The sequence below is a fragment of the Diospyros lotus genome, chromosome 2 (assembly GCF_014633365.1).
Source record: "Diospyros lotus cultivar Yz01 chromosome 2, ASM1463336v1, whole genome shotgun sequence".
NCBI classification, from domain to species: Eukaryota; Viridiplantae; Streptophyta; class Magnoliopsida; order Ericales; family Ebenaceae; genus Diospyros; species Diospyros lotus.
This window is the reverse complement of record NC_068339.1, coordinates 42,777,877-42,849,965: the sequence shown is the minus strand read 5'-3', so window position 1 is coordinate 42,849,965 and position 72,089 is coordinate 42,777,877. Positions and strand designations below refer to the sequence as shown.

The window sequence follows — 72,089 nt, the reverse complement described above, 5'->3', positions numbered from 1 at the left end:
AATTCAATTCCCTAAAATTCATTTTCTTTCCACTCAAATTCTACCCTTGCAATCAAACGCACCATAAAGTCATAAAGACGTCAATCTCCTTGGGAACTCCTGACCCACCTTCACACAACTCCCAAAGACCCATCAAATTCTCTTAAAAGGTAAAGATTACTCGAGAAAATACTTGTAAAAATATCTTATGAAGGATTAAAATATTAAAAGATATTAAAAAGAACTTTAAAAAAAAAAAGCTATAGAGGCCAAGTTTTTCCTCCAAGAAAGCTATGAACAAATTGAAAAATTGGCAACAACAAAAATGAATAAGAAAAAGGAAATAAGCATGTGTTTGATTACATTTAGATAGAAAAGAAAATATTTTTTAACTTCTGTGGAAAATAAAAACCACCCCTCTCCCTTAAAATCAATTTGTCATGGAAAATAGATCAAAAGATACTTTAAAGAGTTGTGTCATGAAATTTAATTTCATGAAAAATACAGTGTGTCAAACAGTAGAGATGAAATTCAATTCATCAAATGTGATATGATGTGGTACTACCTAAAATTACAAGAATACCTCTACGCGCTAGTGGCCTCGCTCGCCACGTGGATTGCCCGAGAGGCTGACACGTGGCAAGTCAACAATCCGGTGCGGAGTCCGAAAGATTTGGGTCGGACCGTGACACCCATTCCATCTTGACCTAGGTCCTCGAGAGTCGTGCCCACCCATCTTGGGTTTTATCTCTGGTACCTCAAAGCGGGAATGCCTATAAAAAATAGAGGTCCTTATCAGGTATAAAAAGCTCTCCAGCTCTTACATTTATTACTATCTACATTTACTCTACTAATTTGAGTGTCAGAGTCCATCCCGGGGGACCCTAGTCCCGTCACTCCATTGTCTTGCAGGTTCTATCACTGAGATCCGACATCGTCAAGCCCGAGGTTCTATTCCCGAGATCCATTCGCAGAGGTGGCATGTGGTGGTCGGTCCCAAAAACCATCATCATTTGGCGCCCACCGTGGGGCCGACGTCCATACTCACCAGCATCTTCTTTCCCTACCTTGCACTTCAGACTTCCATTCCTCACCTCGAACCTCGATCTTTCCACAAGTGTCAACGACATTCACTTCTTGTCATAACTAACTACGTGGCTCTTCAAAGAGATGTGACTCGTAGCCAGGCTGGTGTCAATCTAGAGGCCCCGCCAAAAAGGGGAGAATCCACCACCTCTGGCCAATCTAATGCCAAAGGACCGACTCATCAAGCTGGAAAATCAAGTCCAACAGTTAACTGAGTTGTTGACTGGTTATCTATACCAGAATGAACAACATCGTCCGCATGTGCCTTCTCAGCGGGAGGAGCACCAGTCACCTCCTCCTACTCGTCAATCCCGTCAGTCAGGCCAGGAAATCCATCCCTTTGAGGGGGCATGATCTACTTCTTCCCCCTCACTAGAAGGATGGACTTCGTAGGAGAGGCGGTTGCATTTTCTGGAGAGGCAAGTCCAGGAGCTTAAGAAGGGAAAGGAAGAGCTGTCTCACCTCGGCTCTAACCAACCCCTGAGTAAAAGCATCATGGCAGAGGTTCCTTCGGAGAGATTTCGTATCCTATCCATCAAGCTCTATGACAGAAGAACAGACCCCTATGATCATGTAGAGCTTTTCTCCTCTCACATGCTGGTGCAATCGGGGTCAGACGCAATATGGTGCTGGGCATTTTTGGCTACTTTGGGAGGTCATGCCTGGACTTGGTACTCTTGCCTCCCCCATTGTTCCATCCACAATTGGGGAAAGCTGAAGACCTGTTTCCTAGCCCATTACGCTCCCTTGAAGCGCCATCGGAAGTCTTCTATGGCTTTGGTGAACATTAAGCAAAACCAGGGTGAATCCCTAAGAGATTTTGTGGCTATGTTCAATGAGGAGACGTTGAGTATCGAAGAGTTCGATCAACAGATTGCAATGGTGGCCCTTCAGAATGGCTTGAGGGTTGGGCCATTCGCTTAGTCCTTGGCCAAAACTCCACCTCGTACTTTCACATAAGCCCTTGCCCGGGCTAATAAATACATCAACACTGAAGAAATAATGAAGGTCAAGAGGGCTGAGCAGCCAAACAAGAAGGGTCAAGAGCCCTAGGCCATCCTCAAGACGAATGTGGACTAATGGCTGGAAGAAACTCAACACCCTCCTTGGGGAGGGAGTGACGACAATCCAAGGGTTAACTGCCCTAGGCTGTCCACAAGCCGAAGATAAACTAATTAATGGCTAGAAGAAACTCACCACCCTCATTTGCATGGGAGTGGCAGAAATCCAAGAGTCAAGTGCCCTAGGCCATCCCCAAGTCGAAGGTGGACTAATGGCCAAAAAAAAATTCAAAGCCCAACACCCTCCTTCGCGTGGGAGTGGCAACAATCAAAGGATCAAGTGCCCTAGGCCGTCCACAAGCAGAAGATGGACTAATGGCCAGAAGAAACTCAACACCCTCATTCGCGTGGGAGTGACAAAAATCGAAGGGTCACGAGCCCTAGGCCGTCCCCAAAGGTGGGCTAATGGCTAAGGAAAAATTCCAGCCCAACACCCTCCTCTGCGAGGAAGTGGCTAAAATCCAAGGGCCACGAGCCCTAGGCCGTCCCCAAAGGTAGACTAATGGCCAAGGATAAACTCCAGTCCAACACCCTCATCCGCGAGGGAATGGCTAAAATCGAAGAGTCACGAGCCCTAGGCTGTCCCCAAAGATGGACTAATGGCCAGAAAAAAGTCAGAGCCCAACACCTTCATTCGTGTGAGAATGGCGAAAAACCAAGGGTCAAGTGCCCTAAGCCGAAGGTGGACAAATGGCCGAAAAAAATTCAGAGCCCAACACCCTCATTTGAGTGGGAGTGGAAAAAATCCAAAGGTTAAGTGTCCTAGGCCGTCCACAAGCCGAAGGTGGACTAATGGCCAAGAAACAATTCTAGCCCAACATCCTCCTCCGCGAAGGAGTGACTAAAATCCAAGGGCCACGAGCCTTAGGCTGTCCCCAAAGGTGGACTAATGGCCAAGGAAAAAATTTAGAGCTTAACACCCTCATTCCCGTGGAAGTGGCAAAAATTCAAGGGTCAAGTGCTAACTGCACTCTCACCCTGCAATTAAAACACAAAACAAAACACAATAAAAATTTTATATTTTTTTTCCCTTTATTTTGGTGAGAGGTTTATACTCATCAGTGTATGAGTGCAGTTGTAGTCCAAATTTAAATTTATATTTTCTGGATGAGTCCAAGTCGTCCACTGAGAGATTTATTTATGGCAAAAGAAAAAGAATGTCACATACACGTACACGCATTTGGATGAATTGGTAACAAGATTTTTTTTATGGTTTTTTTTAATAACAGATACTAAGAAATAAAGTAAGGCAGAAATTGAAATATACGCTTAATGTGAGAATATGAAATTAGATAGCACTTGAGTTAAGACAATTTCAGCGTCAACCCGTTGATTCTCAAATTTTAACAAACAAGGTTAGTAACATTAATTTAATTTCAGATATGAGGGTTTGTTATTAAATGCAATTAGAGATGATGATAGTTCTAGTTTAAGCAATCCCCATACATGATATGCGGGATTCTAATTTAAGCAACTACCATAAATCCAATTGCAATTAATACACAAAAAAACTAAATTAATCATCCGAGTTTGGATATGATAGCGTTTTCAGTTCTAGTAACTCCCATACATGGCATAGAAGCTCTAAGTTAGGCTTATGCTCCAATCCAAACCTAGTGATTTTTCAATAATTAATACACATTTATACTGAAAATTAAATTAATGTCATTCATTTAAATGACAGTTTTCTTCGAGAATCATTGGCGTTGGACACTGTCATTGCCTTAACCCAAGATTGGATTTAGCTACTCGTCTCTATTTAAAAGTTAATTGACAGAAATTTAAATGGCGTAATTTAAATAACAGAATTTAAATGACAAGAATTAAAATAGCAGAAATTAATCGGCCATTTAGGCGGTGGATAATAAAATGACAGGAATTAAAATTGTAGAAATTTAAAGACAGAAATTAACTGGCCATTTAGGCGATGAATAATAAAGTAACAATAAATGACATAAGAATTCAAGATAAGAAAGAAAGAAAGTAAGATCACAATAGAAAACAATAGAGAAAATAAGAGAGAACAAAAGCAATTTTCAAAAAGAAAATTTTAAGAAAACAACTAAACTTTTATTCAAGAATAATAATCACCCTTACAAATGCAATCAAGTAGGCTATTTATAGCCCACAAAATTCAATACAAACCACATAATTTCAATTATTCAACTAGACATAATTATATCTAATAGGCACTCACACACTTAAAGTTAAATGGATTTTAACTATAATACACCCCTAATATTAAATAGATTTTAACTAAAATACATACCTAATAAAGCACTCATAAAGTTAAATAGATTTTTTTACGTATAATACACACCTAATACTTAAATGGATTTTAGCTAAAAAAACACACCTAATAAAGCACTCACAAAATAAATATTTAAAAATAAAAAAAATAAATTTCTACAATTGGGTTTTTTATCTTCATTAGGATTAAAAATAATGCTTTGGGCTTCTCCAAATGATATTTTTCATGGGTTGCTCAAGTTGGATCTTAATTCTTCATGGACTTTAATTCTTCATTCTTCAATCCAATCTTGAATCTCCAAGCCCACATTTTTCATGCCTACAAACAAGCAATTGAGTGTTATTAAATTATATATTAAGCATATATTTATATGATATATTATATGGTATATTATATACTTATATATTATATAGATGCTTCATTCATGCACTCCATTGAGTATATGTATTATGTTATAATATATATATTATATTTACATGTTTATTATAATATATTATATTATATATATATATATTACACATAACTATTCAATTAAACCAATTTAAAATCAAAACGAGGGTTATAATTATAACAAAATTTTACAAAATTAATCACTAATCATATCCCACAACTTAAACATTGCTAGTCCCTTAGCAATCAGACTATACACCTGCCAAGCTTTATTGGCAATAACTGTATGAATGTAAAATTTTCAAATTCGAAACCGAAATGTATAAAATCGAATAAATAATTTAGTATTCTAAATCAAATTTTTGGTTAAAGGTCATACAATCTCAGGAATGACAATTAAGATAACCAACACATAGACTTACTCTCTCGAAGTTTTAACTTTAAACCTTACTATGGATTTTTTCTCCAATAAAAAAGATTCCTCAGGTGTACACACACAATGGGGTGCACCGTTATAAGAGTAAATACAGAATAAGTTCAAAACTCGGTGTCATCCCAAATACAGGGAACGTATTTTCAGGAAAGAATATGAAAATTGACATAACTTCATGACTGAAATAATGCGCTAAATGAATAGCTTCTGAATTTAAACATAATTCCATACTCCAAACTCGAATTTTGATATTACATGATTTATAGCATCAAGATGGACCAGATCGGGTTGTAATGGGGTTATGAGGTTAATATGGGTTGTCAAAGAAAAGGTAAAGTGTGCAAAGGGTGTATCGGTAATTTTTTTTTTTTCATCATTTATTTTGAAACAATTGTGCTGAATAACTAAGAGAATTTTCCCTTTTTTCACTTTTTTTTTCTTTTTTTTTCTTTTCTTTTTTTTTTTAAATATGAAAATAGTTAGATAGACTAATTCCCAAAAAAAATGCACCAGATTAGAAAAAATTCATATGATTATGGGTTAAACGAGGGTAACGAAATGAATTGTACTACAAACGGCTCAAATAAACTAGCAAAGGAGGTTAATGTAAAGAAAAAAAAGGTTAATAGGTACAAAATAAAAGAAATTGATCCTCCTATTATACTTCTACAAAACGATGTTACTCGGTCATCTAATTCAGAATTTGAAACTAGTCAAATTCATCCGCTATCATATTACACATTCAAAGCGAATTGATATTTTGAAACCATTGAAAAGATGAGATAAACAATAAAACATATTTAGAGTAAGTGTTATTTCACTTAGAATTATCTATTATTAGGCTCAAACACTCACTTGGGTAAATAGTCTCCACTTCTATTGAGAGATTATACAGTGTACTAATTAGCTAATTATTGTTACCTTTGACTTTATGACCGATAACCAATTTTTAAATTTTGAATACCCGATGAATGCAAATTACTTGTTCTAATGCATATACGTTTTCAAATAAGAAATCAATACATTCATGTTTCGTATTGCAAACTTAACTGACTATCAGTGCATAATTATAAAGCTTTAGCAATAGTGTTATTTAAAGCACACAATTTTTTTTTTTTAATAAGAGCAGATAAAGATAATCATTTCCCACAAAACTACAGGCAAGCAATAGCAAACTCACAGTTAAACATGAACTAGATAATTCATAACTAGACCTTACACCCCCCAACCTGAATTACAGTAATAAAATAGGGTTGTTAGGAATACTTGTAACTCCACAAGTCCATAGATTTACTATGAACTACTAAAACTCAAACAAACAAATGAGCATATCATATAGATATATATTTATATTTTCACACCAAAATAAAAATTTCATGCAAGTCATAAGATAAACAAAATGCGTCTCAAAAGTACAAAAAGTACTCCTTACTCAACCATCTTATCATAGACTTGCCTAACAACATTCAACAGTTTTTTTTATTTTAATTAATTAATTAATTAATTTTTTATTTTTTTTTAGGAACACAACTAAGAAAAATCCTACAAGTTGTACAATAACTAGATGCGTCTCAAGAGTACAAAAAGTACTCCTTACTCAGCCATCTTAACAAAGAGCACTTGTAATATCTCAAAAATTTAGAAATAGGTAGTAATAATTAATTTTAGTATTTGAGGATATTTTGAAGTATTTGAAAATTTTGGAGAAATGATTTATTGAGGATTCAAGGTTTAAGGAATATATTTAAGGGTATTAAAGTAATCATATTTATGAATGAAAAGAAATTGGAAAATTTGGATTTAATATTATATTAAAAAATAATAATAATAAAAAAAAATAGTAATATGGAGAAAAAGAAACTACTCACACGTGAATGCATGGATATAGGCATATAATTAATATATATATACACATATAAGTTATGGTAGTAAAAAAAAATATATTATATAATAGAAAAGAAATAATTTTATTTAATATTATATCAATATGTTTTAAAAATTGGGAGCATCAGCGTGGGACGCAAGGCGGACTTCAACTTTCATTTAATTTCCTTTAAATTTCAATTACTTTGCAATTAAGTCAATATGTTATGATGAACCTTGGGAATGAAATCAACAATATGTGGAGGAGATTAATTATGAATTATAACAATTAAATTAAAAAGAATTTACCTATAAAAAGGTGGTGGCTTCTGTGGACGTGAAATTTGGGAACAGAAGATGAAGAAAAAATGGGAGGAAGTAAGGGCCGCGAGCAGTGAAGGAAGGATGAGAGAAAAATAGGGGAAGTTGAAGAAAAATTAGGAGATTTTGGGATTATTTGATGTTAAAGGTAATCAGGTAAGTGGGTAAAATTTATATAAGTGTTATATGTCTAAATCATGGATTTTATACGGTTAGATTATACAGTTTACGCGTTAGAATTAACCGATTTAAGTCACGGTTGTATTATTTGATAGGAAACGTTTTATTTCGCAGCAGGAGTGTGAGAGAAGCTACGATCGACCATCTACAGGCAAGCTCTTAACCCTCTTCTCACGCTATTTATTTCCCGTGAAAGTCCTTGAGGTTTCTTGTACTCTAAACCTTCCCTCACCTTGACTCGGTTCTACGCATAAATAATAATAATCTGCGTAGTAACCATTTTACGACTTTTATTTTATTAATGAGTTTATTGTTAATGGGATAAGTTTAGTAAGGATGTCATGGCGTCTTTTATTTCAACCGTCACGGAGCTTCGTATCGCTCCGCTTTCCTTGGGAATGATGCCGAACCCATTGGGGTTAGGTTCTTAGAGAAATTGGTTATGGTTAGAATTAGGAGAATGTGTTAAAGAGTTTATTATGTATGTTGAGATGACTTTATGTGAATGAAAAGTAATAAGAATGGTATTACGATGTTATGTGGTTATGTACATGAAGAGTTATGAGTTATGGAGAAATGTTATGTAAAGTTAAGCTGGGAAGATATAAAGTCAATAATGTCAGTAAGTGTGTCTAAGGGTATGGATACAAAGCCACTGACTGTTGACCGTGGGTCGTGGCAGTTGATGGCTGGATGTATGGGCGCCAGTCATCGGTTGTTACGATAAGCGCTAGACGGCCAGAAGAGCTGGTACTCCAGATTCCCGCCTTGATTTGTGCATTTCATGATGTGTGTGCTACAAAGGGCTGGGTTACATTCACGTGGGGGCATGCTTTGTGTGTGACGGGATGTGTGAACATTTACATGACCCGGTTGGTCTAAGAGCCAATTTGGGTACCCTAGATGAGCATATGCATTTAGAGCATGTCGCATGTGTGAATTCTTATGTGTGGGCGTAGCAGGGCCTGATGTTTGGTTTATGGGGGCCTTGTCATCACGTTTATGCTACGGAAGCCCTTGCATTTCTTATGTGTTGCATTGCATGGTTCTAATGTTATTGTTATTCTGGACGGGAGTACCGTGCCAGGTGTCGGGAGTACCGACTCATGTGAGCTTCGGCTCGGCTTAGATATTAGCTCGGGGTTGGCCCGAGGGAAGACCAAGATCGCGGAAGTATATGATTATGTGATGTATGACATGATGAACACATGAGAATATGATGGGAATCAGGAAAAGTATGTAACAAGTATCAGGAAAAGACAAAAGTTGAATGTCAGGAAAAGCCGACCATGTCAGGAAAAGGCTGGTCTAAGAGAATGATGATATGGTAGCCTATGTTAGGCTACAACAGGTTTGTATGTGGGACCCGGGTGCCAATGTTTGACTTATGTGGGCCCCTGGTTCCTTATGTGCAGTTTATTTTATGTTATGCATGTAGAAGTAAGGTACGTATAGCTCATGACATGGCGTGATTTCATTGACATGAATTGCATGGGGTGTCATGGGAAGAGTCCTATCCTAAACCCGTAACTTTCTTTCTAGAGCTTGCTGAGTCTCGCGACTCATGTTGTTTTACATCATTCCAGGTCAGCATATCCTGAGACCGCAGGTGTGTTCATCGGGGTTTGGGTCCAGACCGTCAAGTTATGGTAGCCAGTGCAGAGCTCTCCCAAAACTAGATCCTGGGTGTCATCGTGTCTTAATAAGGTTAATGTTTATGTTTTCAGAGTTTGTTGCATGTTATGTAAGCCCAGGTGGGGCCCAAGTGATGAATGGTTGTAAAGATTATGATGAGATGTTATAATAAAAAAAAATTATGATTTCAAAAAGGGTTATGTGTGTGTTGTAGGTGCGTCATTGTTCGATATCATTTTTATAATGACCCTCTCACGGATCCTCTGTCCGCGGTAGGGGCTCCGGGAGGCGGGCCGTTACAGTTTGGTATCAGAGCAAGTTAAGTTTAAAGAAGGAGACTCTGCACGCATAGGACGGTCGGGTAGAGTTAAGAGTGCGTTATTGATTATAAGGCTATGACTGTAATCCTAATGCGAGGTGCATACAGTTAGAATCATGAATTAAAAGCCTGGTTGTGGTGTAGGAAAATGAGTGTTGAGGATGGGAATGTCCCGATGTGTGGTGGAAGGCTAACGACTCAGGTCCAGGTAAGTAGTGACCAGGATAGCAATGATAAGAAGAAAAATAAGAACAGGTCAGGGTTCTATGGGCGTTAAGGTTAGCCACGAGTAAATGGTAGGAGTAGACCTCGCTCAAGGTACGTGCTTGACGTCTAGGTTGATCAAGGTGTTTGTGTCTCTATTGGTGTTAGCTTGCGACCCCGATGGAAGATAGAATATAGGTGAAAGAGGCTAGGTGCATGATAAATGGTTATAGATTGTTAAGGATGTGCTTGGGTGGTTTCATGGTAGCAAAAGTGATTGCCAGTAGAAAGCTATAATAGGAAGTGTTATGTGAGCCAATAAGTAAAAGTTGGATATTAGAACCCACCTAAGGGAATTTGCGGTCAATAAGGACTCCCAAATGGGAATTCGGTGGGCAAGGTGTATAATGGTGCTAGCCAAATTAGGGTCAACCTTATAGTTGAAGTGAGTAATAAGACGATTTGGAAGTCATTAGTGCTATAAGAAAATTGAGGTTGATAGTTGACTCAGTACAAAAAAAAAGGCGAGACCTTGAGGATGATTTAGTAACGCAAGATGCCCAGTGAGATACTGGAAAATGATGATATGGAATGTCCCAGAAGTGAGGTTGAGTAATTTCATAAGAGTTGCGAGTGTGTCTTGAAGAAATGGACCAAGCGCGAATTTCGAGGACGAAATTCTATTAAGGAGGGGAGAATTGTAATATCTCAAAAATTTAGAAATAGGTAGTAATAATTAATTTTAGTATTTGAGGATATTTTGAAGTATTTGAAAATTTTGGAGAAATGATTTATTGAGGATTCAAGGTTTAAGGAATATATTTAAGGGTATTAAAGTAATCATATTTATGAATGAAAAGAAATTGGAAAATTTGGATTTAATATTATATTAAAAAATAATAATAATAAAAAAAAATAGTAATATGGAGAAAAAGAAACTACTCACACGTGAATGCATGGATATAGGCATATAATTAATATATATATACACATATAAGTTATGGTAGTAAAAAAAAATATATTATATAATAGAAAAGAAATAATTTTATTTAATATTATATCAATATGTTTTAAAAATTGGGAGCATCAGCGTGGGACGCAAGGCGGACTTCAACTTTCATTTAATTTCCTTTAAATTTCAATTACTTTGCAATTAAGTCAATATGTTATGATGAACCTTGGGAATGAAATCAACAATATGTGGAGGAGATTAATTATGAATTATAACAATTAAATTAAAAAGAATTTACCTATAAAAAGGTGGTGGCTTCTGTGGACGTGAAATTTGGGAACAGAAGATGAAGAAAAAATGGGAGGAAGTAAGGGCCGCGAGCAGTGAAGGAAGGATGAGAGAAAAATAGGGGAAGTTGAAGAAAAATTAGGAGATTTTGGGATTATTTGATGTTAAAGGTAATCAGGTAAGTGGGTAAAATTTATATAAGTGTTATATGTCTAAATCATGGATTTTATACGGTTAGATTATACAGTTTACGCGTTAGAATTAACCGATTTAAGTCACGGTTGTATTATTTGATAGGAAACGTTTTATTTCGCAGCAGGAGTGTGAGAGAAGCTACGATCGACCATCTACAGGCAAGCTCTTAACCCTCTTCTCACGCTATTTATTTCCCGTGAAAGTCCTTGAGGTTTCTTGTACTCTAAACCTTCCCTCACCTTGACTCGGTTCTACGCATAAATAATAATAATCTGCGTAGTAACCATTTTACGACTTTTATTTTATTAATGAGTTTATTGTTAATGGGATAAGTTTAGTAAGGATGTCATGGCGTCTTTTATTTCAACCGTCACGGAGCTTCGTATCGCTCCGCTTTCCTTGGGAATGATGCCGAACCCATTGGGGTTAGGTTCTTAGAGAAATTGGTTATGGTTAGAATTAGGAGAATGTGTTAAAGAGTTTATTATGTATGTTGAGATGACTTTATGTGAATGAAAAGTAATAAGAATGGTATTACGATGTTATGTGGTTATGTACATGAAGAGTTATGAGTTATGGAGAAATGTTATGTAAAGTTAAGCTGGGAAGATATAAAGTCAATAATGTCAGTAAGTGTGTCTAAGGGTATGGATACAAAGCCACTGACTGTTGACCGTGGGTCGTGGCAGTTGATGGCTGGATGTATGGGCGCCAGTCATCGGTTGTTACGATAAGCGCTAGACGGCCAGAAGAGCTGGTACTCCAGATTCCCGCCTTGATTTGTGCATTTCATGATGTGTGTGCTACAAAGGGCTGGGTTACATTCACGTGGGGGCATGCTTTGTGTGTGACGGGATGTGTGAACATTTACATGACCCGGTTGGTCTAAGAGCCAATTTGGGTACCCTAGATGAGCATATGCATTTAGAGCATGTCGCATGTGTGAATTCTTATGTGTGGGCGTAGCAGGGCCTGATGTTTGGTTTATGGGGGCCTTGTCATCACGTTTATGCTACGGAAGCCCTTGCATTTCTTATGTGTTGCATTGCATGGTTCTAATGTTATTGTTATTCTGGACGGGAGTACCGTGCCAGGTGTCGGGAGTACCGACTCATGTGAGCTTCGGCTCGGCTTAGATATTAGCTCGGGGTTGGCCCGAGGGAAGACCAAGATCGCGGAAGTATATGATTATGTGATGTATGACATGATGAACACATGAGAATATGATGGGAATCAGGAAAAGTATGTAACAAGTATCAGGAAAAGACAAAAGTTGAATGTCAGGAAAAGCCGACCATGTCAGGAAAAGGCTGGTCTAAGAGAATGATGATATGGTAGCCTATGTTAGGCTACAACAGGTTTGTATGTGGGACCCGGGTGCCAATGTTTGACTTATGTGGGCCCCTGGTTCCTTATGTGCAGTTTATTTTATGTTATGCATGTAGAAGTAAGGTACGTATAGCTCATGACATGGCGTGATTTCATTGACATGAATTGCATGGGGTGTCATGGGAAGAGTCCTATCCTAAACCCGTAACTTTCTTTCTAGAGCTTGCTGAGTCTCGCGACTCATGTTGTTTTACATCATTCCAGGTCAGCATATCCTGAGACCGCAGGTGTGTTCATCGGGGTTTGGGTCCAGACCGTCAAGTTATGGTAGCCAGTGCAGAGCTCTCCCAAAACTAGATCCTGGGTGTCATCGTGTCTTAATAAGGTTAATGTTTATGTTTTCAGAGTTTGTTGCATGTTATGTAAGCCCAGGTGGGGCCCAAGTGATGAATGGTTGTAAAGATTATGATGAGATGTTATAATAAAAAAAAATTATGATTTCAAAAAGGGTTATGTGTGTGTTGTAGGTGCGTCATTGTTCGATATCATTTTTATAATGACCCTCTCACGGATCCTCTGTCCGCGGTAGGGGCTCCGGGAGGCGGGCCGTTACAGCACTCCTCACAGTGATAAATCTAAATTAATCGGACCCCTTTGACACTTATTACTAATTGCCTTAGACTAGTCTATCCGAGGCTCCTAAGGATCATGTTGTGGAACATAAGCATGTAATTTCTCTAGCAGCTTCTCAATGGTGGATGCGGAAATGAGAATCTTTTTTGCTGAAAGAGAAATGAACTTTTGGTCCACAACCTGATCAAGAAAAGAGAGCAATCCATCTAAAAAATGGTTAACATTTAAAAGTCCAATGGGTTTAGTATGGGAATTACTCTTGGGCCAAGAGATTATACAAAAGATTTCTTCAAGTGTTTCAAACCTTCTAGTAAAGTAATGAAGGCGTATGACTGATAAATCTTACAAGCCATGCGCTCAGACATAGAAGTCGTTTCTATAAGTTAACCGCGTGTAATCCCAGAATTATGTGGTTCAGCCAAAGGGATTAGCATTACACCTACCATACATGATTTTCCAAGATGTGCAGCTTGTGAAATACAACAATTCAATCCACGACTTCCCCCTACATATACCAAATTAATTTTTCGCTCTCCCAATTTTTGGTCAAGTTCGCTTGCTGCAAGTGCGTAACAAATATCGCTCCCAAGTTGAGAGCCACAAAGTACAAATATGATATTAATTCGACGAACTAACTAGCCTTCCATGTTTGTTCCTTTTGTATGCCCTAAAAAGAGGTTTGGCAATCAAAAGTAACTATACAAAAATTCAACAAAAAATAAATACAAACAAAAATCATGTGTATGTACAAGTAGTTGTGATTGTGGCTCACATCTTCCTTTGGTTTTACGTCCAGAAACGAGTTAAACACTTTGTATGAAGTGGGGATAGGCTTTCCATCCAATTTTCTTATAGATTGGTGATTAGTGGTTAATTTTGTAAAAATTTTGTTATAATTATACACTTCTTTTGATCTTAAAAATGGTTTAAATTAGATATTAATATATATTTTATGGTTATATGCAAGTTTAAATTGAAAAATGAATGAAATGAAATTTTAAAGTAAAATTTAATAATAATAATAATAATATATAAAATACATATACATCATTATATGCTTGCATGTAATATATATATATAATATATAATTTATTAATAACATTAAATTATTTTTTTTTTTGGCATGAAGAAATCAAGCCCATGAAGAAATCAAACCCACGAAGAATTCAAGCCCATGAAAAATTAAAGTCCATGAAAAATTCAAGCCCATGAAGAATTAAGGCCCAATTTGAGCAACCCATGGAAGATATTATTTAAAGAAAGCCCAAGGATTATTTTTAATCCTATTGAAGATCAAAAATCAATTTATAGAAATCTATTTTTATTTTCTTAATGTGAGTGCTTTATTAGGTGTGTGTTTTAGCTAAAATTCATTTAACTATTAAGTGTGTATTATAGCTAAAATCCATTTAACTTTATGAGTACTTTATTAGGTATGTATTTTAGCTAAAATCCATTTAATATTAGGTGTGTATTATAGCTAAAATTCATTTAACTTTAAGTGTGTGAGTACCCATTAGATATAATTATGTCTAGTTGAATAATTGAAATTGTGTGATTTGTATTGCATCTTGTGGCCTATAAATAGCTCACTTGATTGCATTTGTAAGTGTGATTATTATTCTTGAATCAAAATTTAGTTGTTTCCTTATAATTCTCTCTTTGAGAATTGTTCTTGTTCTTTCCCCTTTTCTTTAGTATTCTCTCTTGTGATCTTACTTCCTTCATTTCTTCTTTTAAATTCTTATGTCATTTATTATTACTTTATTATTCACCGCCTAAATGGCCAGTTAATTTGTGCCTTTAAATTTCTGTAATTTTAATTCTTGTCATTTAATTATTCACCACCTAAATGGCTGGTTAGTTTCTACTATTTTAATTCTTGTCATTTAAATTCTGTTATTTAAATTACGTCGTTTAAATTTATGTCAATTAACTTTTAAATGGAAATGAGTAGCTAAATCTAATCTTGGGTTAAGGCAAGGACAGTGTCCAATGCCAATGATTCCCAAAGAAAGCTGCGCTTTAAATGAGTAACATTAATTTAAATTTCAGTATGAGTGTATCTTAATTATTGAGAAATCACTAGGTTTGGATTGGAGCGTAAACCTAACTTAGAGTTTTCATGTCACGCATGAGAGTTACTAGAACTGGAAACGCTATCATACCCAAACCCGGATGATTAATTTAGTTATCTTGTATATTAATTGTAATTAGATTTATGGTAGTTGCTTAAATTAGAATCTCACATATCATGTATGAGGATTGCTTAAACTAGAACTATCATAATCTCTAATTGCATTTAATAACAAACCCTCATATCTGAAATTAAATTAATGTTACTAACCTTATCTGTTAAAATTTGGGAATCAACGGGTTGGCACTGAAATTCTCTTAACTCAAGTACTATCCAATTTTATATTCTCACTTTAAGTATTTATTTCAATTACTGCCTTAATTTATTTCCTAGTATCTGTTGTTTAAAAAACCATAAAAAAACTTTGTTGCCAATTTGTCCAAATGCGTGTGTGCTTGTGTGTGACATTCTTTTTATTTTGCCATAAATAAATCTCTCAGTGGACGATCTGGACTCATTCAGAAAATATAAATTTAAATTTGGACTACAACTGCACTCGTACACTGACGAGTATAAACTTCTCACCTAAATAAAGAAAAAAATATAACATTTTTATTGTGTTTTGTTTTGTGTTTTAATTGCAGGGTGGGAGTGCAGTCAATTGGCAAACATTGTCGATTTTAGTCAGATTCCCAAGACTATAGCATTGGTGGTCACTTTTGAACTGGGTCCATAAAGTAAGAAGTTCTCTTTGCACTATTTCACATGGATACATCTCAAGAGTTAATCGAATATCATCCAAAGACTCATTACTCAATCCATCCTTTATGAAACTAATTTTATCTTCTCGATTTATGGACATAAACCCCACAGATTTACATCATGTGTTACAGGTCCATCGAGCACATTTGTAACAACCATTCACTATTTTCGCTCTTCGTTTCTTCGCAAAACTACTCTTTTCCAAATCTGGAAAGTGCTTAAAACAAGGTGAAGTTTCGCCAGCTAATCGAACTTTTGCTTCAATCAGCAAACAAATATCTTCAGAGATGTTATTATGCATTAACAGCCTAAGTCTTTCACACCTAGCGACATCAATTTTTTTCAAATCATTCATTAGGAGAGATGAATAGTACTTGCGAATTTTTGAGAGGTGAAGATTCATTTTTTTAAAAAAAAAAAACTATAATAAGAAGAAAGTAAATAATTATAAACCTTACAAAAGAGATGAGAGTACCTGATCGAAAAATAACACAAATAAGAGAAAACTGAGCTCAAGAATGGTGGCTTGTCTCATACAGATATGGAGTCTCTTATAGAGCAATGGTGGTTGCACTCTCACCCTGCAATTAAAACACAAAATAAAATACAATAAAAATTTTATATTTTTTTTCTTTATTAAGGTGAGAGTTTATACTCGTCAGTATACGAGTGCAGTTGTAGTCCAAATTTAAATTTATACTTTCTGGATGAGTTCAGATCGTCCACTGAGAGATTTATTTATGGCAAAAGAAAAAGAATCACACACACGCACACGCATTTAGATGGATTGGTAACAAGATTTTTTTTATGATTTTTTTTTTATAATAGATACTAGAAAATAAAGTAAGGTAGAAGTTGAAATAAATACTTAATGTGAGGATATAAAATTGGATAGCACTTGAGTTAAAATAATTTCAGCACCAACCTATTGATTCCCAAATTTTAGCAGATAAAGTTAGTAACATTAATTTAATTTCAGATATGAGAGTTTGTTACTAGATGCAATTAGAGATGATGATAGTTCTAGTTTAAGCAATCCCCATACATGATATGCGAGATTCTAATTTAAGCAACTACCATAAATCTAATTACAATTAATATACAAAACAACTAAATTAATCATCCGAGTTTGGGTATGATAGCGTTTCCAGTTCTAATAACTCCCATGCATGACATGAAAGCTCTAAGTTAGGCTTACGCTCCAATCCGAATCTAGTGATTTTCTAATAATTAAAACACACTCATACTGAAATTTAAATTAATGTTACTCATTTAAAGCGCCGCTTTCTTTGGGAATTATTGGCGTTGGACACTGTCCTTGCCTTAACCCAAGATTAGATTTAGCTACTCATTTCCATTTAAAAGTTAATTGACAAGAATTTAAATGGCGTAATTTAAATAACATAATTTAAATGACAAGAATTAAAATAGCAAAAACTAACCGGCCATTTAAGCGGTGGATAATTAAAAGACAAGAATTAAAATTGCAAAAATTTAAAGGTAGAAATTAACCGACCATTTAGGTGGTGGATAATAAAGTAATAATAAATGACATAAGAATTTAAAAAAAGAAAGGAAGGAAGTAAGATTGCAAGAGAAAACAAGAGAGAGAATAAGAGCAATTCTCTAAGAGAAACTCTAAGAACAAAACTAAACTTTGATTCAAGTAATAACAAACCTCTCACAAATGCACCGAATTGAGCTATTTATAACCCACAATATGCAATACAAACCACACAATTATTCAACTAAACATAATTATATCTAATGGGCACTCACAAAACATTCACCTAACTAATGGAAGAAAATTAGGTAAAAGACAAAAAATACCAAAGACTTTAGGTGGTGGATTACTCATAAGAATATAGAAGACTTTAGGTGGTAAATCACTTATAAAAAAAATACAAAACAAAGAAAAGTCTTCTACAAGTTGGGCTTTTGTTGGGCCTTTGGTTGTTCTTAGGCATTTGGTTGGATTCCATTTGATAGTTGGGCCAATTGCACTTGAAACATCCTCTAGACTCCATAATTGACCTTTGAATTTAAGCAATAAAAATGGGTAATCCAATGTCTTCGATTATGCCCCTAATTAATTGTAGAAGCCAACTTCCTTGCTTCATCTTGAAATAATATGTAATACGAATAATTATTTACTTTAAACATAAATATAAAGCCAAAATAGGGATATAATTCATTAGGATATAAGAAATATTGACCCTTATCAAATGGGCATCACTATTCAACACTCGGCTCGAGGCATGCCATAATTACAACGTCAGACTTGGCGTCGTCTAGTGTCTCATTTTTCAACATTTTGCAGTGTGCCTCTTTTTTCAACGCTTGACGCCTCCTTTTTCAACATTTGGCAGTGTGATTGCACTGCCCAAGAAAAATGGCTACCACCACCGTTAAGTCTGTCTCCCTCTTTTCTCTATTTTTTTTATATATATATTTATTTATTTAAAAAAACAAAATTTTATTTTATTATATATTTTTATTTTATTTTTTTAGAGTTTTTTTTTTCTTTTCTTCCAGTTAAGGATCAAATGAGTGATTGCTCACCTAATCGTATAATAACTCCCATTCATTACACCACTTTTAAAGTTATTTTCAAAATTATGTAAATTGATTTTTCTCATGAATGCACATACATATTTTGAAAATATATCATCCAGATGTGTTGGTTTTATTACATCAAAGTATAGCATATTAATTCGCACAAACACCTCACACATGTTTGGTTTAATTTGATCCCTAATAATATAGACTAGCCTAAAAGATAGAAATTTAGGTTTAAATGTAGATAGACCTATGACATCTTCACATTTTGGCTCTCGAATTTTATCCTCTTCTTCCTCTCAGGCTTCTTCTTTTCTCACATCATTTTGGTCCATTTTTTCTTTTATGATTGCTTGTACCATCCTAGGTTCATCAGGTCTCTCAATTGGCTCATCATTCCTAGGGATGGATGTAAATTGGACCAACTCTTAACCTATGGGTGCATTGAATGATGATTTCTCCCATTTGAAATTTTGATTGGGTTGGTTTGGAAACTCGCCAAGCTCACTCACGCTCGAGGTCTGTGTAAGCTCAATCAATTGTTCTAAAATGTCACCCATGGCCCTAGTGGTTTGTTCTTGAAATTTGGCCACTTGTGCATTAAAACTCATTTGACCTTACATAAACTCTTGAATGGTGTCCTCTAAAAAATTTTCATCCTGAGGTTGATAAGTATCAGATATAACCCCTTGTTCTAACTCGAATTGGTGAGATACTGGAGAGAAATGTTCATGAGATTGGAACAAGGAGTCATCGTTCCAAGGATAATTCCAATGGTTATAGGAACTGGGGTAATCAGTGTAAAGATCCGGGTCGTAACCCGACAGATAAGAATTCTCCCTCTGACTCTGGTTAAAAGAAAACCTCATCTCACTGGGCTCGGGATGACCAAATGCATTAGAAGACACATAAATGCTAAAATGCTGAGATATAAAGAATATGAAAATGACAATTCAACGACAGATAATTATGCTAATGAATCAATTAATGTTTCAATAATCATACCTGACCGTAGTCTCTTGCACTATTTAGTAACTAATAGTTATCTAAATATATTTTTTTATTTAATTTATAATTTTTTTCTTTTTGTTTTTACCTCAATCTCCTTAGCAACGATGCCAAAATTTGGCTGCACTCTCACCCTGTAATTAAAACATAAAATAAAACACAATAAAAATTTTATATTTTTCTCCTTTATTTTGGCGAGAGGTTTATACTCATCGGTGTATGAGTGCAGTTGTAGTCCAAATTTAAATTTATATTTTCTGGATGAGTCCAGATCGTCTACTGAGAGATTTATTTATGGAAAAGGAAAAAGAATGTCACACACACACATACACTTATTTGAATGAATTGGTAACAAGATTTTTTTATGGTTTTTTTTTATAACAGATACTAAGAAATAAAGTAAGGCAGAAGTTGAAATATATGCTTGATGTGAGAATATGAAATTGGATAGCACTTGAATTAAGACAATTTTAGTGTCAATCCGTTGATTCCCAAATTTTAACAGACAAGGTTAGTAACATTAATTTAATTTCAGATATGAGGGTTATTTATTAAATGCAATTAGAGATTATGATAGTTCTAGTTTAAGCAATCCCCATACATGATATGCGAGATTCTAATTTAAGCAATTATCATAAATCCAATTACAATTAATACACAAAATAACTAAATTAATCATCCGGGTTTGGATATGATAGCGTTTCCAGTTCTAGAACTCTCATTCATGGCATGGAAGCTTTAAGTTAGGCTTACGCTCCAATCTAAACCTAGTGATTTTTCAATAATTAATACACATTCATACTGAAAATTAAATTAATGTCACTCATTTAAAGCGCAGCTTTCTTTAGGAATCATTGGCGTTGGACATTGTCCTTGTCCTAATCCAAGATTGGATTTAGCTACTCATCTTCATTTAAAAGTTAATTGACAAAAATTTAAATAGCGTAATTTAAATAACAAAATTTAAATGACAGGAATTAAAATAGCAGAAATTAACCAGCCATTTAGGCGGTGGATAATAAAATGACAGTAATTAAAATTGTAGAAATTGGGTTTTTGATCTTCATTTGAATTAAAAATAAAGTTTGGGTCTTCTCCAAATGATATCTTCCATGGGTTGCTCAAGTAGGGCCTTAATTCTTCATGAGTTTTAATTCTTCATTCTTCAATCCAATTTTGAATCTTCAAGCCCACATTCTTCATGTTTACAAACAAGCAATTGAGTGTTATTAAATTATATATTAAGTATATATTTATATGATATATTATATGATATATTATATACTTATATATTATATAGATGCTCCATTCATGCACTCCATTGAGTATATGTATTATGTTATAATATATATTATATTTACATGTTTATTATAATATATTATATTATATATATTATACATAACTATTCAATTAAACCAATTTAAAATCAAAACGGGGGTTATAATTATAACAAAATTTTACAAAATTAACCACTAATCAAGTGTCTTAGGCCATCCACAAGTCGAATGTGGACTAATGGTCAGAAAAAAGTCAGAGCCCAACACCCTCGTTCGCGTGGGAATGGCGAAAATCCAAGTGTCAAGTGCCCTAGGCCGTCCATAAGCCGAAGGTGGACTAATGACAGGAACAAATTCAAAGCCCAGCACACTCTTCTGTATGGGAGTGATTGAAATCCAAGGATCAAAAGCCCAAGGGATCCCAACTTGACCAGAGGAAATCCCAATCTGATTAGCTAGACCAGGAGAAATCATAACTTGATTAGGGGAAATCCCAACTTGACTAGAGGAAATCCCAGCCTGACCAGCCAAACTAAGGGATCCTAGCTTGATCAGAGGATATCCTAACCTGATCAGCTAGACTAAAGGATCCCAGTCTGACCAGGGGAAATCTCAACTTGATCAGTTAGACCAAGGGATCCCAACCTGACTAGGAAAAATCCCAACCTGATCAGCCAGACCAAGGGATCCCAGCCTAAACAGGGGAAATCTCAACCTGACCAGAGGAAATCCCAGCCTAACCAGAGGATATCCCAGCCAGACCAGGGAATCCCATCTTACCCAGCCAGACTAAGGAATCCTAGCCTAACCAGGGGATCCCAGCCAGACCAACCTGACCAGGGAATCCCAACCTGTCCAGCCTTGTTGCTCCATTGTCTTACAGGCTACATCCCCACAAACAACGCTAGGCATAACCAAGTCCAAAGTGCAGGCTACAGATCCAAGGCTAAGAATACCCAAGTTCAAAGCTTCCACTCCTGAGGTCCATTTGTCGAGGCGGCACGTGGTGGCTGGTCTCACAAATCATCATCATCATTTGTCGAGCTAAAAATGCTCTTATGCATCTTGGGAAAAATCTATAATCAAATTACCTCAGAAATAAAGCTACTCCTCGACCCAACGTGATTCTCAGATCAGCTCAAGAAGTGGGGGGTAAGTGATGTGGCACTACCTAAAATTACAAAAATACCCCTACGCGCTAGTGGCCTCGCTTACCACGTGGATTGCCCGAGAGACTAACACGTGGCAAGTCAAAAATCCAATGCGGAGTTTGAAAGATCCGGGTCGGACTGCAAGACCTGTTCCATCTTGACCTGGGTCCTCGGGAGTCGTGCCCACCCATCTCGAGTACCTCAAAGCAGGCCTGCCTATAAAAAACAGAGGTCCTAATCAGGTATAAAAAGCTCTTCAGCTCTTATATTTATTACTATCTACATTTATTCTACTAATTTGAGTGTCGGAGTCCATCCCAGGTGACTTTAGCCCTGTCACTCCATTGTCTTGCAGGTTCTATCACCGAGGTCTGACATCGTCAAGCCCGAGGTTCTATTCCCGAGATCCATTCGCAGAAGTGGCACGTGGTGTCGATCCCAAAAACCATCATCATGATATTTTTCATGGAATTTCTATGCTATCAACACACCCTAAGGGTACGCCATAACACAGTCTATTCTTCCATCCAAAAAACTTGAATGAAGAATGAGGAAAAATTATCGTGTCATAAGCAAAAACTCATTAAAAACCCAGAAAAGCATAAAATAACATTTTAGGCTAAAAATGTATAAATTTCCCCTTAAGTAAGACGATCTCATGCATTGCACAAACTAAATAATTCTAACATCTACAAATTCTCTTGAGGGTCCTGCAAAGAGATAGACATTATAGGAACCTAATGAAATCTTGGTACGAAAGAGATAAATATTATCTATTAAAAAATTTAATTCTGATAAAATATTAGAATATTGAGATAAATATCATCTATAAAAAATCCTAAACTAATGAGATTTAGGATTACCCAATTCTCCTTTATAAATAAGTAAACACTTATTTCAAAAAAATGTACATTTCTGATGTTGGTAAAAATTATGCGCTCGGGCTTTTACCATCTTTAGTGTCTAACATAAGTATTGAAGTGTTTGTGCGAGAATTTTCCTACACCCTCTAATTATTTTCTCTTTTGCAGTTTTGGGCAGCATCAGATCTCAGGATGACATCAAATTTTGGGTCGATGACAATCTAAAATAACTTGGCAATGATGTTTCACCCCATAAATTTATTATTGTACTCAAATGATAACAATTATAAACAATTACATTTATATCCATAATTAATAATATTTCAAATCATAACTTATCATATTTTATAACACATTTGGAGTAAATTGTATTAATTACCCCTAAGATTTGCTATATTGCAGAAAGTACCCTTACATTTTGAAAATGATAGAAGATAATAGTTGAAAATTTGGATAAGTTAACTAATTAATCCCTAACTCTCCCACTCTTTCACTTACTCTCGCATTTTAATTACAGAAATTAACAAGTATTATATTTTTAATCATTGAAATTAAATACATAAACTAATTTTAATTACAAAAACTATATTTTAGTTACAAAAAACATATTTCCTAATCTTTATGTACAACCTGAAAATATGAAATATGTTTATGACAACAATATTTCTTTAATTTAATAATAATATTTTTAAATTATATAAAAATAGAAAAAAAGCCGCCAGAGAAAACAAAGCTGATTTGCCAACAATAGGATTTTGCAATCCCATTGATTGTACCTGGGGTTGAAGAAACTCCTTCATTGCCTATTCGATCTGTTCCTCACCCATTTATAAGAAGCTTCCTTAATTGTATGTAGTGCTCAACAACGGACAGAATCCCGACATTTCTACATCTGTGGTCTTGATGATATAGAGAGTTTGAAAATCCGAACAATTGGGTGTTACCATGAAACCTGAATTGTTCACTTGAAGCCTTTCCAAATAGATTTCAACTAGATTTGGTTCAGCTGCCATGGTCGACCCCTTCGGCAGAAGGGAAATACAGAGAGATAGATAAGAATGTCGGTCGAATCCTCCATACCCAATTTGAAAAACCCAAACCAATAAATGAACCCACAAAAATCCAATTAGATCAATTGGATTTCCTGCGTGTCAAGGTAACGTGCAACAGTAGTCAACCCAAGGTTTATGGTTGTGCTTTTCGGAGAATTGGCTTGTGCATATATAAATGGAGTGCATGTCCTATTATATATATAGGCGTGAAGTCGCATGCCGCCTTCTTCCTTACCTTGCTTCTTGTCCTACAGTTTCACGCTTTTCTTTTGATTTGTTTGTTTTGTCTTGGCTGCTAGTCGGTAGCTTCGGCATTATATATAACAAGTCTGTTGTAGGTTTCCCAACCTGTCCTTGCTTGGGGGTGTGCAATCAATCAAAACCGAATCAGGAGTATAATTTTTTTTTTTTTAACTAGAAGATTGAAGATTAAAGATCGGATCAACACAGTCCAGTTCGGTCCGATTGGTCCCAATTAGTCTAACAAATTAATTTTATCTCTATTTAATATGAATTTAATATATATATATATACACGTATATATATATTAATATATACACAAATGCAAGCAAAATTAATAATAATCTAACATTCAATTTTTTATTCAACAAAATAATTCAACTTGAAATATACATACATATATATTAAGTAAATATACTTTAATTTTTTTATCCAAAACCCTGAACTCTAAACTTCAAATTAAGACTAGATTAAAAATAAAAAATTACTATTTTTCTGATCAAATACCTAATCAAGATGGTTTAATGTTACTGCTCGTTTTGGATCTAGTTACGTCGAAATGTGAACACCCCTATCTGGATATCTTTGCTCTTCAAAGCTATGGCTTAAGTTTTCCCCCTCGAGGCAGACATAGAGGTTGTATTGTCTCCCTGTTTTTGCAAGCTTATTACCCTATTCAAAGAGAAAGATGGACTATTTTTTCATTGAGACCCGCTATTAATTTGTACAAATTAAAAGAGTTTTATAGGTGAATGTACAGGGTGATAGATCGCGATATTTTGACATTATTGAAATTTTTGTTCACCATCTCCTCTCGCAGTAATCACCTTGCTACCTCGCCTCCTCTCGCCATTGTCGCCTTGCCGATTCAGCTGCGAGGCGACAGCAAGAGGCAAGCCAGTTGCTAAAGGATCCAGCTAGCGGTGACCGAGAGGGTAGGCGACAGAGGGTCGGTTGCAGCGACGAGAATGCAACAATGACGGTGAGAGGAATGGGAGAGAGATGAGAGGTTGTTTGAGAGAAAATGGGCAAAATGGTCATTGAGAGAGGAGATGAAGGGACAAAATGGTCCTTCAACCCACTTGTAAACCTAACTGTAAAAAGGAAAATTCTATTCACAGTGTGAAATTGCTTTCCGTAGCCGCCCCCGCAAAATTCACACCCATTTTATAAATTTCCTATTTTACCCTCAACAACCCCACACCACACCCATTTCTCTCCCTCACTCTCTCACATCCATCTCCCTGAATATACACACACATATATACACGAATATACACACATATATACACACACAAACACATCTCTCTCACACCCATTTCTCTAAATAGACACATACATATACACACAAACACATATCTCTCACACCCATTTTTCTGAATATACACGAATATACACACACAAACACATCTCTGTATATATATATATATATGCACTCACACACACACACACATATATATATATATACACACACAGACCGTGGCCATGGCAGCTGCAGCCGACCATGGCCGCGGCCATCTTTCGCAGCTGACGACGGCCGCGATGTCGCCATTGTCGCCGAGAACCCCCGAGGGGGGTTAGAAGCCATGAAGGCTACCTCCGAACCCCAAATATACAAACACACACACACCTATATATATATATATACATACGCATGGCTGCGGCCATGGCAGCTGCAGTCATGGAACACTTCCCCGACCCCCAGCTTTTAGGGAAGGCTGGGTTCCCCGACTGCCAAAGGTCGAGGAAGTTTTTTTTTTTTTTTTAATTAATTTTTTTATTATAATAAAATAAAATAAAATAAATACAAATAAATAAATTCTTTTTAAAAAGATACATATATCTTATTAGTTGAATTTATTTAATAAATAAATTAGTTAATTCTTTTAAAAAGATATATCTATCTTTAAATAAATTAAATTAGTTAATTCTTTTCAAAAATAAATTAGTTGAATTTATTTAATAAATTATTTTTAAAAAGATACATATATCTTTAAATAAATTCAACTAATTTTTAAAGATATATATCTTATTAAATTAGTTAATTGAATAACTAATTTTAAGTATATGTATCTTTATGTAATTTAATAAGATAAATTAACTAATTTTAAATTTTTTTTGAGTATCAAAAATTTAACTCACGATAATTTAAAATTTAAAATTAGTTAAAAAAATTTATAATTAGTTAATTTATAATTATTTAAAATACAAATATTTAAAAATAATTTATTTATTTATATTTTTTTAATTTTATTTTATTATAATAAATTATCTGTGTGTGTTTGTGTATATATATATATATATATATTTGTGTGTGTGCGGATGGAGAGATGGGTGTGAGAGAGAGAAATAGATGGAGTGACTATACAGAGTAAAAAGAGAAGGAAGATGATATGGTGCGGGTGATTGAAGGGTAAAATAGAATTTTTGAAAAATGATGAAAAATTTTGGTGGGAAAAGGCTGTAAAGAGTAATAATAAGATTGTGAATAGAATTTTCCCTAGGGTTGGCAATGGTTCGGTTTGGTTTCAGTTTTTGCCAAAACTATAACCAAACCAAACTTAAATTACTAAAACTAAAACCAAACCATTACCCATTTGGTTTTAAAAATTTAAAACCATAACCAAGCCATTCGGTTTCGGTTTAACCATGGTTTTTTTAGTTTAATCCATATCAACAAACAAAGACAAATAGCATTCATAAAATTTTTTGATAATTTCACAACAAACAAAGATAAATTCTAATAAAGTTACCTTATTCTTGCATAAAGTTACAAAACTTATTGGATATAAAATCACATTTCCAAACCTACAATTGTTAAGATCAATAAATTAATATGTGAATAATTAAATTATAATTTAAGCTAAAAAAAATTAGCTACGGAAGTTAATACCTTCATCAACAACATTAATATATTTTTCGTAAATTGATGCATATCCATCTGAAATGAATGAACCAACTCCATCTAACAAAATTATAAATATAAAAAATAAATTAATATGAAGAGAGATGAGGCAAAAAGCGAGAGGCAGCGAGGGTGAGAGAGATCGAGGGCGAGCAAGAGCAAGAGGGGCCGAGCCCTAGCGAGAGCAAGAGAGATCTAGTGTAAGCACCCCCGCCCGGATATCCCAACCACCCGATCTATCCGAACGAAAATGCTTACGTAGATGAGAGAAAAATAGACAAGACAAATATTCTCAGGCATGCATACATAGACAATACGACAGCAGAAGCAAAAATAGTAAATGAGCATGCCCACAAGTACTCCGCTGAAACAGCGGTCATGGAGTATATAAAAATACATACAGACCCTGTGCCGACATTAGGAGATGCAAGTGACAACCTGACACAGTCAAAATAAAAGACAGCAACTCTATCAAGACATCAGAGATGATGGGGGCAGCTAACTGTACACCTTACCAACACGGCTGACTGCTAGGTGGTACGATCCTCGCCCTTAACCTTCGCTTTACCCTTACTTGGAATGATGGAAAGTAAGGTGAGTCGCTAGACTCAGCAAGTTTATATGAAAAGGAAGGCTATAACATGAATAGAAGAAGAGATCACCCCAAATACAAACCCACATGTACACACAAGCCATGTGACGCCACCAAACAATAGTGCCGCGAAATAAAAGCACATACCGGTCCTTGGGGCCCACATAAGACACCTGACACCCAAGTCCCATACCAACATGCCGCTGCCCTGGAAGGCAACATATATCTCCATAAGCCTGTGCGCACTGTCCCGGGTCGGTACTCCCGTCACCCGTATCCCTGCCGGTACTCCCGACAGCCGAGCCAAAGGCTCCCTCGTAACGGTACTCCCGTCCGAGAACTAAATACTACCAGTATCCATGCAATGCACATAAAATGCAATGGCGTAGTGAGCATCAACGTGATACAAGGCGCCCATACATCCAGGCATCAAGCCATGCTCCGCCCACATAGTAAATCACACGCGATGCATATGCCCGTTCTGGATGCAACCTAGCCAACTAGAATGTCCGTGACCAAGCATAGCCAAATCATGATAATCCCAACATGCAGCCCACACCCATGTGCACACCAAACCATGTACAAGAATAAAATATAGACAGGCATGCTATAATCACATAACGGCAGAGCTAGTTGGCAGTGCCTGGCACCGGTCAGCGGTCAGTGACTAGGAGGGACCATCTGACGGCCTAAGATAGACCGTACGACAGTCACACCTACACCGAATAACCAATCCCTGCCCCTACTGCACAACTGCTCTAGCCAATAACCAACCAAAAATTCAATAATAATACTCAACAGCTAAGAACCTAGCCCCGGGTGAGTACGGCATCATTCCTATAGGCTTGGGGGTGGTATAAACCCCCGTAGGCAATCAATGAATAAAATCCTCAAGACCCGGATAATAAATTAAATTTTTAAAACACACCGTTTAAATATCCCATAATTTATTAACAGCCGAATCAAACGAAGGGAGGTCAAATGGATTGACAACGAAAGTAACGATGAGGTGGGTGAAAAGAACTTGTCTTTACGAGGATATCATTAGGTTCATTTCAACCAAAAAGGGCAAAAATTATATAGACTACAATATCCAATTATTTGTCAAAATTAATAAAATTGGGCCCTAAAAAGAAATTCTGACCTTACAGAATATTAATTACTAGCTGCTCTACATACCTGACAATTTAAATCGCTGATTAAACCTGATTTAATCTTGATTTTTCTCCAAAATCTTCCAGGTTTTTGCTCGCGCGCTCGCTGGAATTTTTCTGCAATTGTTTGCTGATCACTATGCGAAGAATCGAGCAGAAAACGGCCTTAAATTGGCCAAAAAATGAAAGGAGGAGGAGGCGCCACGTGGCAGCGCGCGGGCAGCCGCAGGAGGCCACCACCTCATTATCAAAACGGCGTCGTTTTGACGGCCAGGCTGATTAAAAAATCAGCCAAATTCTCCCTGCCTCGCGCGCACACCCGCGGGCTCGAGCCCGCGACTGCCCCTTCGCCCGTCCCACGGGCAAACCGCCCACGCCACACGCCTCATTTAACCTATACATAACTTATGTTATATTTAATGTGATTTTTGGCCCTTTCCGTGAATCACGCCAGCACCCCCAAACTTTTATAAATTACACTCTCACCCCCTATAATAATTACATTAATGCCCGAAACTTCCAAAAATCACAGAATTTAATTTATTTTAAGTTTTTTTTAATTCCAGAAATTCCTAAATTAATCAATCAATTACCTTAATTTCTTATTTCCTTAAAATCACCTAATTTAATTTTATTTGACCACAACAATTTATTTTAATATTTCTTTTAAATTAATTTACCCCAAAATTAAATTAAATTACTATTTATGGGGCGTTACATCTAGCGAGGGCGAGTGAGAGCAAGAGAGATGCAGAGAGCGAGGGCGATTGGCAAGCTCGCGCGGAGGAGTAAGAGAAATGAGGCAAAAAGGGTGAGAGAGATTGAAGGCAAGCGAGAGCAAGGGTCGAGCCCTAGCGAGAGCAAGAGAGATCCAAAGAGGGCAAGCGAAAGCAAGAGACATGCAGAGAGCAAGGGCGAGGGCGGGCGGACGAGCGAGAGGCAGCGAGGTTGAGAGAGGAAGGAGAAGAGAATGGGAGAAGAGTTTGCAAGCAAGGCAATTGAGCTGGGGTGGGCTAGCCTCAGGTGGGCGGGGTTGTATATAATATATATTATATATACATATTATACATATTATATATATAATATATTATATATATATTGGGTTCGGTTCGGTTACCCATCATTAGGTTTGGTTTCAGTTCGGGTTTTGGTTTGGTTTTAGTGAAAACCATAACCAAACCATACCCATTGAAACAGTGTTCGATTTTTTCCCGAACCAAATCATTACCCAGTCAAACGATTTTTAACCGCGTTGACCGGTTCGATTTCGATTCGGTTCCCCACGATTTCGATTGCAATTGCCATCCCTAATTTCCCCTATAAAAATCTTATTCGTACAAATAACATAATTCTTCTTCATTACTCTTGGTTCCCTCTTTTTTTTTAAAGAAAAGAAAATAGTATACATTCCATTCTAACAATTTATTTGCCTCCGAATCCAAGATTCGCTTTTTCTCTATATAGGACAATCTCACTCAAAAAGCCTCGGGACATAAAGTTATATTTTTTGGTACCCTTCTGGATTTTCTTCTTGTAATTTATATGCTTAAATGTGTCGTTACTGCATTTGTAGGATGATTGATGAGCACAATATATAAAATAAACTCACCAGATCTTCTTGTTCTATGCAAAACCTTGGGAATGTCAGAAAATGAATTTGACGTTTGAGACAGCTAAATAATTGCCCCTCACTCTCTCTATATACATACCGAGCTGAGTATTCATATTTTCCTCATTGTTATATATGTTTGCATGAAGGTGTGTTCTTCATTCGTACTATGTTTGCATCGAATATGATTTCAATTAACCCTTCATTTGATTGCAGCAAAGAATGATGCAACCCAGGAATTGAACGGTGGACGGCACGGAACATCAATGGAAAATCAATCCCAGAATGCTAAAGATGTTCCACTTGAGTCATCTAGATATTCAGAGGAGAAGTTTTATGGAATCGATCCTCAGCTGGAGGATTTGATCTTCGAAATTCAGCAACAAGGGCCAGTACCGGAAGCAAATGCCGGCGACCGGAAATACGCCTCCGACGACCAGAATGCACCAAACGCAATCAACCCGAAGCAAAAATGGTTTATCCGGCGAAGAACCAGCCACAGAACCATGCGAACAACAAAACTGCCCACACACCCAGCCGCCGGCCAGCTGGTTATCAGCATCAGCAACAGAATAATACTGGTGGCGGCTTTAGTCGCCGTCGTGGCCTTCACCGCGGGGATCAGCCCTCCCGGCGGTGTCTACAGGGAGGGAGAACTCGCCGGGAAGGCAATCGCCGGGGAAACAAAAGCTTTCAAGGTCTTCTCGGTCTGCAACCACGTCGCCTTATTCTTGTCGCTCTTGATTGTTTTGATTATGATCACTCTTGTTCCCACTGTGAAAAGAGTGAAACACTACCTGTACTTCTTCACGGTGATCATGTGGTTGGCGGTGTCCTCCATGGCCGCCGCTTATGTTGCTGCTATATGGGTTGTTCTGCCACAAGAGGAGTACTGGACGATGCATCGCGTGGTGGTGTTAACAGGATTCTATACCCTTTTGCTATCAGCTTCGTTTGTGTGTGGGACGATCTTGAGGCCTAAAGTACGTAAGCTACTTGGTATAAAATCAGAAACAGACAGTCCCCAGCCCCAGCCCATCACTTCTGAGACAGATGTGGAGAAGGGAGAGTGCATTGGACACACACAATAAGTCACAAACCATGCATTTGGATCAATGAAATAAGCACATGGAATACGGTTCATAAGCCCCGGGAAAGTTGAATACATAACTGGTGTTTATTTACCCTATTTCCGGCATATATATATATGATCATGCCTGTATAGGCTACCTCCTCCTAGGTTTGAAGATGTCTAATCATAATTATATATGTTATATGCATGTGTGTGTAATCTTAATCTTTCTGTCAATAATATAACGTTGTCATGTTGGTGGTGGTAATTAGCTTACTAATTATAATAAACAGAGTAAAGAAAACTTGATAAAAATAATTAATCTCTAGAGATATGTAATTGAACGATAACAACTTCTAGCTCAATATATCCCAGTCCAAATGAACACTGATCCAAACAAAAGAAAAGAAGTTCTAGCAATGGAAGTTTATGCTCTGATAGAAAAAGGAAACAAACATGGAGGCAATAATATTAATGCTCAAGTCTTGATATTAATGATTATGGCGCCCAAAGCAAATCCATAAAACTTGCAGTAAGAGCCAGCGAAATCGAAACGAATGCTGCCGAGTCTGATACAGCTGAACTTGAGAACGGCGACGGAGCGGAGGCCAGGCCCGGCGGATTGGCGGCGGACGGAGGAGAGCGGGGAATTGGGCGGAGAGCGATGACCTTGACGGCCAAGTGCTGGCCGTTCAGGCAGTGGTCGGCCTGGCCGCTTATGAAGTACACGAACCCCGGCTGGTCGAGACTCACGACGGTGTCGCCGTCGGTGAAGACGGAGATGGGTTTTCCGGTGTCGCAGTGGTAGTAGCCCCATTTGTCCACCACCAGAAGCGAGTCGTTCTTGTACTCAAAACCTGCATATATAAGCGGCAAAAATCAAAGCAGAACTTGGATTGCATATTCATTAAAGAAATTAAAGAACCCAAAATGGGGAACCCACGAAGGGAATCTCCGACGTGGAATCTGATGGCGGCGGCCCAGCGACTGTATAAGGCGGATTGATTGGCGGGGGGCTGGCGCCAGCCCTCGGAATCGCCGACTTTGAATTCCTTGGAGGCTCCGACGACGTGGGAGTTCATGGCAGCGGAAATGAACGTTACCAGAAAAACAATACAAGGAATTACGGGACTGGAGGGAGAAGCCATGGTCGTCTTCTTCGATCGATCTTTCTGCTTCCACAGAGAGAGAGAGAGGGGGATGATAATTTGATATGCCGGTGTGTGTTTTGATACAATTTGAGGTTGATGGAGGAAGGGATATAAGGCTGCGCCGGCCATGAACGTGGCTTTTGATCGTGGCAGTTACAAGCAGTTAACGTACGTGATTGTTATATCTATCCCCTCATTATCCATCCACCTTTCCAGTTCCCCTATTCTTGTTAATGATATTTTCACTTTCCTTTTTTAATTTCTTAAAAAATATATTTAAAAAAGTAAAAGGATTTTTAACCTTTGACCTAAATAAGCTTGATTGATGAATATTAATAAAAATGCCCTTCCCTAGTTTGGAGATTTCTGGTGTGTTGGTCATCTATATAATATATATATATATATATATTCTTTTACTTATAAAAAAATAAAAATACTATTTAAAGTCTCAAATTTAATATTTGTGACAAGACTCTATATTAACATTTTATATCGTACGTTATATTAATATAAATATATAAAATATTAATACTAAACATTAATAAAAATGTCAAATTTAATTTCAAAAAGATCCTCCTTGTTGCTATCAAAAATAGCCCTCAACTTGTATTTATAGCCGTAGCACGATTGGTACCCGGGTAGTAAATTGCAGTCAAAGATACAGATTCAAGTTATGATAGTCGCAGTGTAGGAGTTTCACTCTTTTGTGGAGATGGCTCCTTATGGGCACTATGCACTGTGTCTCTTGTATAAGGGGTCATCGTGTATCGTGATTTACCCCTCCCATATACATGGAACAGTGTGTAAGAGACCCTTAAGGTGAGAAAATTTGCCTTTTACAGCCAAGATAACCCTCAACTTTCATTTGAAGTAGTAAAAAGAAAATATTTGTTTAATAGAAATAGCTATTTGTTTAATAATAAAATAATTATAAGTGCATTTTGGAAATCTAACCAAAAAACTAATTATAAGAAGTTTTTTTTTTGTGTGATACAAAGAGAAACTTATCCCTAGGCAGAATTAGACAAAACAAAAATTAAAAATGTTCATTTAGTTTCGATAAAAGTTAGGATTCTTAAAAATCCAAACTTGAAGAATGAACTAGATTGATTCAATTCGTACCAGTCTAGTATGTTAGGGTGCATTTTTTTTTCGTGTTTTAATATTTAATATTGTGTTTTGAGTGTCTATTTTAAGATTTTTAAAAATATATATTTTTTATTATTTTAAAAACTATTTCTTAAAATAGAAAATTAGAAAACATGTTTATTCATAAATTTTGAAAAAAATTATTTTATAATATTTTATTCAATTAATTTGATTATTAAATAATAAAATTAACTCTTTTTAATAAAATTCTACTATTAAAATAAAATAATAAATTTAATTAATGAATTACTGATATATATTTTACCAATAATTTATATTAAATATTATTATATATAATATGTGTAATACACTTAATAATATATTATATATAATCTTATATTTTTAATTATAATATAGATATATTATATTTTTTAAATTGTAAATAAATATATAATTTTATTTTCAAAATTTAAGAATATATTTTTCTTCTTTTTTTTTCCTCTTCTTTTCTTTTTTGTCCTTTTCTTCTTATATTCTTTCTATCGTCGACAACCACCACCGACCGAAAATTCACACTATAACAGCCTATTATTAGAAATTTCAATTCAAGAGAATTAACATACACAAAAATTTGTCAAATTTAACACTTAGATTTTCATAAATCTAATTTTTAATTTTCTGCCACAAGTGAAAAATGCACTATCGGTCGCCACCGTGGCCGATGATTTCTGACGATCAGAGGCAACCACACAACACCCAATAACCTATCGACCAATAAGATCCAATAGTTAAATCTCCTTAGAACTAAATTTAAACGTTAAAGCAAACCCAACACCAGCCTATATACACACTATCAGTCATTATTGGCCACCGTGGCCGGTGGTTTCTGACAACCAGAGGTAATCACCTTAAACCTAAGGGTTCATTAATGACTATATATCCAAAAAAAAAAAGAAGAGAGAGGAGAGATGAACAAAACTAGCAAGATCGAACGACAAGCACAGTTAATGATGGCTCGCGACCGTGATGGCCTTATTTGTCCTTGGTTTTGAATATAAAGCTTAAAAAAATGCATATATATTTATTTCTATATATCATGTGAACAATATATATTATATAATAATTTTAATAATATAATATATAATTTAATTTATAAATGGACTGAATATTTTAAGCAGAGGGTGAACCAAATTGGATTAAACTAGTTTATCACTTTGGATTGAAATTTGAACACTCTTGCCAAAAATAACTTATTATGAAAGGCGATCCTTTCACAAGACAAAATATTTGAAAATATAACTAAAATAAGCTATAAGGGTCTATTTGATTGGCATTATTTTTATGAACAATAATTATTTTTCACCCAAATTTCAGCTTTTAAGCTATTTAATTGGTCAAATTTTTTATAAAAAATAATTTTCATATTATGGTCACGTAATGCTCTTTTTTCACTTTTGCTGGAATTGATTTTCCCTTAAGGGGGGTTGAATTCATTTTCCATGAAAATGGAAAAATCCACCCATCACTAACTGACATTCCCTTTTCACCATCGCCCATCAATGAAGACTTGCAACGTCGGCCATCAGTAATGGCAAAAGAGTGGGCAATGACAGGAGAATGGCAGCAGTGGCGATGGCCATCAGATAACGGCCATCGACGAGCCATCGAGCATGGGGAGCAATGACAGTAGTTGTGGCCATGGCAGTTGCGATTGTGGCTACAGCGGCCATCGGCCATGGACAAGCAATGACAGCGGCCATCGGTCGTGGGCGAACACTTAGTTGTGGCCATCAACTATGGGCAAGCAGTGACGATGACTGTGACAGATTTTTATGGGTGTATGTATATTTTTTTATGTATATTGGATTTATTTTTTAAATATTTTGTGCATGTATTATTTTTTGAATATGCATATATTTGACTATTTTATGTAATTAATTATTGATTTGTGTATTTGATTATTGATTATCTGTATGTGTGTATGTAATTATTTTTATAAAAAATAATGACAATTAAACATTAAAAATTAGAAAAGTATAATAATTTTTAGGTAAAAACTTAAGTCAGTCAAACGTATTCAATTAATATTTTCTCTATAATTTAATTTTAGAAAATTTAATTGTCTAGAAAATATTTTTTTCTCGTATAAATTCTATACTTTCAATCAAATGCGAGCATTTTAAGAGAGATGAAAACATAATAACAAAGAAGTACCCCAACTGAAATTTAATTATAACAACATTAACCATTTTGATACATACATTCATATAGCATAGAGGAAGCTAATGGTATCCATGTAAGAAGCATATACTAATATTCATTGAGGCATATCGTCGAACGACCACGGATTCAAGACGACTCAGTACTTTGAGAGCCAGATTACATCGACCAGAGCCGAGGCTGCGAGGAATAAGGAGCTGAGAAAAGTGAAGGCTACCGAAATAGCAACGCGGTCGTAGAAGCTCCGCAAGGGCTTGCAGAAATTGGGCATAGCCGAGTGCCTGACTCTGCCGTGGTTCAGTTTCGTCACACCCGATGATGCTGATCCTGCGGCGATCATCGTGTATGCAAATGCCTTGGGCCGGCTTAATCTCCCAAAACCCAATAGACCTAAAGTCGAAGTCATCAAAATAAGATCGCACATTGTCGAAACCCGAACTCAAACGGCACAATCAAGCGAGCTCCCAGCATTGTTGTCAACTCGTTGATCAAACCATTTAGCTCGCATAACAAAAAAGTCGTGGAATAATTAAAGGCGATGTCCACCTGTCTTATCTGAGGCAAACCAAATCCCTAACAATGCGGAATCCATTCTCAATTTTATAGAGTTGATAAAGACATCTTGTCTCCATAATATTATGTTCTTATTTTAGATTTTATAAAAATTGTAAACACCCCCACACTATAAATAGAGATCAAAAACCATTATATAGGAGAATGAACAATAATGATATACTGTTACTTTACTAGAATAACCAAAGAATAGTTGTGCACTAAACATCATTATAGGCGAACCATATAAAAACTTTTGTGTGTGATTTATCATTTGTTTTATTTGTTCCTTCTCTTTGCATTTGTGATCATTTTCTCATTGTGGGCCTATGAATCACGGTCGACCAATTCCAAACGTCGATAAATATTATTATACATAATATGTGTAATATACTTAATAATATACTATATGTTATCTTATATTTTTAATTATAATATAGATATATAATATTTTTTAAATTTTAAATAAATATATAATTATATTTTCAAAATTTAAGAATAATTTTTTCTTTTTTTTTTTTTACTTCTTTTCTTCTTCTTTTTTTTTTCTTTTCTTTTTTCCTCTTTTCTTCTTCTATTATCTCCAATGCCTTACATCTTTTTCGTCACTAACGACCATTGTCAGCCAAAGATTCACATAATCAGAGTCTACCATTAGAAACTCTAAGCCAAGAAGATTAACATACACAAAAATGGGTCAGATTTAATGATTAAATTTTCGTAGATTTAATTTTTAATTTTCGACTACAAATGAAAAACGCACTGCTAGTTGCCACTGACTATCATAATCAATAGTTTCTGACGATTAGAGGCAACCACTCGACACGCCAGAGCCTATCGACCAACATACCCCAAAACAAGCAAGATTCAACAGCCAAATCTTCTTAAATCTAAGTTTCAATGTTTAACCAAACCCAACACTCGTCTATATATGCACTATCTGTCGCCACCGGTCACCATGGCTGGTGATTTTGGAAATCAAAGGCAACCGCCTAATACCTAAGAGTCTATCGACTGATATACCTAAAAACCAATAAGAGAAAGAAGAGGAGAAAGGAAAGAGAGGACAAAACTAGCAAGATCGAACAGCAGGCATGATTAACGGCAACTCATGGCAGTGACCGCCTTATTTTTCCTTGGTTTTGAATATAAAGCTTAAAAAAATATGCATATATATTTATTTATATGTCATATGAACAAAATATATTATATAACAATTTTAATAATATAATATATAATTAAATTTATAAATGGACTGAATCTTTTAAGCGGAGGGTGAACCAGACTGGATCAAACTAGTTTTTCAGTTTGGATTGAAATTTGAACACTTAACCTTCACAACGAAGACGATCCTTTCACAGGACAAAATATTTGAAAATATAACTGAAAATAAGCTATAAGAGCATTTTAAGAGAGAGATGAAAACATAATAACAAAGAAGTACCCCCACTTGATATTTAATTATAACAACGTTAACCATTTTGATGCATACATTCATATAGCAGAGAGGAAGCTAATGGCATCCATGTAAGAAGCATATACTAATATTCATTGAGGCATATCGTCGAACGACCATGGATTCAAGGCGACTCAGTACTTTGAGAGCCAGATTACATCGACCAGAGCCGAGGCTGCGAGGAATAAAGAGCTGAGAAAAGTGAAGGCTATCGAAATAGCAACGCGGTCGCAGAAGCTCCGCAAGGGCTTGCAGAAATTGGGCATAGCCGAGTGCCTGACTCCGGCGTGGTTCAGTTTCGTCACGCCCGATGATGCCGATCCTGCGGCGATCATCGCGTATGCAAGTGCCTGCAGTTTGAAGACGATATAAATTGAATCGAGAATTAGAAAAAAGGAACCGCGACAGTTGTAGTCTAATAATAGTAGAGGGTGACATTTATGAGCTCGAGGTCCCATCTCCTGAGCCTCAACTGCTGCAGAAGACTATCCTTTTTACCTGATCCCCAGCGAAAATGAGCCACGCGCGATTTCGAGAAGGAACTGCCGAAGAGCCGCGCAGCGGCCTGGAGATGGCAACAAGCAATTGAAGCAGAGAGTGAGCGGCGGCGGCGGCAGAGACTCCGACAAGATACCTATTTTTTTGGCCACCAAAGGAAAGATTTGAATTTCCACTCATCCCAAACATACAACTCCAAAAGGGTAAAGGGATGCTCATGAGAGTAGGTTTAGTTTGAATTTTATATTATAAATCATATTAATTCAGTTTGGTTTCTAAATCTAATCGGGAGCAGTAGTATCCCCTGTAGCAACTGTACCAATGAGAGAGTATCAGTTGATGAGATTTCAATGGAAAACGATAGGCTTTATGTCACAGTGGAATTCATATAAAAATCGAGTGAGGCTGCTCACGGGTGTGTGTTTCTATTTAAGTAGAGTGCCGTGAGATGAAACCTAGAAATTTGTCGCCACCCAGAAACTTAGTCACCAGTCGCTGAGAGAATTGTGTTCAAATCAAAGAATTTGACCGACCACATGAACAAGACAAATTTAGAATTAAAAGGATTCCATTTTTCCTGTCCTTTCTGCTCAGTTGGGAGCCATCTCGTTGGTTAATCGAGAATAGAGAGATTTACAGTGGTCTGCAGATAAATTGCTTCTTTTTTTTTATCTATTTAGTGGACGACGTAATTTATGAATTATTTCACATGCTCGGCCATGAAAAAGAAAAATGAGATGCATACATAAATTTTTATTTAAATCTGAAATCTCTAATATTGAACAGAACAAGGCAATTTCAAGTTATTTCCATGATAATAAGAGTTGATGATGTAAATATATATCACAAAAATAACAGTTTTCTGAAAAAAAAAAAAAAAAAAATATTGGGCAGAAGAAGGGGACGAATTCATGGAGGTGTATATGACTATATAAGCGAGGCTTACTCAAAGGAATCGGAGAAAGACCACTTGGAGTAGATAGGAAGGTTAAATCCGGCGACGGTGATGGTGCCGGATTCCTCTGCGGTGGCCATTACAGAAACCGCAGTCACGGACGTGGCGAGGCAGGCCAGCCTGAGAATGAGGTGCGTGACGTCAAGTTTCCTGCGAGCGCTGGGGCCGGGGCCTGCCGTCTCCAGTCGACAGCCCATTGGGCCGCTATCCTCCGCCGGCGACTTCATCGTGCTTCTTCTATGGAGTGGCGTCTCAGTTGCGCTCGACTCGAGGAGAGTGTTGTGAGGGGGTTGGTTTTAGTTTTAAACAGAGGAGCGGGGCGGGGGTGGTGGTGGAAATGTGCAGCGCAGGCCACCGTGGCATCGAATTTGGAAGAAACGTGGCAGAGTCGGATGGGTCATCTGCAGGGCCCGTGACTCCACACCCCACAGCAGCCGGAGAAATTATTGGTTGGAGATGTCACAACTAATTCAGTTCCGATTTTTTAAATGGATACACACAAGATGATGTATATTCAATACAATTCAAGTCTATTATGTTAGTGAGATGTAAATAAAAAAAAAAAAAGGGAAATATGAAAAGTATTTTAGATAAAAATATTTTTTATTATATTTGTTAAATTTATTTGATAATATTTGAAAAAGAAGTTATGTGACTTCTTATATAAATTTTTTCAGATAAATTTATTTCTCTCTTATTTTAGAAAAATTTATTTTGATACTTACAAATAAAAAAAAATGACACATGTATCCTCCAGTATATTCTAAAAAATTTAACAAATAATTTGATAAAAATCTTATAATACTTTCTAATCTTATATTGAGATTACCGTCCATGCGCGATTCTCTGCCGCTCATGCCCTTGATTTTGGCAGATAAGCTTAATCGTAGATGAAAACTTTGTCTCACTACGCAGGACAAAGAATCGAATGCACGACCTACTGATGCGAATCTTAACTTTTCGTGACTCAATCACTTGACTTATGTTTTGGAGACGTTTCTAATCTTATTTTGAACATTTCATATTTTGATTCAAAAAATATTTTAATTTTATCTTGATATAGCATTATTTTATTCATTTTAACAATTGTAACCTAAAGCAAGATAGTCGAAATATATTTAGTTAAAGAGGTAACTTTCATCTATCACTCTTGAGATTTTATTAATTTAAAAAAATAATTAATATTGTATTTTTGAAAATGGTATTGACCTTCCAACTATATTATAGTTGCTGGGATTTTCTTCACTAATTAGAGATAGATTTGTCACAGAAAATCAATGTTAGCAATGGAATTCAACATTTAGCCTTAGCCACGAGAATATGCTGCCCCTAAATTTAGTGATAGATTTTGTGATATTTTCGTCTCTCAATAAGAGCTGATTTAAAGACCAAAATACTTGCATTTAGTGGTAAAAATAATTTCATTGGAAAATAAAAAAATAAAAAATACAAAAAATTGCTATTTCGTGACTAAATTTTAAGTGAGTTTAGAGACATAATGTCTTCGACACTAAATAAGTATAGATTTAGTAATAAAAAATTTGTCAATTACTATATTAATATAGATTTAGCGACTAATGTGTATCCATCTCTAATTAGAGATTAATTTAGTGAAGGGAATATTTCCACCCCTAAATAAAAAAATATAATTTACGTGGTTAACAATTTTTTTTATAGAATTAGTGACGAAATATTTGTTGTCAAGAGACGAATTTAGCAATTGAAATAATTTTGCCTCTAGATAGAGACGAAAATGTTTCTTCTTCAATTAGAGATGAATTTAACAATCGAAATATTATTGTTGTAAAATAAAAAATATAAATATAAATTTATGTGGTTAATTAATATTTTGATAGATTTAGGGACTAAACTTTTTTGGTTTCTAAATGGGGATAGATTTAGGTATGAAAAAAATTTTGTTATAAAGTCAATATAAATATAAAAACAGCGAGTAAATTCAATTGCAAAAAAATATTAATTTAAAAATAAAAAATAAAATGATGAATTTAGAGATGAAATTCAATCGCCAAATAGACACAAATTTATTTCATTAGTACATCTGTGGCTAATTTTTTTAAAAACTACTAAATTAATCATAACACTGATAAAGCATGGAAATTGCTAAAGAATTGTTGGAGGTCAAAAAATTCCTATTGTGTTTCAATCGGACCTAGATGTATTTTTAGATAGAAGATTGAAGGATTCGTTTGAAAGTTAAAATCCAAATCTAGATTGTTACCTAAAAAAAAAAAAAAAGAGTAAAATGAGTGGGTGCTTCAATCTGATCTAGGGTCATAGACATACCCAAAACACATGCGCACATAAAGGAAAAGATAGAAACTTGTGTCGATAATAACAAATTGACGGGTGATAAAGATAAAAGACAACTTTCTTTTTTCCTTTATCAATTTCCTTCGGGCATGGAACTTCGGCTCCAAATGAAACCCAACTAGTGCTAGCGAAAGGTGTAATGAAAGGTGGCGGTCGACTATAAAAGGTGTAATGAGAAGATAAATGGTGGCGACTAGCAGGGGTGGAGCCACCTGAGGCCCAGTTGGGGCAAGATTTTTTTTTAATTTTTTTTATAATAATTTACTATTAAAAATAAAAAAATTATATTATATTTTACTACTAGAAATAAAAAAAATAAGTATTGAAGGAAGTAAATATATAATGGCCTAATAGTAACAATCACAATATTTTTTATAATTTGCTCATAATTTTATTTTTTTACAATGATGATGTAAATAAAATTAAGTATTAAAGAAAATTGTGAAGCAAAGAAAGCAAGGATGGAAGAAATTTATACCGAAGAAAATAAACAAATTAACAAAGCAAATTGATGTTGCACAAATTCTTATAGATTTCGGCTAAAAATTATAATAATGGATTACAATGTAAATTTTTAAAATTAAATTAAAAAAGTCTATTTGCAAAGAAGTTTGTGTTAGCCTTAAAACCAAGACGTTTCATTCCAGCTTGGTTCAATAAATTTGATGATAGGTTGGAATATAATATAAGCTAAAATGTCGTATTTTGCTTATACTGTTATCTTTTTAAAACAAATAATGGATAACAAGAATGTAATATTCTGAAATTTGGAGATAAATATTAATTATTGTACTTACAGTGACAATCGATTAATTAGGAGTTTAAAGAAAATATAAATCATTTGGAGATTTAAGGGAAAAAAATGTTTATTTATGTGAATTTGAGAAAATAAATATTTAATTGGGAGTATTTATGGAAATAAGAAAATAGATTAATTTAGTGAATTTTTGAAAGTTTTCGGGTACAAGTGTAATAAGAGGAAAAATCGGATGTGGGTGTGTATTAATTTTCAGAAGTTATAGGGTCTTAATGCAATTTCCAAAAGTTGTCTTGGGTTCACTTTAAAATTAATGGTGTGTAGATACAGAATGTAAATGCAGCCAGCTCGTGCGGTCACGCGCATGCACGAGGGAGTTGGAGGTCGCGGGTTCGAGTGGCCGAGGTTGCGCGTGAGGCTGGGAGGAAATCTGTGATTTTTTCACCAAGGAGACGCCCAAAACGGCGTCGTTTAAGGCTGAGGCGGTGGGCTGCCCTGGACTGCCACGCAGCAGCGTCTGGTGATTCTTCTTTTTGCCTTTTAAGGCCGAGAGAATGGGTGAAATTGGTGGGATTTTAACAGCAATTAGAGGAAGAAGTTCAGAGGAAAAATGGCGCGCGCAGAAGCTTAAATGGAGGAGAAAATCAGGAAAAAATTGGAGAGAAACCCAGTTTAATTAAAGTTCAAGTATGCAGGTAAATTAAACAAATAACTTGAATTAATTTGTGCGGTTTGAAATTCAATTTAGGGTGTAATTTTATTAAGTTTGATTGATTATACTGTTGTTACGCAGCATGTATTAATTTAATAGCCAGTAAAAGTATAAACACCGGGAACAATTAATTTAAGGCAAGCTCTTTACTCCCTTCGTGATTCTCATTCGATTTATGAATTCTATGTCTTCCCTCAACCTGATTTGGTTATAGAAATTAATTATGTACGTATTAGTTAATTATTATCTAAATTTAATGAGAATTTTATTAAATTAAATTAAATATGAGACTCGTCGAGGTTTTAATTGTGGTGCGCCTATGTAAGATTTTAGACGGTTGAATTATTTATAATTCACGATTAGATTTAATTAATGTAAGCCATAATTTTATTAATTGCTAGGAAACGTATTATTTCGTAGCGGGAGTGCAAGAAAAGTAAGAAACGGCCATGTAAAGGCAAGCTCCTAACCCTCGCCTCGTGATCTTTAATTCCCGTGGAAGACCCCATGATTTCTTGTATTTTTTTCATCTCCCTTACTTTAATTCAGCACCTAGCCTTATTTGTTAAATTATTATTCATTTGTTTTACGTTAAATTAAATCCGAGGCTTCTAGAATTTTATTCGTTGTGAGCCTATGGGGATTTGTACCCACCCCACTCCTTTTGGGAATGATGTTGAACCAGCCTGGGAACTAGGTTCCTAGACGTGTGGGTTTATTTCCAGTTTTCTCGGATTTATTTATGGTTCGATTAGAACTATCGAGCAGTAGGGCAGGGGTCGGTTGTTGATGACATTCGGGTAGACTATTGTACGGCCCAGAAGTGGACCGTCGGGTGGACACTCCTAGTCATTGGCCGTTGACCGGTGTCGGGCACTGCTGACTAGCTCTACCAGGTTGTAATTTACTGCACGTCTAGATTCATTATCTTCTTGTTGCATGGTTTGGTATGCACATGGATACGGGCTGCATGTTAAGATATTTATTTACTGAGTATGCTTGGACATGGACATTCTAGCCTGGTCAGGTTGCATCCAGCACGGGCATATGCATCGCGTGTGGTTTACTATGTAGGTGGAGCATGGCCTGATGCATGGATGTATGGGCGCCAGTGTATCACGTTGATGCTCACTACGCCATTGCATTGCTATGTGCATTGCATGGTTACTAGCAGTATTTAGTTCTCGAACGGGAGTACCGTTCCGATGGAGCCTCTGGCTCGGGTGTCGGGAGTACCGACATGGACGGATGTCGGGAGTACCGACACGAACATACAAGTGGCGGGAGTACCGATTCGAGATGGCGCGCACAGGTTTGCTGGAGGTATTTGTTACCGTCCAAGGCAACGACAGATTGGTATGGTACTTGGGCGTCAAGTGTCTTATGTGGGCTCCAAGGACCGATATGTGCTATGATTATGCTATACTATTGTGTTGTAGCGTCTCATGACTTATGTGTATTTGGGGGTCTATTCTGGAAGAAGTTTATTGATTTTGTGCAGTCTTCAGCCTTCATTTCCTTATGCTTACTGAGTCTCTTGACTCATCTTGTTTTTCCATCATTCCAGGTAGTGGCAGCGTGGGCCATGGCAAGGGAGTTAGCTTTTGGTGGCAGAGTCGGTATGGTGTACAGGCGGTCCCGTAAATCCCTATCAACTCTGATGTCTGAGTAGGGTTTACTCTATTATTTTGTACTGTGCCAGGTCTTTTCTCGAGTCTCGTGTATGTCGGCACAAAGGTCTATGTTTATTTATTTATCATGTGACCGTTGTGTCAGCGGGGTGCCCGTAGTGCATGCATGTGTTTAGCTTTGCTTCGGCTGTTCTTATTTTTGTGTATGCATGCCAGAGTGGTTTTTGTCATGTGGTTCATTCTTTCTCTTTCCATAGGCGCTCCCGTTCGAGTAGTCCGGGTGTTTGGGGATATCCGGGCGGGGGTGCTTACAAAGAAGATGGTGATTCTTTCATGAAATAAGGGTTCAATAATTTTTTTTAAAAAAATATAGATTTTAAGTTCATGTTAGAGATGCTAATAATGCCACACAATTAAGCTCGAAACAACTGTGAAAATTTAATGAATCAAGAACAAAATATTAACATAATTTTCTTCAGACAATTAGAACAAACACTGTGTGATTATCGAATTCGTCTAAATGCATCAATTGATTGTGTTCAACTTTTTCGACGACAAGAACTATTCTTTCATGATCATGACGAGTCTAAAAATTCAAATAATCAATATAATTTTCTTAAACAATTGTAATTTCTAATATGAAAAGTTGTAATAAATAATTATAAAAAAAATTATTTTAATATTATCATTATTATCTTATTTTTAAAATTATATTTTTTGTATTTAAATTCGCCTTCACTAAACTAAAATCCTGGCTCTGCTCCTAGCGACTAGTAATGAAAAGTTCGATCAAGAATAACAATAAGGAAACAGAAAAGAAAATGAAATAGAAAGGAGAAACAGATAACAGAGAGGAGAAAGAGAAGTAATGGTTTAAAGATGGAGGTAAAATTGTCAAATTGATATACTCTTTAATAGGAAGGGAGTAGGTGTTATTTTTGAAAACACATGACTAGTTGGAGCAATTTAGGTAAATCTCATGGTGTGAAGTTTAATGATAATTATTGTTTTAAGTGTAATGATAAACTGTAATATATGTACTTCCTATTTAGATGGGTGTATTTATCATATATTAATTATTTTTAATTTTTAAATAATTTATTATATTAATTAATGATAAATTATCATATTTTTAAACATTAATTAACTACTAACATTGTTTAAAAGCTAAAAATAAGATTTCTCAAAAACACATTATTTAAATATAAAATATATTTATTACATCTTAACTATTAATATTAGGTTAGCATTATCCATTTAGTAAATGTATATTGATTAAGGTGTATTTATAATAAATTGCATATATAAAAATGTTTGTAAGTGATTGCATCATAATAAATTAGGATTTGCACCATTAGATTATGAATTTAGATTATTGTTTTGTCTAATAAAGTAAATTTTTTATCTATAATTTATTTTTTTTATTAAAATTAAAAATACGAATGAGGAAAAACTTAATAAAAAAAAAAGATATTTGTGAATAACAATTGCAAGCAAAGATCGTATATTCATATTCACATATGAAAGCATAGAAGAAACGAGGAAATAATAGACAATATTGGCGGACATGAGGCGTTACAGAGGGACGTCAAATGACAATATGACAGACGCGTACGCGTTGCCATCTCATTCAATTCAATGGTACAAGATTCTATGTAGCACGGAATCCGTGGGTGATGTAATTAATGCTCGTTCGGCTTTCATAAATGCCCTGCGCAATGCAAAATAATTCAATAATTTTATGTTGCAGGCGAGAATTTATTAAATCATATTTGTTGTCTTGTCCAGTCGGATGCAGGCATGCACTGGATGGGACGCCCCCTGTCTTTTTCGAGGTGAAAAATATTAGAGTAATGTTATAGATACGCAACCGGCTACATCCTCAACTATTAAAAGTATTTTAAAGTTATTTTTAAATTTTTTTTCTTCCTTTGCAACGCACAAGAAATGTACCACCCGCCCAAACTCAAAGTCATTTTTTTCTCTTTCTCTCTACTACTTGCCTAAACCTAAAGTCATTTTCTCTCTCTCTCTCTCCGTCTCTCACTTGCTCTTCTCTTGTAGACACCTTCGGCCCAATCACCTCTCCCTCTCGATCACTGTCGACCACCCCTCTCACGGCCAGCGTTTGTCTGTCTGTCTCTCTTGCCCAAAATAACACCGTCACCCCCACCCGCCCCTCCCTCTCCGAACACTGTCGCCTCACCTGTCGGCCATTGTTTGTCACTCTTTCGCCCAAAACAACATTGTCTCCCCCACCCACCTCTCTCTCTCACGACGACCTTAGACCCCAACAGTCGGCCATCTCTCTCACGACCATCGTCTCTCTCTCACAAGGGGCTACCAGTGTTATCAGATGCCCCTGCTCTGCCTCCTGCAAACACAACTTCAACAACTGGCATGACAAGGTCATTTGGAATCGTCCCTTGTCCAAGATGTTTGTTTATAAACAGAGCAGCCCACAAAAATCCAACTCAACCACAAAGAAGATCATACGACATTCCAAAACCTTATTCCTCAGGGCCAACCGGATGGGCTCTTTCTTGTGCAATCTAGAGAAAGTGCAATGGATAAAAGTTAAAACAACTTGTCCAAAATTAGATGCAAGTATCTCATATTTATTACCAAGAAACTAAGAACTTTACATGCAATCAAGAACTCTGGGAATCATGGTTCATCTACTGAGGTGGTTACTCTGACGGACTAAATGGTTGCGAAAACTAAAAGACCATGTTTGTAGACCAAAAATGAGTGGTTGCTTGAATGATACAAATTAATGTTGGTAAGCAATCATACAAGGATCATATATATTGATGCAATAATCACATTTTAATTATAGACAAACATGGTAATGTGATGTTGTAATTCGTATTTGTAGGAGTGCTAAAAAACATTTTCATCTTATTATTCGGAACTGGCTAAATACAGGTTTGGATTGTTTTTCTGCTGTTAAATCTATGTTAGGGGTTGATTATTTTGTTTCAAACTTCGTGTTGGTATCGGTTTCTTTTTGGACATTATTATTTTTTTTAATAGCTCCATAAGATGCAAGATAACTTCACTGCCATATCTAACTTAAACTCAATGTAGCACGGTGGGCGGCAGGTGGGGGCGATAATGTTGTTTTGGGCGAGAAAGAGAGAGAGAAAGAGAAAGACGGTGGCTGAGAGGCGGGTGGAGGCAACGGTGTTGTTTTGGGCGAGAGAGACAGACGGACAACGGTGGCCGACGACTGGGGCAACGGTGTTCGAAGAGGGAGAGGCGGTTGGGGGGCAACGGTGTTGTTTTGGGCGAGTAACATATAGTGGCCGTGAAAAAGGTGGCCGGCAGCTGGACATACGGTGATCGGAGAATGAGAGGTGGCTGGGCCGACGGTGTCTACAAAAAGGAGCCCAAGAGAGAGAGAATCTGTTGTCATGTGTGAAGAGGGGGCGGGAGAGAGAGAAGAAGATGGCTTTAGGTTTGGGCGAGTGGTGCATTTCCTTGAGCCTTGCAAAGGAAGAAAAAGAATTTATAAATAAATTTAAAATACTTTTGGTAGTCAAGGGTGTAGCCGGTGGCGTACCTATAGCATTACTCTAAATATTATGTTATTTAATATAGATAACATAATATTATTTTCGTTCATTAATTTTTTTTAATTTATAATTTTAAAACAGATAAAATATTAAGTGTTTAAAATTCTATCTTATTAAGACATTCATAAGAACATTTTTTTCCTTAAAATTTTAGTTATTTTGTAGCAAAATCAAACTTTTGTTTTTCATAGAAAATCTATTAAATATTTCATATTATCTAATTTTGGAGACACCTCTTATTTATCCATCTTACACAATTAAATTATGTGTGTGCTACATCGCAAACATGAAACGAATTTTTAGACAAAGATAATAAGGATTGTTCAACAAACCATCCCTTTAACAGACTTACAATGACATTATTATTAAAAGCATTGTCAAATACAAGACAAAACACCTTCTTTTCCATATTTCACTCCAATATTAGGTCTTTGATAACTAAGTCCATCTAAGTAAATGGTATAACATTTCTATCTTGTGAACACTCAGCATATATTCTTTAACAGTGTTTCGAGTAGGGGCAGATTTGGAGGAAGGAAAAGACAGGCACAACTGCAGGCCGTGCCAGCCTCAACCCTCTTCTAATTCTATCTCTAGATCTGACTTGTAGATTTGGCCCATTTAAAGGAAGAGATGACTAACACGACTTGCGAATTTGGGGCCAACCATCCTCCAGAGCCGCCGTTAATTTCGAGAGACAAGTTTAAACATAGGCTATGCATGCAAAATGTTTCAAAATACTACTCATTTTCCACCATATTAAAGGAATAATTATGCTTAATTATTATATTAGCTAGAACCTAGATCCATACGACTTCTTGATCAAATTTAAAAGTTGTTCTAGAATTCATGTTTAGGGAACTTGAGCCACTCCTAGTGCCACTTGTTTCAAGCAATCCTACATCATATATCGACCCACTGCTATATGTCTTAATAAATGGTTGGTCCCTTTACTATTACTAGCTCCAACAAACTCTTTATTACAATGCTTGCATCTAGCTATGTCATTTTCATTTAGTCCTCCTATTTTCTTAAAGTGTTCCCATACTTTTGAAGTTAATTTTTTTTTTTTATTTAGGGTAATTTTTAGTTGCATCATCCTAATTCAACATTTTCCCCAACTCCAATAACAGACTCACTAGTATCAGTAGGCATTTTTCGAAAAGTCTAGTATAGAAAATAAAAATTAAACAAATAATGAACCGAAGATAAAAGAGACTTACTTAAGTACCATCAAAATCATTCGAGTAGTATAAGAATTTAAGAGAGTTTTACTCGAGTACAAAACTTTATTCAATTAAAATGAAAGCTCTAATTTATTTCTAGAGTTATGAGAGATATATATACACACTACTATACAAGATATTTCCTAAAAAATAAGAATTTCTATTTCCTAAACTATAGATACAAATATATAGATTAGAATTAGAAATTTTAAACTGCTAGTATTTACTAGAATTATGTTGTGTGTTATCTCCTTATCTCTAACAGCCTTATCACTTTAACCTTATCTCTAATAGCCTTATCACGTCAACCTCTCTATCTCTTATCCTCTAATTTCTAGCAATGAGAGAGAAAAATGGGAATTCCTTTAATCTTTCTACCAAAAATAAATCACTATTTATGTCATTAAAGGCTTAATACATCTTAAAGTCCCTCAACTATTACAAAATATAACATTGAGTCGCTCACCTAAAAAATCTCAAAATTCAGTATTTAAATAATTAAAAATATATCTTTTTAGTCTTTGCTGTCAATGCGAATAAAAGGTTATGTTATATTTGTTCCAAACCTATATATGCACACACACATATATATATATATACATATACACTCGCCTCTATATACATATACACAAACACACAGAGGGCCACGGCCATGGCAGTTATCGCCAGCTGCCATAGTCGCGACCATCACCCACCCACCAATATACACAAACACACGCACACATATAGCCGCTATGAACGCAACCGTCACCAACCTGCCATGGCACATTACAAAAAATTCGTAATTTAGTGACGGATTTAGTGACGAAAATTTTTCGTCGCTAATTAGAGACGAAAATTTGGATTTGCGACGGAATATTTCGTTGTCAAATTTTTTATTTTTTCTAAAATTTATCGATAGAATCTTCCGTCGCTAAATAATTAAAAAAATTTAATTTATTTTTTATTTTTTAGCAACAGGGGTTGCCCCGTTGCTAAATTTTTTATTTAATTTTTTTTTATTTTTTAGCGACGGGTGTGACCCCATTGCTAAATTTTGTATTTTTTATTTATTTATTTTATTTTTTAGCTACGGGAGTTGCCCCATCGCTGAATTTTGGATTTTTATTTTTTTATTTTTTATTTTTTAACAACGGGTGTGACTGTAACACCCCAAATTTCTTGAGCGTGTTATAACTTAGGATTTCAGGAATATAAAATTTTTTCATATAACAATAGCTGTCATACATCACACAATATCTTAAAAATCCAAATTTACACCTTCTCAGCTTAACAAACCCAATAATCGAATAGCTAAGACAGACGTTAAAATCTTGAATGCGGAAGATAGATCGAACCTGATATGGTTCACAACCATAATACTTTATTTATCATAAAATTGTTCAAGACGTTTACAAAATGAATTACATGGACATCATCTCTCGCAAGATATAACTGAATGTCTTAAACATATCCAAGACATACATAGGTTCGCATATAAATGAAAATATTCTAAACATGCTATAGACAGCAAATTAAACTTATTCTTCAGCTACCTCCTTTCCTTTAGAGCCGCTCGTCGAACCTGGAACGTTTGAATATTCCAGGGACATAGTCCAATTAGAAGATGAATCTTCTAGTGAGAAACTCCAAAAACAGTTTATATCGATGCATGATCAGGTATAAAATGTATGAGGAAACAACGAGAACTACTCCGAAGTGCCTCGTGAACACGTTAGCCTCCTCCAACGAGAGCTTTTTCAATGGCGCACGCATAGCGCCTCTCGGGAGATCCCTAACCATGTCACTTTGGCCCGACTTCATAGCACTCATGCAAGTACCACATCCGTTGTTCCTTAAGCTCACGGTCTTCCCCACGAGAGCTTTCTCGATGGCGCACGCATAGCGCCTCTCGGGGGATATCCGACTTTTGCCCTCAGCCAACAACAGATAGGTACAACAGTATGGCCACACGAATTTTATAAATGCAACAGTTAAAAAGTCAATAGCATATAATTTTCAGAAAAATACATTTCATATATGCATCATGATTTCACGTAAGAGAATAACATGCGTTTATGTGTAAGAACTTCATGAAACACGTCTCATGTAATAGAAGTCTCTCATAAGAGGAGTATAGGAGTCTCACGGAGTCTCACCTTGTTGAGTTATCTCTTCGACGATATAATTTTACAGCAAACGGCCTAGGTTTCGGCAGAAAATATGTGTTTTGGTAAATCTAACCTCAAATATTTTTACATAGAGTTGAAGGGTATTAAAGTAGGGGTATAACAGAAAATTTTCATGTAAAAAGGACCTCTCACGCGCCCTCACGCGCCCCAAGAAAGCTGGCCACGCGCCCCCACGCGCAGCCATTATCCGGCGCGTGTAACTCACGCGCAGGCACCAGATTCCGAACAGCAACGTGTCGGTTTGGTATTTCGGCCATATCTCTCTCGTTTTAACTCCGATTCGACCCCCGTTTGAACCTACGCAACCCTCTCTTCCCCCTCTACAAGATTATAAAAAAAAATTGGATTACCTCGCCTTTTTGCTGACTGATTTTGGCGAATTCCGGCGAAGACCCGCAACTCCGACGAGGCTCGTTCTCCGCCGCTTCTTCGCCGCTTTCTTCCCGCCTTCTTGTCGAACCTCATTCTCTCTCTCTAGAGTAAGCTCCCCCTCTTAGAGTGCTTCACTCCTCAAATTTGTTTGGAATGGTTTGAGAGCAACTCAAGGTGCCTATTTATAGAATCCTTCAACCAATGGTGTTATGCCACTTGTCACAATCTTAGCCATGGACTCCAAAGACTCAAAACCATAATTGAGTGGCTTTTGAAATCCAAAACTAGAATTAATCCATCTTTTGAAATCCAAGCTAAAACCCTAAACTTCTTTCAAATAACACTTTGGCCCATATTTCAAGTTTTCAACTTTAACATTTCACCACTTAAGCTCATAATTTCATCATTCTTTCATTTGGATAATTTCTCTAATTAGAATTATACCCTCAAACATCAAATTTATTGAGATACTTAAAATCCCAGAATTATTAACTCAAAATTACTCAATATATACGATTTTTCGGAAGCCCCTTACCATTATTCAGTATTTTTAGGTTATAACTTAGCTTAACTGAAAACCATTTCTGATTTGATTTCTTTCAGTGCAATAAGTCTTACCTCGAGACGCTCGTTAAAATTATACCTTTGTCCTTAGATATCTAAGCTCTAGGGCACTCCCTGCGACTGATTCGGTCACTTGTTGCCATTTCAAACATATTTTTCGGTATTTTAACTCACTTATAATACGTGACAATTTCACGAAAATATAGGGTGTTATAGTGACCCCGTCGCTAAATTTGATATTTTTTAATTAATTTATTTTTATTTTTTAGTGACGGGTTGTCCCGTCGCTAAATTTTCATTTTTATTTATTTTATTTTTATTTTTTAGTGATCACTAAATTTGGTATTTTTTAATTAATTTATTTTTATTTTTTAGCGACAGGAGTTGCCCCATCGCTGAATTTTGAATTTTTATTTTTTATTTATTTTTATTTTTTAGCGACGGGTGTGACCCCGTCGCTAAATTTTGTATTTTTTATTTATTTTATTTTATTTTTATTTTTTAGCGACGGAGTTGCCCGGTCGCTAAATTTGCTATTTTTAATTATTTTATTTTTTAGCGATGGGGTTGCCCCATCGCTAAATTTTGTATTTTTTATTTATTTTATTTTATTTTTATTTTTTAGCGACGGAGTTGCCCGGTCGCTAAATTTGCTATTTTTAATTATTTTATTTTTTAGCGATGGGGTTGCCCCATCGCTAAATTTTTTATTTTTTATTTTTTTTATTTTTATTTTTTAGCGACAAAGATTGTCTCGTCGCTAAATTTTAAATTTTTTTATTTTTTATTTTTTAGCGATAAGTGTGACTCCGTCACTAAATTTGATATTTTTTAATTAATTTATTTTTATTTTTTAACGACAAGGGTTGCCCAATCACTAAATTTTGTATTTTTATTTTTTATTTTGTCCCATCTCTAAATTTTATATTTTTTATTTAATTAAATTAAATATATTTAGCGACAGAATATTTTGTCGCTAATTAATAAAAAATTAAATAAATATTAAAAAATTAAATTTAAATTAAATATAAAATCGCTAAATAATTAAAAAAAAATAAATTAATAATTAAAAATTTTACCCAGTAGTTACAAATGAAAAAAATAAATTAAAAAAATAAAATTTATTAATTATGTATTAAACAAAGATTAAATAAATATTAAAATGTATTAAATACATATTTTATGTATTTTATTTACAAACCAAAAATATGTAAATTGATATGATATTGTAAAATTTATAATAAATAATATGTATTAAACTAATTTTTAATCAAATAAAACTTAAATATTTAAGAGATAAATTAATTACAACATTTAAGTAGTATATTAGTTGAGTTAAAATTTATAATATTTATTTTTTTAAGTATTAATTTATGAATTTAAAAGATTTAAAATTTATAAACTTAATTTAAAATAAAATTAAAATGACTAACAGTAAGTATAGTATGTGATAAAAAAGCTCGCAGCTCGGATGGTTGCACGCGCACGCGTGCACAGACGACCAGGGATCGAAACTGAGGAGGGGAAAAAATGAGTGCACTGAGAAATTATCCCAAGGCGCCACATGGCGGCTCAAGGCGGTGCCACGTTGCGCTGCAAGGCAGCGCGCGGCTTTCCAAAGAGGGCTATAATTTTTTTTTAAATTTAAGTCAGCGGCGGAAACAATTCCGTCGCTGATTAGCGACAGAATTGTTTCAACGACGGAATTGTTTCCGTCACTAATTATAATTTATTTTAATTTTTTTAATATTCTAATTTTTATTGTATATTAGTGACGGAAAGTTTTCCATCACTATTTAGCGACGAAACTTTTTTTGTCGCTAAAATAATATTTAATTTTTTTTAAAAAAAATATTTTTTATTTTTTAATCAACGACGAAAATTTTCGTCGCTGATTTTCTCCGTCGCTGAAATTCAACGACACCATTTTTAGCAACGGGAAGCTGCCCGTCGCTAAATTTTTTAGCGACGGATTTTGATTTTTTAGCGACGGATTTTTCCGTCACTAAATTCCATTTTTCTTGTAGTGGCAGCAGCGATGAATGCGGCCATTGTTGTGAGAGAGAGATGACCGGGGGTGGGTGATGGGTTGTACAATATATAGAGAGAGAGAGATGAGGGTGGGTCTGTGCAGTATATATATAGAGAGAGAGAGAGAGACTAATGCCCTATCTAAATCCCCACCGAAGCAAGAAACAAAACATAATATTTAACCAATTATAGACAACAGTATGATTAAATGCCAAATAGGAATGCAAATGAATTTTTAGCTGTCAAAATTTAGACTTAAGCATTCAATGTGCAATTTGTATTCTGTGTTTTCATAATTGAAAGGAATAAGGCATGTGAGCAAGAGATTTCTATTATCTATCTACCAGCAATAACATGAGAACTTAGGGTGTGTTTGATTGCAAAGGTAGAATTTGGATGGAAAGAAAATGAATTCTAGGGAATTAAATTACCTAGAATTAAATTCTAGGAAAAATATCAATTAAATGTGTTTGATTAGTTTAATTTTCTAGCTAGAAATTACTTACAAATAAATCAAATATACCATACAAAATATTTAGAAAACCACTTATTCTCCTTAACCGGTTGCAAACCCCAGCAAGCCGCTTGCAGATCCCATCACCGCCATACATACACACACCCAGCAAGTTGCAGCGCCCATCGCCGTCGCCATTGTCGATTGCAGCACCCATCACCGCCGCCATTGTCGGTTGCAGCAACCATTGCTCTGTTTTAGAGGAACAGAGCATCACAAAGAACTCTGGAATTTATCCTCAATACTAATAATCGAAGCAACCTTAAATAAAAAAACAAACACAAATAATCGTCAACATACAGCAAAACAGAAGCCATCACCACTTACAGTGCTCAAAAGCCTGTCATGTCATAGAGCTTCATCCATATCCCACTGACTTCTTGTTTCATCCATATGCACAGAATACATGTACACACACAGTCAGAGAGGCAGCGGCGAGAGCAAGATCGAGGCAGCGAAAGCTAGATCGAGGGCGAGGGGCGAGGCTAAGGCAGCGAGAGAGAGTGAGATCGGCGAGAACGAGGTCAAGAGCGAAGGGCAGGGGGGTGGCCCGTCGTTGCCATCTTCGGTACCCATCTCTCTCTCTCTCTCCCCCCTCCCTCCCTCGCAAACCCACTTCTTCTCCCTAACCCATTTCTTCTCCCAAACCCACTTCTTCTCTCTCCCAAAATAGTTTTCTGGGCCAAATTCCTGCTCATCCTTCTCCTCGTCTTCTTTGGAATGGTGACCGTGTCTGGCGCCGATGACTCTATCTACGGTGTTGCAGCCATCGTTACCATGGCGCGCTTCGACGTGGACTCCCTCTCGCCGCCATCGCCCCTCTCCCTCTCTACTTCGCTCACTCGCAGGTAAGGGCCATCATTCTTTAACGCTCACCTGGAAAAGAAATTCTCGCCCCTCCCACGGGAATTGATTTTCCACCAAAAGTGAGAAAAGAGGGTCACGTGACCCTAAGTGGGAAAATGTTTTCTATAGAAAATTTGACTAATCAAACACTCTAAAAGTTGGAATTTGGGTAGAAAATCATCATTTTCTATGGAAAAAATAGCCAATCAAACACACCCTTATAGTCAAGTATTGGGAATTCGAGACAAACCTCCACTTCCATGGCACTAAAACCAAAACCAGAGTCCTCTTCAACAGCAACCACTAGCTAGTCAGGTGAAGCCACAGCTACAGCAATGCAGTAGTCCAAACCAACCCCTATTGTTTCCCATGTACCTGTGCAATATATATATATATATATAGAGAGAGAGAGAAAGGGGGTCTGTGCAGTATATATATATATATATATAGAGAGAGAGAGAGAGAGGGGGTTGTGGCCATGGGAAGGGGGTGGATCTGTGCACTGTGCAGTATATATATAGAGAGAGAGAGAGAAAGAGAGAGGGGTGGGTCTGTGCACTGTGCAGTATATATAGAGAGAGAGAGAGATGGTGGTGGGTCTGTGCAGTATATATATAGAGAGAGAGAGAGCGAGAGGGCCATGGCCATGGCGAGAGAAGGTGATGGCCGCGGCCATGGGAAGTGGTGGATCTGAGTAGGCCGCATAAACTAGGCCGAAATACATATGAAATGCCAAGTAAATGCCATCTAAATTCATGCTAAATTAGAACAACAACATAATACAATTAAATGCAAGAATATACTAACAGTAATTAAAATAATATAAAATTATTTTGAATCACTTATTATATCACGTACCTTAAACAGTGCGTGATGTCACACACAAATGGATGTAAACAACAAGAATTAAAAAGGTATCTTTTTAATTGTTTAAAGACCAAATCTTGAGATTTTTTAGGTGATAAACTCAATGTCATATTTTGTAATAGATCAGAGACTTTAAGATGTATTAAGCCTTTACGAAAAGGGTGTATTTAAAAATAAAAATAAAAATAAAAAGTGTATAATAATATTTTAGAAATAATTATGCTCAAACTTAATGAGATTGACAAAACTAGGCATGGCATGCACACATTCTAACCCAAAATCAAGAGAAAAAAATGAGCCAGATTGTACACAACACTTGACCAGGCATGTCTCTAGATGTATCTTTTTTTAGTACACAGCAAATCTGCGAATATGATTATATTCAAGTTTTCCAAAGTATACCACAAAAAAGAGGTCAGTTGATTTTGATCAAACACTAACAATAAATTAAAGAAAAAAGAATAATGAAAGGTAGAACATATAATAATGTGCAAATGACCCAAACAAGCAAAAGGTAGTGCACCTTCAAGCAAGCAAAACAAGTCATTGTTATCACTGGAGGATCCAACTTAATATAGAAGAGGTCCAACATAACCTGCTAATACTCCAACCAAGCCCAATGACCACCTGATGATCATGCCAATTCTACTTCAATTGGACATTTTTATATCTAATTTACAAATCCAAAATGTTAGTGAGTGTAAATTTACAAAGACATGGGTTTGGAGGACTCACAGTCAGCCTAAGTGAAAGAGGAAAAGGGAAAGTAATTGACTTAAAGTTAAAGAAACTTATTTTTGTGATTCTTATGGAGCAAGGACTCTACATTGAACTTGCTCGTATCTTTGTAGGCAGTAGGCACATTATTATATGTGAGATAAACCTTCAAAGGCAATAGGAGAAATCAGAACAAGCTGCAGCATGCATTCGCCCGAACATTCAAGTTTAGCACAAGAAGACATAATAGATTCTTTAGAAGAATTTAGGAAGTCATCTCATCTCAACAGTGTCTAAATCAGGTAACCAATCAAACCGAAAAAGAAAATATCAAAAAGAATTTAAGAACTTGCAGGTCTGCAGAGGAAAGAAGACAATAAAGAAAAATAATCAAAAGTATCTTTAAAAAAAGAAGAAAAAATACAGATGGTGGCCAGGAATTATTGACCACCATCAACGCTAAAACCCTAACGATCATTTAAGGAGTTTCAGATCTGAAAACCCCAAAGATGATCACTAAGGTTGAAGATCGAAACCCCTTGGATCATCGTTGGGGTCCAAAATCGAGAGAGAGAACCCACCCAATCCGCGACGCCTAGCGAGGCTTTTCTAATCAATGATGGCAATGGAAGATATGGCAAACGACGAGGAGAGAGGTTGCCAGTGGATTTGCCTTGCATATATGCAGTCAGCAGAGAAGACTCCGATGAGAGAGAGAAAAAGGGTTAGACGAATAGAACAGTACGAGTGTGAGCTTCTCATATCTGAAAGTTAATCGGATCTGGACGAAATCCGAAACTCGTCGGGTCTGTCACTTTCTCATCTGCTTATAACTCGGGCCAAATGCTTTAAACCCTTCAGATCTATAGTACGGGTCTGTCCTTAAATGGCATTATCCTATAGATCGAGGACTAAATCTGACCATTGGCAGGCCAAAGTTTGGACAATTCAACATGATTGACATCTCTTTTATTTTTCTGACAATCATCACCTTTTATTTATTTATTTTATTTTTTGCTTATTGACAATCATCAGTTTTGAATTTGTATAAGTTTTTCATTCTGCTTCGTAAAACAATTTTTTGTGTTATCTTCAACCTAAGCTAGCAGCCATGGGCCCTTGGCCCAGTTCCTTTCTCCCATGGCCCAATTCAAGCATATTGATGATATATTGGGCTTTTTTTTCCATAAACAATCAAGGCTTAGTTTTTTGAAGGCACTAAATCCTCTTAAGACTAACAGGCACTGATGCATGAAATGCCTTGAACACGTCGTTTCGGGTCTTGTTTCAAAAACTTCAAAAACGTTTAAAAATATTTTTAAATTGTTTCTATAATTTTAGAAACGTTTCAGTCCTATTTCGTAATAAACTCAAAATATCAATGAATTTTTTATTTGGAAACGCATTTTCGGTGATGAAGGTCATCTCTAACCAGCATATATATTATCATTTCTCATGCCCTAGCCCTAATTCCGCTCGACTCTCTAACCGTCTCTTTATCGTCGTTTTTTCTACCGGCCAGTTCGATTATTTAACCATCCATTTATCATCATTCCTTCTACGGCCAATTGCTTAATGCTTGGTGTTAAGTACTATTATCAATTCACAACTCTGATTGCTTAGTTGTTCGGTGTTCAATTGCTTACGACTCGCGTTTCCAACTTCAATTGCTCGATTCCCCCTCATCGCCAATTGCTTAATTGCTTGGTGTCACATCTTGTCATCGGTGATATGAATCGAGGTTTTCATGCTCAATGTCACCGTTTTTGTCCAACACAAATCAATTCATAACTTCTTGCTCCGGGCCACCATTAATTTCTTTGTCTCGCTGTCAATTGCTCAACACTCTGATTCGGTAATTCTTATTCGTAAGCTAATGCTTTTACTTATTGTGATAATTTAATTGTGTTATATTGCAATAATTTATGTTTTGTTTCAATGTATTATGAATTTTATGTTTATATTTGTTTAAATGCATTATAAAATTTATATTTATGTTTATTTGAATACATTACAGAAGGAATTTATATTTATTTTTAGATTAAATAACTATTTTTTATATTAAAAATTATATTTACAAAAAGGTTCCTATATTTTTCATTTGCACTTTAACTTCGAGTTTTCGTTTCTACTTTTTTAAAAAATATCATTTTTTAATTTTTATTTTGTATCAAAAACATTTCTCATTTCTCTTTCAATACAAGAGGAAAGTATTGGGTTGTTTACATTGATTTTGCAGTGGTTTGTCAACTTAACTAAATTAATTAAATTAATTTACAGTAAAAGGAAATCAACGTAAAATCTTTAAAAATAAAAGAAACTAATCTCAAAATTTGTAGTAGTGGCAACGTTAATAAATATTTATAATTTCATAATTAACTTAACATTTAATAATAATTTTATAAGATATAATAATATATTTTGATCATTTGGATTTATTCAATTAAAAACAGAAATGCTTGCATAAGATTGCTTTAAAAATGGATAATTGAATTTTTTTTTTTTGATCAAAATTAAAATGAATAGGATTTAATAAAAAAAACTAAACCAATATCAATCAATTCAGTTTGAAAACTTAATTTTAACCTAATAATACTTAGGACAAATTGTCTGTTCAACCCCTATTATTTGGACCTTTTTCCCAGACACCCCATATTTGCTTTTTGTCAAATTAGTCCTTACACTTTTTTTAAAATCACTAACACGCCTTTTTGTTATTAACACTATTAATTAAGTAATAATTAAAATGAAATGAATCTCAATCGTGTCTAATTAAATAAAGAATAAGTTAAAAAATTAAAACAACTGCTCATAGGCTTGAACCCATCAAGTTTCAACCATTATGGAATCAACTAGATAGGTTCTGAAATTAATTGTTGGAATCGAACAAGAGAGAAAAAGAAAAGAAAGAAAAAAGACGATCCAATAGACATGAGACAACCTACCCGTTTTTTATTGATGATAGAAAGAGATTGAAGAAGAAAACCTAACTAATGCTGAGTCAACTTGCTTATTTTTTATCAACGACAAAAGGTAATAATTCAACTTCTTTAATATAGCCAACAATAATAAGTGATGTCCTCCAACAACAATAGAAACTCATATGTCTAATTATAATTAATTAGCTCTTCTTAATTGGGCTCATTATCGATAACTCAACAACAAAGTAATCATCGTCAACGATGAAGGTTGAGGCTCAATCTCTCATTGAATGGTTGTAGCAACATCGACAAGAAGTCTTCTTTGTGATTGCTACCACTTCTTGTCCCAAATAGTGTTGTTCTATTTCCATAAAAAATTCAAACGGAAAATGAATAAGCAATCAACTACTTTGTTGATGGTAGACCACCGCCTTCAACTTGACTCACAACTTTCATCCTTCACTTTTCTCGACTTATCTTCTTCTTTGTATTGTTCTTTTCTTTCTTTAAGTTTTGATAATTGTCAAAATGTACCAAATAGGTTCACATTGAACCCATTTGGTCAATCCAACAATGGTTGGAACCCAAAGCCATCCAACCTTCCTTTATTTTTTATTTAATATTTGAAATTGAGATTAATTTTATTTTAATTATAGTTTAATAAGTTATGTTATTAACAGAATGACTAGTTTGTCAATTTTTTTAAAATTACTAAGACTACTTTAATTAAAAAAATGAATTATAAAATTACCCTTAAGACCGCTTGTAACCCTTGAGCAAACTCAAAGGTTGACAAAGAAAGTGATCAAATGAGCTTCGCAATATGGTAACGCAGCCCAACTGCCATTAAACGGCCATGTGGCTATTTTCTACCATATTTAGTCCTTATGAGATTGACTTATTTCTATGAATAAGAATATATATAACATTTTTATGTACAAAATTTATTTTAATAATTATACATTACAAATAGTTTAGTTGAATTATTCAAATTATAAAATGGAATGATACATAGTAGTTGGCTAAAAAGCTTTGATCCCATTTGATGAGGTTTAATTATAATTTCATTTTTTTTGTTTTTTGTTTTGGTTATAGAATTTTGAAAATGAAATTACAATCCAATTAGGAGTCCTAAGTAATTAACTTTGATGCTACTTGATGTCAAATATTCTTGAACACTCTTACATAATCAAAGTCAGAAATTAACACGTAAATTTAACATTATTTGACAAATAAATGATCACTTTTACCTTACATTCTAATTGATGTGCCCCATTAATTACTATATAATAGTCAAATATATAGTTTTGTTTATAGAAAAAATAAAGCAAGTCAATATCATAACCAAACTCACCAAGTTATTGATTAATTACAAAAATATCATCATTGTTATACTTTGAATTAAATTATTCAGATATAAAGTGTAATTTAAAAATAAGAGCTTATTTCACTACATGTATGGAACTTTGAATATAGAAAACAAAATCCTAACAATAGTATATATAATATTTATATAAAAATATAATTATTGAGCTTGATTTATATTCTTGGAGATGGGGGGGGGGGGGGGGGGGCATGAGGATGTTGTTGAATAATGGCTAGTGGCTACGCCTATTCCATCAATGTGACACATCAAAGCTATTTCCTTTGGGTTTTGGACTTTGGCCTTTGTATGGTCGAATTCATGCTCTTTATCATACTTGGCCTACTTTCAATAATTGATCCCACTGTGACTTGATGGACATGTACGTACGTGTTTTTATAAGTAACAATAAAAATGCCCAAATATTCATTTTTCGGCTGTGACAAAAGGAAATATATAACTTAATAAATTTACATTTGAATTGATCATAATCAACTCCAAAGTTTTGAATTCACAAGCCACTCTCAGTCACCAAATTAAATTAAAAATATGAATTAAGTACCGTCAAATCAAATTAACACAAAAAATATGTTAATAAATAACGAAACTTTGATATTCTTTAAGTTGAATTGAATTGAGTCTGTACTGTAGACTCAAATCCAACGATTTAACTCATGAGAAGGTTCTCATTCAATATTAATTAAGAATTAAAAAAATTAAATCAAATCAACTCAATCATATTATTTCTAAACCCAATATCATGAGTACTGCCCCATTAACTTAATGATATTTAATCAATTTTTTATAGTACATATATATATATATATATATACACACATGGTGTTTTAGGTTAGAAACAGTGTGAGTGACGAAATGGGCCAGACTAAAACTGGCCCCTCCCTGGCTGGCTGAGAGAAATGGATAGGATGAATGGCATATATGGTTTTTTGTTTTGGAGGATTCATCATCTATGTTCATGCATGGGATATCGGACACTGAATATTATTTATATGTAGACAAGCACTTACTGCCGTGTTTGAAATTTCACCTTTAACATATTTTTATTTAAATTTATTTAAAAAATAAAAACTAAACTATAGGAGCCACCCACCCACCCACCCTTGTAATATATATATATATATATTCTATTATATAAATAAATGCCTTATTTTAGTACTATATATATCCCATTAATAAAGTAATTTTTCTTCTTACTCAATAAGTATTGAAATTATTATGTTGTCTGCATCGAATAATCTCCTTAAGATGATTTGATTTGTGAAATTTTTTGTTATAATTAAAAAGAAATGGTGATATTAAATCAAATGGGTGAGTTTTCGATGGATGTTGTTGCAACGCTAATGACATGGCCACGGCCAAAGCCAAGGTTGGAGGGCTATAAACATCAGCACATGAAAGAAGAGTACGTAGCACCACCTCACCCTTCTCTTCCATTTTGCCAAGCAACTGCCAGCTCCATCACCCTTCACCCACTGGCCCTGACCTCCCAACCCAATAATCTCTTCTTTTTTTTTTTTTAATTAACAATCATACAATTTATACGTATGATATCTAAAAGAATTAAGTTACAAAGAGACCTACATAAAATTTAATTAAAATAATATTTGCTTTTTAGCAAATTAATTATTATGATTATCAATCATGCATTCCATGAAAACTCACTTCTTTAATTAAATTGCTTCTTACTGTTATCAATGACGGATCTAGAAAAAAATTTTATTATGAGAAAAAATTTATAATTAATAAATACCTATAAACATACCATTAAACTAAACAGGATTAAACATAAAACTAATAAATTAGACATAAATAATTTTTGATGAAGTCAAATAGATTAATTTATGTGAAAGAAGAGTAAGATTGAAGAAGATTGAGAGTAAAAAAGGGTGGTGAGTGGTGGAGGGGAGACAAGAATAATTACAAGTTATTGGGAAATAACATGGAGAGATCCCCCAAGAGATGGACACCCACCCAACATTGCTCAGTCTTAATTTGGACTTTTATATATAAATATTAAATTAGACATAAATATAAATGGGAAAACGGGGGACATGCATGTCACTTAGTGCATGTGCCTCTCACATGCACGGATGCCCCGCCTAAAGGCAAAGCCAAAGCCAAGGGCAAGTGCAATGGCAAAGCATATCATATCATATCATATCATATGTCTAATGTATTATTATTATTATTATTATGTAAATTCATATGTAATTCAGCGACACTGACACTTTCAATGTGCATACATTGTACTTCCCATGTACTTAAATTGTACACCTACATATGCACGCACCTGACGTCAAATCATTTCGCCTTCCTTCCCACCTTCGCTATAAAGACTTGTACCTTTGCCCTCACACATCCAATTCCAAGTGAATGATATATACATAAAAAAAAAAAAATGTTTAATTTAAGCATTAGTAAAATAATTATTTTCATGGCCAGTTTGAAAATTAACAAAAGATGCATAATTATTAGTTCCTTACAAAAATTCATTTTTATGATATTTTGATAAATTAATCTTTTATAATTATAAAATTTGTTAAAAAATAGAAATATCATTTCAAAAATAACGACATTCCTTAATTTTATAACTATATCTATATTTTTTTCTATTATTGTTAAAATTATTAATATAATAAAAATACCTTCATATTTTTTCTTCACTCCTTTAATCCTTGTTATCAATTTGGCAAATTGATCAAAATCTTACAATTTGTCAATCTTTCCCCCTCCCCCCCAAACAATGGCTAAACCATCATCAAGCTAGAGAGAGAGAAGAGTAAGGAAAACATAATAACTAGATAATTGGATTCGAGTTAATTAATTCGCCATACAAGAAAAAGAAAATAAGAGAGATAGAAAATGTGAAAGTAATTTAATCATATTAAAATTTTTAACATATATGAAATAACGATGAACTAAAGTGTTAAAGAGATCTTTGTCATTTCTCAAATATCATGTATTTCAATCTTTTTATCAAACCTCTAGAGTGTTAAGACTAATTTATCTTTCATTTAAATATATAGTTGATAAAATATTTAAAAATTGGTTGTATTTCACACGAGATATAGTTTGCTTTGGTTCAAGATGTGATCAATATCGGTTGTCATTCACCTTACATTTTTGTCCTCAAAAGAGCTACTACGAAAAAAAAAATGTGATCTCATTGCTTACAAATAAGCACAACTCTTCTTGACTCGCATTTGATATGAGGTTTGTCCATAAAGTAAGCTATACATGCGTATAAAGAAGAGATCCAATATAGGGTTCACCATATAATACCATTGGTACACTCAAACGTTAGAACCAAAACCAAAAACCAACATAAAGAGGATAAAAGTTGGACAATTTTATGATTTGATGTTAAGCACATTTATAGGCTTGAAATTATATGTTCATGAAAACTTTTGATTGCGGTAGTATGAGACCTAGTTTATCTCTCTCTCTCTCTATATATATATATATATTGCATGTAATCAATGATAATCCCAATTTGAAAATGAATATTCTCGAAGTAGGAAACATATTATTTGATATCAATTTGGGGATGTGAATTGAATCCCATTTTATCATGGTGAAGATGGTATTTGATAGGCCTTATCTCGATATATCCATCGTGGGAAGGCTAGTAGAGGCAAGCTTGTCACATGGCTGAGCGAGGCAACACACCTACGTGGCAAAATAAGTGGTCTAGCCTGGTCGCTTGCATGGCTTGATGACATAGATATTTTACCATAACAATACTTTTTCGTTACTATGCTCATTTTCATTTCCATTATATGGCAAAATAGCCTAACTAAATCATATAACCTCTAAATTTCAATAGAGCAAGAGTAACATTGCTATTGCACCAATGCTTATTTTCATTAACAGTACTTAAAAATAAGTAAAAACTAAACTAAAATGGTGAAATATCTTCCCTTAAAGGTCATATTTGTTTTAATTTTTTTTATTTTTATGTATAGCACAAGCCATCCCACTAGCTATATGTCGGGTAAATACCCTGACCTCTCCTAAGGTAAGACCTAAATTAAGAGAGCAATCCTTAATTTTGGAAAATTATAAGGACCTTTCCTTAAGGTTTAAAGTTGTACCAATTAATATCCCTTTCCTTAAACCATGGAATTAAATTTGTTAATGCCAAAAAGTTGTCTTTATTCAACCTTTGTCCCTTTATATCTTTTTTCTATCTCTCTTTCTTGCCTTCCTTCCTTATTTGATGATATATAGCCAAGTGTGGTGACAACATCGATTGCTCTCTCTCTCTCTCTCTCTCAAATTGGAATGATCTAAATGTTTTAGTTCTTGAAATCAAAGCAACCAAGAACCTAATGGCATCTCCCTCTTTTTTTTCTTTTTGAAGTGAAATCCTAACAATACTGTGATCCAATAGATAATAGTCGACAATGTTAGAATGGAGTCATTGTTGAGTATTGGTAGTGGGTAGCAATGCAATTGACCACCACCTTTTTTTTTGACACTTTGTAATTAGAGAGAAGAGAAAAAAAATGTAGAGTTAAAATGGTTAATTTCGTTGTTAAATTACTATCTATATTAGACCCCAAATTGCTCAAACAGAGTCTCCCGCGTACAATTCACCAGTTGGAGTGAGTAAAGTGGGATTTATAACCATTTTATCAATAAATAAAAAAATAAGAATGAATGGGCATATCAACAAGGGCATGGTTGGAGTTTAGTTTGAGTATTGGAAGGTAAAAAGTGTTATAGGGAAGTAGGGGCCCAAAGGAAGGGGAGATGTCTACGATCAGGTGGACAGTTGTATCGCCCGGATGTTGGGTGCCCCTCATCTTGTAATAATTTATTTAAGAAAGAAAAGAGGAGAAAAATATCTAGAAATCTTAAAATAAAACTAAGAAATGAGAGAAGGCTTCTTAATTTTATTTTCTCCAAGTAAGTAAAGGAGAAGAATGAATGAATGGGGTTTCTTAATTTGTACGAATAATGGCGTCGGCTTTCTCGATCCTTTCCCACGTTGATTCTCACCGCACTTTGATGCAGCCCCCTCCCCTCCCCAGCCCCGCCGTACGAAGCACGATGCTTTCTTCCTTCCTCGCATATCTCAACTCACTCTTTATCTATTCCCCCACCCCCCCCGGGGCCATTTTTTCTATTGGGATGAGCAATAACATACCAATAATAATGATATAAAAAGTTTGATAATAAAATCGATCAAATTCATATGTTGAATTTGTGCCATTTATTTTTCAAAATCAATGCGGAGATAGAATACATCTTTTTACTCATTTAATACTGTATATTTATTCGATCGAATGCATCAACTTTATTGCCAAAGTATTTTCAAAATTAGAGAAATATTCCCCCCCCCCCCCCCCCCAAAAAAAAAAAAAAAAACAAAAATGAATAAATCTTCTTTATATTTTGAGTTCTAACTTTTTATAATTTGTTTTTTTAGATAACTTGGACTTAAAAATAAGGCGGAAAAAGGCAAAAGGGGGGATGGCTTGCGTTGAATGCGTGAGACCATGGGGTGTCCCCTCCATGTGCGAGCTCTGGACAAGAGATGGGTGGGTGCAGACAGCCCCGTATATTACTCTAATGTGGAATGTGGCTCACCCCCTTACGCTACGTTTCCATTTCCATTTACGTTTACTATTTTCTTCATAACAATTTTATTATTATATACGTTCATTCAATAAGGTAATAAAAATAAAATAAAAATCTGATGAAAGTGAACTTCAAGAACTTAATTCTTAATTTGGTAAATTTGAGGAGGAAAAAAAAAGAAGAGAAAACTGGAAAACAATACAGGGTCTACAAGAATCTGACAATTTTGCCCCCGTCTTCTTCCCTTCTTGCTCTCTGCTACGCTGGATTTTACCATGGAAAGCAAAAACTAAGCACTGGAAATTAGAAAACTAATAAGCTGTCTCGATTTTTGGATGTTAACAACTGGGAGAGTTCTTTTTCTTCTTCGTCTGCCCTACTAATCATGCGCTAATCACTCCGAGAGAGAGATAGAAATTAAACTCATATCATGTGCCTGTAATCTGGACCACTTTGGTAGTGAATCAAGTATTCTTCACCGTTTGATGCGCCGAAAATGGAGCTTTGACTCAGAAACTGTTGCCTATGCACCTCCTTCTGCCTCCGCAGCTCCAGAACCTTCCGGTGCGAGTTCGAGTGCTTCGCCGACACGAACGTGGGGCTAGCCGCCGGCCGGTACTCCGGCACCAACCGCCCCGACTTGTACCGGACCCCGCATGCGTTGCACAGCGTCTTCGGGCCCATCGGTCCCGTCCGCCACTGCGGCGTCTTCTCCGACCCGCAATGCAGGCACTTCCGGCCCGGAGTCTCGGCGGCGTCCCTCCTCTTCAGCGGCGTTGCCTTGAGCGTCTTTGAGGTGGTGGTTGGTTCTGAGGACGAGGCGGCCGGAGAGAGGACGAGCAGGCGGGAGGACCAGTCGCAGGGCGCGGCGCGTGTCCGTTTGCTCCGGGCTTTGCCGGGGACTGACACGTCGGCAGGGAACAGCGGCGGATTGTGGCGGTTGTCGACGGTTTCCGATGATGAGGTGGCGGTGGCGGTGGTGGTGGTGTCGGCGGGAACTTTTGTTGCGGAGATCAGTTGGAGGTTCTGCAAGTCGTCGCTGGAGAACGAGTCCTCCACGAAGTTCGACAGCCATTCCAGCTCAGCCAAGTCGTCGTACTGATCACCAAAATAAAATGAGGTCAAATTTTCAAGTTAACTCGAAAATTCAGTTTCAGACATGGCAACAACCCCTTAATGCGGATATGATCATTCTGAGAAATTTGGGGGAATTCAAAATTGATTTCGCAATTACTCTCTCAAAACCTACATTTCCATAATGGTAAAAAATTAAGCTTAACACCGCAAAAATCATTCTCGCAGGAATACATTGCACCGTACCGGAACGCAGAGTTCGCCGCAAAATTGAGAGTCAGGGAAGCCAACGTTGCAGGAGAACTGGAATTCGCCGCTGGAAACCGACGAATTACAGCTATCAACGACGGTGACAGTGGAGGAATCGGTGGAATTGCCGGCGACATTGTCGAAGAAAGCGTCGGTCATGACCTCGTCCTCCTTGGAGAAGTCGAGCAGGTCGTCGACGGTGAGATGGCCATTATTGTCGCTCGGCTTCTGATCCGAGAAGCGGTTGTCCGGCAAGAAATGGGAGTCTCCAGCGGGTCCGAAGTAGAGGAAATCCGGCGCTTCCATCGATTTCAGGCTCGCGCAAAGCAACACCGATGGGGCTGCGAATTTAGGGAGAGAAAAAGGTAGAGAGAGAAGGGAAGGGTTTGGATTGCGTTTGAAGCAGAGACGGAGCAGAGAGAGAGGGGGGGGGGGGCGAGGGGTGGGGTGGGGCTGGGCTTTGATGAGTGACAGGGCGAAACACGCAGCTATATATATGAAAATTCCCAAAGCATCTTTACCTGCTGTAACCAAAAATTATTTATTATTGGCAAGTCACTTGCTACTTCTGTAAAGTTGTTACGCCTAAATTACGCAACTGCCCATCTCCTTCATTTGTTTTACCGCTTTCATTATTATGGTGAATTATGTCAATTCACATCCAAAATGTTCCCCCTGTGATAACCATATCCACTCATCATTTTCAATGTGGATAAATGCTTCCTGAATCACATTTCATTCAATTTAATTCCTCATTTTCTTTAAATATGTCAAATTTATATATTTCATTTTACCATCAATTTCAATACATTGTATTGTTTGCTCTTTGAATCGAGTTTTTATGTCAATTAAAAGTATAATGTATTAAAATAAAAATTATTTAAAAACATGTGGGTGATTGAATAAAGATTTTTTTTTTTTATTTTATTTCATCCCAAATGGGGAAAGTTTCTTGATTCAAACTTACTCAAATTGAGGAGATTTGGTCACTTTTTGTGGAGACGGGGGGGTATTCATTGTCATTTCTTAAATTAATCACTGCAAAATATTGCCAACTTTGAAGGATATGGAAGTAACTTCACCAAGTGGTTTAGAACAAATAGAGATTAAAGAAAGTAAATTAGTTGAAATGAAGGGATTTAAGAAAGTAAATTGGCAAATTAAACCACCCCCTAAAAAGAATTAAAGAGGAGGAGCAGGTTTTGTCGCGGTCGCCCTTCCCATTAGCGTCCAAGCTTACAACCACAACACCAGATTCTCTCTCTCTTGCTCTCTTTTAATTATTATTTTTTTTCATTGGGAATTGTGCTTTAAAATAAACATATTATAAAAATAAAATAAAAATTAGAACTCTGATTTTGCCTCATTGTTTAATGTAATTATTATTACTTCTTTCCCCTGCTCCTTATCATATCCCTTATTATATTCCTTAACCCACGTTTAAGCACGATGGTTACAGCTCAACTCTGTGAAACCAATGGTAATGATCTCACCCACGTGTCCTACATTTCACCTTCTCACCTTCTGTCTTCTTTCTTATTACAAGGATAAATGACACCCCCCCCCCCCCCCCCCAAAAAAAAAAAAAAAAAGTCAAAATTTTTATCATTTTTTAAAAGTTACCCCCCCACTGTTTGTTTTCATAAATTCAATTCTCTGGCACTTAAATTTGTTGTAATGTAATGTAATGTTATACTGTCGTCAAATAGACATATACAAGGCACCATTGAATTGAAACTAATGTTTGAAGCAAGCATTTTTTTATTAAAGATAAAAATAAGAATAATTAATGTTTACTTTTAGTAGTATTAATGATTTATATGTTCTTGTGCTTTTTTTATTTTCCTTTGTTTCTGAGTTATATTTGCAACTTAAAGATTAAAGGTGATGTCTTGAGAAAAATAAAATAAAAATAAATTGGAGGGGGTTTGGGTTTCTTAGATATCTTTAATAAAATAGTACAATTTTGTGTTCAAGTATATATGATTTACGTACCCAATTTATGTGGGTTTTAATTTTGACTTGTGAATTAAGTTTTAATTAGAAAGCCGATATATATATATATGTTAGAAAAGGGAAAAAAAGAAGGAAAAAAAAAAGAAAGGGGGTGGGTTCAATTTGAATTGAATTTGTTGCTTAATTTAGTAGAAACAGTGTGGTTAGGGGGGGAATGCTTCTTTTGGAGGGTGGGTTCGTGGGGTCCAACTCAGCACGTGACAAAGCTGTGGCCATCATGTGAGAGCTGCTCCGTTGATTCACCTTCCCACTCATATTTCACATAGCTTAATTTAGAGTTATTTCTATATATTCATGTATAGCCAGCCACAGCCAGGCTCTTTGTTTTTGAACAATCGAGCTGTGCCATGGACTCTTTCAGCTCAGCTTCTATGACTATTTAATCATCTTTAAAACCATTTCTTAAATTGATTTGTAAGGTAAAAAAAATTCCTTTTTTTTATTTTTAAATCGACTCTTAATAAATTTAAGACTTAAAAAAATAACAAAATTTAATAATCTTGACTCTTCCAAGTATTCTTGATAGATAGATCGTGAATTTGGCCACAACCAATTCCATCATACCTCGTCAAGATTATGAATTTATTTGTGATATTAATTCTCTAATTAAAGAATAATTATAAAAAATGTAAATTTGACTTTAATTTTTTCAATAATTAATGACTTAAAATTTAATAAAAATTGACAATATTCAAATTTAAAATGCCATTCCTTGGGCGGCGGAGCTTAGTAAGTTGCATGAGAAGGTAATTAAGGAGGGGGAGGGAGGGATCAACGGAGCGGTGGTCAAAGGCTCCAATTCCATCCAGGTATGGGTTGGACATGGAATCGGGGCAGGCAGGGCGGTGGTTCGTTGACGGTTCCCCCACACGTGCAGCAAGTATCGCATGTCTAAGGATCAACGTGGCAGCACGTGGAGGGGATGGCTGCACGTGACGTGCCTTGATGGGTGGCTTTGAGTGAGGAGCAAATGAAAATCATTCCATTACCCGCCCGCATTATTACAACTTAGAAGCGCTCCACTTCACTCCAATCGCCCATTTTTTCTACGTATTCGTCGTGTACAAGGAGAAGTCATCATCATAACAATATAGTCAATTTTATGGTCCTTTCCATCTATCCACACTAAAACATATTTTATATAATATAAAATATAAAATCTCTATTTAATTTATTTATAT

General features: G+C 35.4%; 4 protein-coding genes across 4 annotated transcripts; 1 reads left to right on the top strand and 3 right to left on the bottom strand.

Annotated features, from left to right (window-relative positions):
* Positions 1 to 30,634: 30,634 nt before the first annotated feature.
* LOC127794834 (ankyrin repeat-containing protein NPR4-like) lies at positions 30,635 to 31,459 on the top strand. The gene has a single exon (XM_052326089.1). The coding sequence runs from the start codon at positions 30,635 to 30,637 to the stop codon at positions 31,457 to 31,459; it is 825 nt and encodes a 274-aa protein (XP_052182049.1).
* A 479-nt stretch (positions 31,460 to 31,938) lies between these two features.
* LOC127794833 (mavicyanin) lies at positions 31,939 to 32,588 on the bottom strand. Its single transcript, XM_052326087.1, has 2 exons — positions 32,384 to 32,588; positions 31,939 to 32,297 (listed from the first exon to the last, which is right to left on the bottom strand). Exons 1-2 carry the CDS (start codon positions 32,586 to 32,588, stop codon positions 31,939 to 31,941), a joined length of 564 nt encoding a protein of 187 aa, XP_052182047.1.
* Positions 32,589 to 37,882: 5,294 nt separating this feature from the next.
* LOC127795288 (CASP-like protein 3A1) lies at positions 37,883 to 39,635 on the bottom strand. Its single transcript, XM_052326878.1, has 3 exons — positions 39,353 to 39,635; positions 38,407 to 38,542; positions 37,883 to 38,258 (listed from the first exon to the last, which is right to left on the bottom strand). The coding sequence occupies exons 1-3, from the start codon at positions 39,586 to 39,588 to the stop codon at positions 38,043 to 38,045; spliced, it is 588 nt and encodes a 195-aa protein (XP_052182838.1). The 5' UTR covers positions 39,589 to 39,635; the 3' UTR covers positions 37,883 to 38,042.
* A 28,059-nt stretch (positions 39,636 to 67,694) lies between these two features.
* On the bottom strand, positions 67,695 to 69,339 carry LOC127794071 (GATA transcription factor 9-like). The gene is made up of 2 exons (XM_052324957.1): positions 68,890 to 69,339; positions 67,695 to 68,667 (listed from the first exon to the last, which is right to left on the bottom strand). Exons 1-2 carry the CDS (start codon positions 69,196 to 69,198, stop codon positions 67,993 to 67,995), a joined length of 984 nt encoding a protein of 327 aa, XP_052180917.1. The 5' UTR covers positions 69,199 to 69,339; the 3' UTR covers positions 67,695 to 67,992.
* Positions 69,340 to 72,089: the final 2,750 nt, after the last annotated feature.

Excerpts from the sequence above, each read along its gene's own strand:
- LOC127795288 (XM_052326878.1), bottom strand. The coding sequence starts at position 39,588 with ATGAAGTCGCCGGCGGAGGATAGCGGCCCAATGGGCTGTCGACTGGAG. Across the intron at positions 38,543-39,352 it reads TCTTTCTCCGATTCCTTTGA|GTATCTTGTCGGAGTCTCTG; the intron begins GTAAGCCTCGCT and ends CCAAAAAAATAG. Across the intron at positions 38,259-38,406 it reads TCATTTTCGCTGGGGATCAG|GCACTTGCATACGCGATGAT; the intron begins GTAAAAAGGATA and ends TTCAAACTGCAG.
- LOC127794071 (XM_052324957.1), bottom strand. The coding sequence starts at position 69,198 with ATGGAAGCGCCGGATTTCCTCTACTTCGGACCCGCTGGAGACTCCCAT. Across the intron at positions 68,668-68,889 it reads GCGGCGAACTCTGCGTTCCG|TACGACGACTTGGCTGAGCT; the intron begins GTACGGTGCAAT and ends TTTGGTGATCAG.
- LOC127794833 (XM_052326087.1), bottom strand. The coding sequence starts at position 32,588 with ATGGCTTCTCCCTCCAGTCCCGTAATTCCTTGTATTGTTTTTCTGGTA. Across the intron at positions 32,298-32,383 it reads CCACGTCGGAGATTCCCTTC|GTTTTGAGTACAAGAACGAC; the intron begins GTGGGTTCCCCA and ends TTATATATGCAG.
- LOC127794834 (XM_052326089.1), top strand. The coding sequence starts at position 30,635 with ATGGAAAATCAATCCCAGAATGCTAAAGATGTTCCACTTGAGTCATCT.